General features: G+C 38.6%; 1 protein-coding gene across 2 annotated transcripts; it reads right to left on the bottom strand.

Annotated features, from left to right (window-relative positions):
• Positions 1 to 23,508: 23,508 nt before the first annotated feature.
• Positions 23,509 to 67,075, bottom strand: TES (testin LIM domain protein). 2 transcript variants are annotated; one of them, XM_060107680.1, is made up of 7 exons: positions 66,890 to 67,075; positions 41,241 to 41,326; positions 29,868 to 30,120; positions 28,576 to 28,911; positions 27,390 to 27,605; positions 26,815 to 26,973; positions 23,509 to 24,715 (listed from the first exon to the last, which is right to left on the bottom strand). In XM_060107680.1, exons 1-7 carry the CDS (start codon positions 66,914 to 66,916, stop codon positions 24,527 to 24,529), a joined length of 1,266 nt encoding a protein of 421 aa, XP_059963663.1. In that variant the 5' UTR covers positions 66,917 to 67,075; the 3' UTR covers positions 23,509 to 24,526. The 2 variants fall into 2 exon arrangements, with proteins under 2 accessions (XP_059963663.1, XP_059963664.1); XM_060107681.1 differs by lacking the exon at positions 66,890 to 67,075 and adding an exon at positions 66,336 to 66,405.
• Positions 67,076 to 72,089: the final 5,014 nt, after the last annotated feature.

The raw sequence follows: 72,089 nt of genomic DNA, 5'->3' as shown, positions 1-72,089 counted from the left end.
AGAACATGTTATATCTCTCCATCTGTTTATATCATCTTCAATTTCTTTCATCAGTGTCTTATAGTTTTCTGCATACAGGTCTTTTGTCTCCATAGGTAGGTTTATTCCTAGGTATTTTATTCTTTTTGTTGCAGTGGTAAATGGGAGTGTGTCCTTAATTTCTCTTTCAGATTTTTCATCATTAGTGTATAGGAATGCGAGAGATTTCTGTGCATTAATTTTTGTATCCTGCTACTTTACCAAATTCATTGATTAGCTGTCATGGTGTTCTGGTAGAGTCTTTAGGATTCTCTGTGTATAGTATCATGTCATCTGCAAACAGTGACAGCTTTACTTCTTTTCCGATTTGAATTCCTTTTATTTCTTTTTCTTCTCTGATTGCTATGGCTAAAAGTTCCAAAACTATGTTGAATACTAGTGGTGAGAGTGGGCAAACTTGACTTGCTCCTGATCTTAGTGGGAATGGTTTGTTTTTCACCATTGCGAATGATGTTGCTGTGGGTTTTTCATATATGGCCTTTATTATGTTGAGGTAAGTTCCCTCTATGCCTATTTTCTGGAGGGTTTTTATCATAAATGGGTGTTGAATTTTGTCCGAAGCTTTTTCTGCATGTATTGAGATGATCATATGGTCTTTCTCCTTCAATTTGTTAATATGGTGTATCACATTGATCGATTTGCATATATTGAAGAATCCTTGCATTCCTGGGATAAACCTCACTTGGTCATATTGTATGATCCTGTTAATGTGCTGTTGGATTATCTTTGCTAGTATTTTGTTGAGGATTTTTGCATCTATGTTCATCAGTGATATTGGCCTGTAGTTTTTTTGTGTGTGTGACATCTTTGTCTGGTTTTGCTATCAGGGTGATGGTGGCCTCGTAGAATGAGTTTGGGAGTGTTCCTCCCTCTGCTGTATTTTGGAAGAGTTTGAGAAGGATAGGTGTTAGCTCTTCTCTAAATGTTTGATAGAATTCGCCTGTGAAGCCATCTGGTCCTGGGCTTCTGTTGCAAGATTTTTAATCACAGTCTCAATTTCAGTGCTTGTGATTGGCCTGTTTATATTTTCTATTTGTTCCTGGTTCAGTCTCAGCAGGTTGTGCTTTTCTAAGAATTTGTCCATTTCTTCCCGGTTGTCCATTTTATTGGCATACAGTTGCTTGTAGTAATCTCTCATGATCCTTTGAATTTCTGCAGAGTCAGTTGTTACTTTTTGTTTTTCATTTCTAGTTCTATTGATTTGAGTCTTCTCCCTTTTTTGCTTGATGAATCTGGCTAATGGTTTATAAGTTTTGTTTATGTTCTCAAAGAACCAGCTTTTAGTTTTCTTGATCTTTGCTATCGTTTTCTTCATTTCTTTTTCATTTATTTCTGATCTGATCTTTATGATTTCTTTCCTTCTGCTAACTTTGGGGTTTTTTTCTTCTTCTTTCTCTAATTGCTTTAGGTGTAAGGTTAAGTTGTTTATTTGAGGTGCTTCTTGTTTCTTGAGGTAGGATTGTATTGCTATAACCTTCCCTCTTAGAAGCTGCATCCCATAGGTTTTTAGGTCGTCGTGTTTTCATTGTCATTTGTTTCTAGGTACTTCTTGATTTCCTCTTTGATTTCTTCAGTGATCTCTTGGTTATTAAGTAGTGTATTGTTTAGCCTCCATGTGTTTGTATTTTTTATTTACAGATTTTTTCCTGTAATTGATATCTAGTCTCATAGCGTTGTGCTCGGAAAGGATACTTGATATGTTTTCAATTTTCTTAGGTTTACCAAGGCTTGATTTATGACCCAAGATATGATCTATCCTGGAGAATGTTCCATGAGCACTTGAGAAGAAAGTGCAATCTGTTGTTTTTGGATGGAATGTGCTATAAATATCAATTAAGTCCATATTGTTTAATGCATCATTTAAAGCTTGTTTCCTTATTTCTTTTCATTTTGGATGATCTGTCCATTGTGGAAAGTGGGGTGTTAAAGTCCCCTACTATGACTGTGGTACTGTCGATTTCCCCTTTTATGGCTGTTAGCATTTGCCTTACTTATTGAGGTGCTCCTATGTTAGGTGCAAAAATATTTACAATTGTTATATCTTCTTGGATTGATCCCTTGATCATTACATAGTGCTCTTCTTTGTCTCTTGTAATAGTCTTTATTTTAAACTCTGTTTTGTCTGATATGAGAATTGCTACTGCAGCTTTCTTTTGATTTCCATTTGCATGGAATATCTTTTCCATCCCCTCACTTTCAGTCTGTATGTGTCTCTAGGTCTGAAGTGGGTCTCTTGTAGACAGCATAAATTTAGGTCTTGTTTTTGTACCCATTCAGCCAGTCTGTGTGCTTTGGTTGAAGAATTTAATCCATTTACTTTTAAGGTAATTATTGATATGAATGTTTCTATTTCCATTTTCTTAATTTTGGGGGGGTTGTTATTGTAGGTCTTTCCCTTCTCTGTGTTTTTTGCCTAGAGAAGTTCCTTTAGTATTTGTCGTAGAACTGGTTTGGTGGTGCTGAATTCTCTTAGCTTTTTCTTGTCTGTAAAGGTTTTCATTTCTCTGTCAAATTTTAATGAGATCCTTGCTGGGTAGAGTAATTTTGGTTGTAGGTTTTTTCCCTTTCATCACTTTAAATATGTCCTGCCACTTCCTCTGGCTTGCAGAGTTTCTGCTGAAAGGTCAGCTCTTAACTTTATTGGGATTCCCTTGTTTCTTATTTGTTGCTTGTCCCTTGCTGCTTTCAACATTTTTTCTTTGTATTTAATTTTTGATAGTTTGATTAATATGTGTCTTGGCGTGTTTCTCCTTGGATTTTTCCTGTATGGGACTCTCTGCACTGCCTGGACTTGATTGACTATTTCCTTTCCCATATTAGGGAAATTTTCAACTATAATCTCTTCAAATATTTTCTCAGTCCCTTTCTTTTTCTCTTCTTCTTCTGGGACCCCTATAATGTTGGTGTGTTTAATGTTGTCCCAAAGGTCTCTGAGACTGTCCTCAATTCTTTTCATTCTGTTTTCTTTATTCTGCTCTGTGTTAGTTATTTCCACTATTTTATCTTCCAGGTCACTTATCCATTCTTCTGCCTCAGTTATTCTGCTGCTGATTCCTTCTAGAGAATTTTTAATTTCATTTATTGTGTTGTTCGGCCTTGTTTGTTTGCTCTTAGTTCTTCTAGGTCCTTGTTAAACGTTTCTTGTATTTTCTCCATTGTATTTCCAAGATTTTGGATCATCTTTAATATCATTACTGTGAATTCTTTTTCAGGTAGCCTGACTATTTCCTCTTCTTTTGTTTGGTCTGCGTTTTTACCTTGCTCCTTTATCTGCTGTGTGTTTCTTTGTCTCCTCATTTTGCTTAACTTTCTGTATTTGGGGTTTCCTTTTCACAGGCTGCAGGTTTGTAGTTCCCGTTGTTTTTCGTGTCTGCCCCCAGTGGGTAAGGTTGGTTCAGTGGGTTTTGTAGGCTTCCTTGTGGAGTGGACTGGTGCCTGTGTTCTGATGGATGAGGCTGGATCTTAGCTTTCTGCTGGGCAGGACCTCATCCGGTGGTGTCTTTTGGGGTGTCTGTGACCTTATTATGATTTTAGGCAGCCTCTGTGCTAATGGGTGTTGTTGTGTCCTGTCTTGCTAGTTGTTTGGCATAGGGTGTCCAACACTGGAGTTTGCTGGTCCTTGAGTGGAGCTGGGTCTTAGCTTTGAGATGGAGATCTCTGGGAGTGCTCTCCCCAACTGATATTACAAGGGGCTGGGAGGTCTCTGGTGGACCAAAGTCCTGAACTCGGCTCTTGCACCTCAGAAGCTCAGGCTTGGCACCTGGCCAGAGCACCAAGACCCTGTCAGCCACACAGCTCAGAAGAAAAGGGAGAAAAGAAAAAGAAAGAAAGAAAGAAAAAAGAAAATATAGTTATTAAAATAAGAAATAAAAAATATCATTAAAATGAAAAAGTAATTAAAATAAAAAGAAGAGAGCAACCAAACCAATAAACCAATCACCAGTGATAACAAGCACTAAAAACTATACTAAAAAAAAAACTGGACAGACAGAACCCTAAGACAAATGGTGAAAGCAAACCTATATAGACAAGATCACAGAAAGAAGCATACACATACACACTCACAAAAAGAGAAAAAGGAAAAAGAAATATATGTGTATATATATATATATATATATATATATATATATATATATGAAAAAAGAAAGAGAGCAACCAAATCAATAAACAAATCTACCAATGATAATACGCTCTAAATACTAAACTAAGGTAAATATAAAACTTGAAACAAATTAGACGGAGAAAGCAAACCCCAAGTCTACAGTTGCTCCCAAAGTCCACCACCTCAGTTTTGGGATGATTCGTTGTCTGTTCAGGTATCCGCAGATGCAGGGTACATCAATTTGATTGTGGAGATTTAATCTGCTGCTCCTGAGGCTGCAGGGAGAGATTCCCCTTTCTCTTCTTTGTTCGCACAGCTCCTGGGTGTCAGCTTTGGATTTGGCCCCGTCTCTGCATGTAGGTCACCCTCTGGCGTCTATTCTTCACCCAGACAGGAGGGGGTTAAAGGAGCAGATGATTCCGGGGCTCTGGCTCAGTCCAGGGTGAGGGAGGGGTACAGAATGCAGAGAGAGCCTGTGGCGGCAGAGACTGGCGTGATGTTGCAACAGCCTGAGGCACGCCCTGTGGTCTCCCGGGGAAGTTGTCCTTCAACCACGGAACCCTGGTAGTGGGGGGCTGCACAGGCTCCCAGGAGGGGAGGTGTGGATAGTGACCTGTGCTTGCACACAGGCTTCTTGGTGGCAGCAGCAGCAGCCTTAGCGTTTCATGCCTGTCTCTGGTGTCCGCACTGATAGCCATGGCTTGCACCCATCTCTGAAGCTCGTTTAGGCGGTGCTCTGAATCCCCTCTCCTCGCGCACCCCCAAAACAGTGTTCTCTTGCCTCTTTGGCAGGTCCAGACTTTTTCCCTTACTCCCTCCCTGCTAGCTGTGGCACACTAGCCCCCTTCAGGCTGTGTTCACGCAGCCAACCCCAGTCCTCTCCCTGGGATCTGACCTCCGAAGCCCAAGCCTCAGCTCCCAGCCCCCACCTGTCCCGGTGGGTGAGCAGACAAGCCTCTTGGGCTGGTGAGTGCTGGTCGGCACCGATCCTCTGTGCAGGAATCTCTTTGCTTTGCCCTCTGCACCCCTGTTGCTGCGCTCTCCATGGCTCCGAAGCTTCCCCCCCACTCACTCCCCACCTCCTCCAGTGAAGGGGCCTCCTGGTGTGTGGAAACATTTCCTCCTTCACAGCTCCCTCCCAGAGGTGCAGGTCCCTTTCCTATTCTTTTGTCTCTGTATTTCCTTTTTTGTTTTGCCCTACCCAGGTACGTGGGGAGTTTCTTGCCTTTTGGGAAGTCTGAGATCTTCTGCCAGCGTGCGGTAGGTGTTCTGTAGGAGTTATTCCACATGTAGATGTATTTTTGATGTATTTGTGGGGAGGAAGGTGATCTTCACGTCTTAGTCCTCTGCCATCTTGAAGGTCCTCCCTGACACATTACTTTTTGAGAGGTAACAAATGCTTTGAGTAATTTTCTTCAACTCACTTCAGGTCACAATTTGCTTTGCAGTTCCTTTGCATAGACCTTCTGTCTGCCCTCCTTAAGTAATACTTTTCCTGCCTCTTCTAATGGCCTTTGTGCTGGCTTTCCTGAACATAGCATTGGGATAAGGATATTTTCCCAAGATGGGAAATTTATTGAATTTATATAAATTAATGAGTACAGTTTATTGAAGAAGTTATTTATTTATTTAAAAAATATTTTTGGCTGCATTGGGTCTTTGTTGCTGTGTGCAGGCTTTCTGTAGTTGCAGTGGATGGGGGCTACTCTTTGTTGCAGTGCACGGGCTTCTCATTGTGGTGGCTTCTCTTGTTGCAGAGCATGGGCTCTAGGCATGCGGGCTTCAGTATTTGCAGCACGCAGGCTCAATAGTTGTGGCACGTGGGCCCTAGAGTGTGCGGGCTTCAGTAGTTGTGGTGCACAGGCTTAGTTGCTCCGTGGCATGTGGGATCTTCCTGTACCAGGGATCCAACCCGTGTCCCCTGCATTGGCAGGTGGATTCTTAACCACTGTGCCACCAAGGAAGTCCCTGAAGAATTTTATTTTAAAAAGATACCAAAATAGACTGCTCGGTAATTTAAAATTAGTGATTGATTAGTTTTTGGAGTTCTTGAACTTCAGTGATAGGCTTATAGAATTACAGTTCTTGGGGCAGATGGGTAAAGAGGAAAGTTGGTTTCTCTTCTTTTAGGTTAGAGCATGGTAATGTTCAACAAACACAAGCAGAGCATGAGCAGTTGCCATAGTTACTTCTAGAAGCATCCAGAGGTCATGGTAGAAGTGACAGCAGTCACAACAGCAGTACAGAGGGCATTTGTTTCTGGAATTGCCATTGTATAAGTGATGTTGGTGGAGTCCTCTTGTCCCAGCATTTTTTTTTTTTTTGAGTATTTGTTGTCTTTAATATGATTTCTTTATTTTTTTTTTTAAATTGGGGTATAGTTACTTTACAATGTTGTGCTAGCTCCTGCTGCACAGTGAAGTGAACAAGCCATATGTATACACATATCCCCTCCTTTTTGGATTTCCTTTCCATTTAGGTCACCACAGAGCACTGAGTAGAGTTCCCTGTGCTATACAGCAGGTCCTCATTAGTTATCTCTTTTATACCTAGTGATGTATATATGTCAGTCCCAATCTCCCAATTCATCCCACCCTTCCCCTTTCCCTCGCTGGTGTCCACACGTTTGTTCTCTACATCTATGTCTCTATTTCTGCTTTGCAAATAGGTTCATCTGTACCATTTTTCTAGATTCCACATACATGTGTTAATATATTTGTTTTTCTCCTTCTGGCTTACTTCACACTGTACGACAGTCTCTGTAGCTTCTTGATGAGATACTAGGGATTGGCCCCTGGAGGAAGCTGGGACTTCTATTCATCTAGGCAGGTGGGATTAATTTTACTTTAGCTAATTGATATGGCACATACTGTGACCAAAGCTCTAAGTACTGTCATTGCTACATTTATAGATGGGAAAACAGGGCACAAAGAGATTCAACATCTTGTTCAAGGTCACGGTTAATAAGGGGCAAAGACAGAATTAAACCCAGGCAGTCTGGCTAGACATTGTTTGATATGCTTTAAACAGCATTATTTCCAGTAAAGAGAGTGGAAGGATTACTCTGCTGTTATTCAAATCATTGCTCCAAAAGATGGAAGGAAATAATGCACAAGCTATTTACATGTTAGGGTGAGTTGGTGTCCCAGCATGACAGGAGGGTATCTCTGGCATTTTGCAACAGGCAAGAGTCATCAAAAATATTTTGCATTTAGTCTTGGAAAAGTTGAAACTGCCTTATGTACACAAAATTGAGATAATATTTATTTCGGCAAAATATTTTGAGCCTGTTCATTTTTATATGCTGAGGTTTGGAAAAGCTGACATTTTCTTAGTCTGGCCAGTTGAATCTACTTTAGTGTTAGTGTTCTCCATTTTCTAATGAAATTAGAGGTTTAGGTTAAAGGGAAGTCTTTATTAAAATAAATGTTTTCACTGTAATGTTGTTTAACTTAACCAAACCAATATCCAAGTTGCTCCTGAAACACAAGCTCTGTAGATCATGAAGTTTAGGAAGGTTAAAAGCACGACTGGTAGTTTTGAGTCAACTCAACTCAATCTCAACTAATATGTTATTATTTTCAATCAACTTTTGGAGCACATGTACAAAATATTAATCGCTGTTAATGTCTAGGAAGCCAGGTTGTGGCTGTTGATCCCTAATATTCATTGAGAATCTATTATTTAATATAATATACCTGAATTTTCTTCTAAACTTAATTGTAACTAAGTCATTTACGTCAGTATCCTTTTTGGGAGAGTCTGACTCATCCAAAAGGTGGTAAATTTTCATATATCATATTTAGAGATGAAAGATTAAGCCCAAGCTAAAGTTGTAAATTTGCTCTGGCTCAACTAAAGTTGTTTGAATGAAAAGAGAAACTGTCATTTAATTAAAAATACCAGCAGGTGGAGACTATCATATGTAAAGGTGTCTTCAAAAGCTTTGACTCCAGTGTCCTCTCTTTCCAGAACTTCAAGCGCGTCTTACCAGCTGTGTTCCCCTGGACATGACATTGGCATTTTAATGAAACATGCCCCAAACAAAACTCCACCTTCTTCTCTCAAACCTGCTCCTCTCTAGTCTGTATGCTCAATCCATCACTGAAGCTAGAAACTGCAAAACCATCATTGACTTGTATTTTTCACCTATTGGCTTTGCAAGTGAAATGGCTGAGGTTTTTTTAACGTTTTAGTTTGAAATAGTTTCCAAAGTTGCCAAAAATATCCAAAAATTTCCAAATGCCCTTCAACTAGATTGGTCACCAATTTTTAACATTTTCTCATATCTTCTTTCTTTCTTCCTCTTTCTCTTTCTTTCTCTTTCTTTCTTTCTTTCTTTTTCTTTCTTTCTTCCTCTCCCTCTCTCTCTCTCTCCCTCCCTCCCTCCCTCTCCATATATCTATATGCATACATATAGTCATATAAATTTTTCTATTCTGTTTGAGAGTAAGTTACAGACCTCATGTACCTTTCCCCCTAAATATTCATTGTTATTTTCTAAGTATAAGAACATTCTCCTACATAATCACAGTAAAATTTTTGGAATAAAATATTAATATTGGGGCTTCCCTGGTGGCGCAGTGGTTGAGAGTCTGCCTGCCGATGCAGGGGACACGGGTTTGTGCCCCAGTCCGGGGGAATCCCACATGCCGTGGAGCGGCTGTGCCCGTGGGCCATGGCTGCTGAGCCTGCACGCCCGGAGCCTGTGCTCCGCAGCGGGAGAGGCCGCAGCGGCAAGAGGCCCGCGTACCGCAGGAAAAAAAAAAAATTAATTTTGATACAATGCTTTTATCTAATCCATAAGACCTACTCAAGTTATTCCAATTGTCTCTTTAATGTCTTTTTTATCATATTTTTAGCTGGTCCAGGATGGAATTAAGAATCACACTCACACTTAGTTTTCATATCTCTTTAGTCTCTCTTGATCTGATGTGGTTCTTCAGCTTTTCTTTGTCTTTTGTGACATTGATATTTTTGGAGAATACATTCTATTGATTTTACATCTATCAATTTGGGTTTATCTGATATTTTTAAGATTAGTTTCAGATTATATATTGTTTGGAATATAATGTAAGTGATAGTGTGTCTTTCTCAGTGTATCACATCAGGAAGCACATGGTGTCAATCTGTCTCATTATGGATGACATTACCTTGGATTACTTGATTAAGTTATTATTTACTTTTTCCTTCTCATTCACTTCTTTACTCTCCATGTCCAACTAGCCCTTTGGAGCTGTCAATTCTGAAAATTTCCCAAATTCAGACTTTTTCCTCCATTTTCATGGCCTTTGCTTAGATTGCTGTCTTAGCTTCCCCATTCATCTTCCAACTCTGACTCACTTCCAACCCCCCTTCCCTAATCTTGCCAAAGTTGCATTTCTGAAATACGGATTTGGCCACAAATCTCCCTGACCTTTAACAATTAAGACTATTAATTCCACTCAACTCCTTATAGTAGCATTTCCAAATTACTTTATGTGGAACACTATTTCTTTGAAATAACCTGTGCAAAACAGGGTTCTTTGGTCAAATAAGTGTGGGAAATTCAGTCTTTATTACCTTGTCTTGTATAGCCATGTGGATTACTGTACTGAAGACTCTGAGAACTTCTGCAGAAAAGAAATCCAGCATTCCTCAAACTTACTTGAATAAGAATCCTTTTGTTTACCTCAGTTCACTATAAATAACCCAAGAAACAAGTGGTCTATGAAATTAATAGTTCATAAAACACTTTTTGGAAAATATTGCTGTGTAGTCCATTCTCCTTAGCAAGCTTTACAGTGAAACTCACACCTTGCCTCTCTGCTTGGCCAGCCCCAAATCTATCACTCTCTCCACCAATAATTCCCTTTCTTTTATTAATCAAAAGCTACTGCTACCTCATTTCACTCCATACTCACGTGTCTTGTTACTGCACAGTGTCTTCTTTTTTTAAAAAATTTTTATTGGGGTATAGTTGATTTACAGTGTTGTGTTAATTTCAGGTGTACAGCAAAGTGAATCTGTTATATATATACATATATCCACTCTTTTTTAGATTCTTTTCCCATGTAGGCCATTACAGAGTATTGAGTAGAATTCCCTGTGCTATACAGTAGGTCCTTATTAGTTATCTATCTTATATATAGTAGTATGTATATGTCATTCCCAATCTCCCAATTTATCCCTACTCCCTCTTATCCCCTGATAACCATAAGTTTGTTTTCTACATCTGTAACTTTATTTCTGTTTGTGGATAAGTTAATTTGTACCCTTTTTTTTAGATTCCACATATAAGTGATATCATGATATTTGTCTTTCTCTGTTTGACTTACTTCACTCAGTATGACAATCTCTAGGTCCATCCATCTTGCTGCAAATACCATTGTCTAAAATGCCCTTTACTGCTCCATGTCTCTTCTGAAAACAAAACAAAAAAATGAACAGAAAGACCACATTCCTGTGTGTTCCTTTTCCTGCTTACAGAGAACACTTCAGTGACCAGATGTGTGTTTCCTTGCTCTCACACTGCACTACTTTACTTCTGGCATTTCTGATCACCAAATATGTGGTAGTTTTCCCACACCAGACAATTCTGTGACACCAGTTGGGTATGCTACAATTTACCTCAATTGTGACACTATCTACCTAGAGATTGCAGATCCCACAAGTTAAGGGCCCAGTCCCACAAGACTGCCACTCCACGTCCCCCACTTCAGATGCCAGTCACATGTCTGGATTGTTACCTGTGCTCTGACCACTGGCTGTAAACTGGGGGTCTCTACAACCTACTCCTCAGGTCAATTAATTTGCTAGAGAGGCTCATGGAACTCAGGAACATAGTTTACTTATGAGATTACTGGTTTATTATAAAAGTCTATAACTCAGGAACGACCAGCTGGAAGAGATGAATGGGGCAAGGTATGTGAGGAGGGGCACAGAGCTTCCATGTTCTCTCTGGGCACAGCACCCTCCCTGTATCTACAAGTGTTCAGCAACCTGGAAGCTCTTAGAACCCCATCCTTTTGAGTTTTTATGGAAGCCTCATTACCTAGGCATGATTGATTAAATCATTGGCCATTGGTGACTGATCTCAATCTCCAACCCCTCTGTCCTCCCCAGAGGTCAGGGAGTGGGGCTGAAAGTTCCAACCCTCTAATCACATGGCTGGTTCCCCTGGCAAACTAAAGTGTGGTTGAAAAATGGTTGTTATGAATAACTAAAGACATCCTTACCTCTATTATCACTTAGGGAATTTCAAGGATTTTGGGAGCCCTGTGCCAGGAACTGGACAAAGACCAAGTATATATTTCTTACTATAAATCACATTATCAAAACCTCCCACCCCTTCTCCTGTGTCACTTACACTCCTGTTAACGACCCAGTTCAACTATTGCCTTTCTCCCGAAGTCTGCCCTGCTCTTCTTCTCTCTGCTCCCTTCATGTTCCCCTCTGTTGAGGGCTTTTTTTTTAGAAACTGAAAAAGAATTTATTTATATCTCTGTGTAAGAGAATCAAGTGGATGTACAGCAAGAGACACAGCATTGAAAATCAGCTATACCCCATTATAAAAATAAATTAAAAAAAAAAGCAAAGACTGAGAGAGAATTTTTTTTTTTTTTTATAGCAGGTTCTTATTAGTCCTCAGTTGTTGAGGGCTTAACATGCTCATGCTAATTATGTGTTGGCAGGTCGGCCTCTCTCCCCAAATGCTGAGCTGCTTGAGCTTATGGGCTCCTTGTACACCTTGTAAACATCACAAAATTTGGTAAGCCCTGAGTGATTGATTGTTGAATAAATGAGTGAACACAGGCTTGATATTTTCTACATACTGATGAGACTGCTGACATCAGCCATATCCAGTGATTGTATTAGATGATTGACACTGAAGGAACTTCTGTATCAAGCCAAAATTATGAGTGTCCAAAATAGGTTACTTATTATTATTATTCATTCCCCTTTTCTCACAACAATTACCTTTACTTGGAAATATATGTTACAAGGTATATGAGCAAAATAACTTGATTCATTTCTTTGAATATTAATCAAAGTCAGCAGGTATCAGACTTATTTCCATTTATAAGATTTGTGAATTAAGAAGGTATAATAATTTTATTGCCTAGTAACCAGAGAAAACTTTATGACATATGTGCATTTTACATTTCTGAAACATGATTTATTCTCTATAGTTTGGGAGAATATGAGAGTTTGATACATTTAGCTTTTAGGGCAAATTCTAAGCTTATAGCCACACATTTCCCAGTTTTTCTGTTCATTCAAAATGCCTTTACCATTATTTTTTTTTCATTTAAGATATTTGCATACTTAGTGCAATCTAAGAAGAAAATAAAAGATTTGGTTAGTACAGTGTATCTAGTTTCTTTGAAATGAAGTTTAGAACTGGATAGCTAGTCGCAATTCATTTTGCCAGGTAAGTGCATGTTGCTGATAAGTAAACCCATTTTCTTTAACATAATGTAAACAGGTGATGACAGGTGGTGGGAAAGTGTTCTCACATCTATTCTGACTTTTATAAACACACCTATCTTGTAATATTCTTAGCCTTCGTCTTGCAGTTATAGATGTGATCCATCAGACTTTACATTTGTTCAATAGAATTGATGAAAACTGTTGTCCATGGCAAATGTGTATTCTCAACCACACGCCTTTCCACTTCAGCCCACCACAGGATGTAATAAAAGTATATTAACTGAACAGGAAAGTTGGGTCGTCTAAAAGCGTTGAGAAATGGACTCCTTCCTAATCAGAGACCTCAGAGCCTGAAAGTACACAAGTTAGTTCCTGTCCCTTTGGAGACAATGTTAATGGGAATAAACTTTTCCACAGCAGTAGAGACACAGTGTTTTTTCCACATTGCACTCCAATTTTTTGAGAATGTGCTTGAAGTCAGATGTTGAACTAAACTCTAGGTTTCTGTCTTCTATTTCAAATACATTCCACACAGATTATGGCACAAGTGAGGGGTATACCACTCAGCCTCCCCACGCACTATGATTCATAAGGAAACCCCTTTTACCGGCTGCCAACAAATCAAGAGCTTGGGAGAGCAGGGTTTGAGAGTGGGAGGATTCAGAGTGAGCTTGGGCTGGGCAGGAACACAGTGTGCATTCCAAGTTGGCTAAAGTGTGCAGTTTACAATTACAAGGCAAGGAGGAGCTGCTGTTGCTGAAGAACAGTCAAAAAGGCTAATAAATACTTAGTATATGAAGCCAAAAATTGAACAGTTCTCTCTGTTTCTCTCTCTCTCTTTCTCCCTCTCTCTCTCTCTCATTTCTCCAATGTGTTTTCAAAACTGAGACATTAATTGTAAAATTTCCAAAGTCCCTTATTCATTGTTAATGGGCAAACCACTGTATTATACTTAGTAATCTCTGCAGCTACGCACTGATCCATCCTTAAAATTACAGCTAAACTTACAATGCTGAGCTATGTGGTGGTTTGAATCGGCATTACCATACAAGGCAGCTCTGAATTCCTCATGGTAATCTTTTGTTACTCTTTTTAAGTTTCCCTAGCAGTGCCAAGCGTCTTGAACTTTGTGGAATGAATATAAACTTTATAAGCATAAACCTTTGATTCCACTTTGAAATCTGTTAAATAATGCCAAAATTATATTAACAATGTACATTTCAAAATCAAAGGCCTAGATTACTTTGTTTACTTTAACGTTAGAAAACATTTGTTGTTATCTTTGGACGACTGATAATTGGGCATCGCAACAGCTGCCTTCAGGAAGAAGATTATACAACCCAGAAGCGATGCTTGGGCTGCAAAGCTGGCCTGTGTTTCTGGGTTGTTTGCAAATGTCTCAGATATTTAGAAAGTTGTCCCTTTAAAATCTCCAAAACATTTGTTAGAAACAGTTCATAATGTAAGTATGTTTCCCTTGGCACCTCAGCAGGGCAGTTCTTGTTTTCTGCTCGAAATATGAGGGATTTGGTTGAGAAACAGAAAAGGTTTTGTCTTTAGCAGGCTGACATGGGGCTGTTGCTGGCTGCATGGCCCAGAATCAATGTGATGTGGAGCAACTCCTTAAGGAGAGAAGACCTTTCTTTAAAGGATGGGCTAATAAAGCTTTTGGAAGATGCAGAGGTGCATGGGAGAAATTCCTGTACAAGGGCAAACAAGCCAAAGAAAACTATTTTTATGTGGTCCTGACATAGTTTATATGAAAGGGAAGAGACATGTACTCACTATGGCAGTATGGTGAGGTGAGTAAGAATTCAGACTTTGGGGCCAGATTGCCAGAGTTCGAATTTCAGTTCTTCCCATTCCTAACTCTGTGACTTGTGCCAAATTACATAATTCTACTGTCCTCAGTTTCTTTATCTGTCAAATGATATAGTAAAAAATACCTACCTGAAAGGTTTGTTGTAAGGATCGAGTGTATATGTATAAAACACTTAGAACAATGACTAGCTTTGCTGTACAAAAGAATGTTAAGGCAATTTTAAAAAGGAGAAAGTTGGGGCCTTCCTTGGTGGCGCAGAGGTTGAGAGTCCGTCTGCCGATGCAGGGGACACAGGTTCGTGCCCTGGTCCGGGAGGATCCCACATGCCGCGGAGCGGCTGGGCCTGTGAGCCATGGCCGCTGAGCCTGTGCGTCCGGAGCCTGTGCTCCGCAACGGGAGAGGCCACAGTAGTGAGAGGCCCCCCTACCGCAAAAAAAAAAAAAAAAAGAGAAAGTGACTACGAATGAAATTTGTTTTTAAAAAAATGTTGCAGCCCAAATTTGCTCTCATTTAATAATGCTTGCCCCAACACACACAAGTAAGAAATGTCATTTTAAAGCTTTAAACTCTTCCTTTGGTAAAATCCTTATTAAGTACTCTGAATAAGGCTCTGTGATTATCCCACAATGAGTTTTTTGCTGGAGATAAGTAATGGAAATTCCTATGTTCATTTTATAAGTGAAGAAGCAAGAATTATTCTCAGCCTTCGATGGGAATACTGAACTCTCCCTCCGGGATAAAACACTTTATGTCAGCAGCTTCGCCTGTAGTGTTTTCTCTGCTTTATGCTGCCATCAGTAGGAATGGGCAGAGAAGAATCCTTAACAAATATTAAATGGTGATGATGATGATTTCACAATAATTCCCTACAGTTACTTCAAAGATTTTGCAAAACTGCAAAGGGTATTTCCTGATATTGGAAAATGCTGGGTGCAGTGCCATTTGGTGGAAAATAGAGTGAGGCATGGAAAATCGATTCAGAATGAAAGTCTTGTATGTTGCTATGGTCCTATGTTGTCCTCTAGCTTCTCTTCCCCGCTCCTCCCCCTGCTCCATTTCAAGTCTATTAGCAGAACTTCGTTTGGAACAAGAAAAAAGAGAGAAAATGTGTGTGGAAATAAAATAATGTACTGTATGCCTTTGTTAAGCAGGACTGTCAAAATTCACATACTCCCTTACATATGCTTCAATACTTTGAAGGTATTATATAAACTGCAGTTAAAGGGAAGTAATGCATCTTAAATTTGAGAAAGAAATTATAAGAAATCGAGTAAATCACTGATTGTGAGATAGTATTATTCGTTGATAAACTGTAAGTTTTGATAAACTCCTGAGCTAATTTCCAGATTTTATCTCTACTCTTCTGTCTATCACAATGGATTGCTAGTTTGTTTAAGTGTCTGGCTCCTTTATGCAATTGTGGACTTCTTGAGAGCAAGGCCTATATTGTACATAGTTTTATACCTACAGTACTTGGGAACTTGTGGGTTATTAATAAATTCCCCCTCAGTCTTCCCTAAATAAGTGACTTTTATTTCATAGGATTTGGAGAATAAACAAGGCCCTGTATTCTAAGTTCTTTCCCTGAATCTTCAGCAGCATTGAAGGTGTTTCTCACCTTGGCAACTGGAGTGCTGAGGACTCCATTTGTCCAGTAGGAATCAAGAACTGAAGACTCCTCATAGGAATATAGGCCTTCCACTTGCTCCAGGACCATGATCCTAACCCATGGAATGTACTGTCTTGAAATACTGCTCACCAGGTTTTCTGAATCTAGATTATTATAAATGTTTCTGATGTTTATAAACTCTGCAGATGGAGTTTATGGATTTACATTTATTGACTGTACGTCTGCAGAAATACTTAAGTAAAGCTAGAGGAAAGGTAGATAAAAGGATGAAAGTTAATATCCCAAGTAATACATTTATATAAGTAACATTTTGTAGTATCTGGAGCAAATTTACATTTTTGTAGGAATGCTCCTTTATGTATAATGTTATGTATTAGTATAATGTTATGTATTATGTATAATAATGCAGAAAGGAGAATTCTTGCAAAACATGTATTTAATAATTCTGTTCAATAGGTGTTACAGATATCATGGCTGCATAGCAAATTACCCCCAAATTTTGTGACATCAAACAGCTGTTCATTATGCTCATGGGTTCTATGGTTCCAGAATTTGGTCAGGACACATGGGTTTCTCTGCTGATGTCAGGGTTTCAGCTGGAAGACTCAAGCTGGGGACTGGAATTATTTGAAGAATCATTCACTCATGGTTCTGGTAGTTGAGGTTGGCATTGGGCTGGGAGCCTTAGTTCCTCTCCACATGGGCCTCTCCACATGGACTGAGTGGGCTATTTTTGGTTTCCTCACACTGTGGTGACTAGGCACAACCCTTGAGATAGAGAGCCTGGAGAGGTCATATTACTTGTTATGACCTAGCCTAGGAAGGCATGCATGCCACATTTTCTTCATCTAGATAGTCACAAGGTCCTGCTCAGGTTCAAGGGGAGGGAAGATAGACTCCAGATGGTGAGTGGCAAGGTTCTGGAAGAGCATATGGGACCAGAATTATTACCACAGCTATTTTTCAAAATGCAGTCTGCCACATAGGGATTGATATTATCACTTTATAGAGGAGAAACTGAGACAAAGTTTAAGTGGTTGTTCAGAACTTGCAATGCCTATTGTGGAAGTAACAAAACTGTTAGTATAATTTTTATTTTTTCAAGAGAAAATATACTAAACTTGTCATAATTTTACCCTGGAAAAAATAGAGTAACATGGAAATCATTTCAAAAGTATTTTTGACATACAGTCACATTTCATAAGGAAGTTCAGGCTCCTTTTTGAAAGTTAATATGAGATGCTAATGTAACTTTTTTCCATTGACTTCTTTATCTACATCTGCAGCCACAGGTTTTTCTTGAGCATCAGATTTCAGGTTCTAAACTGTACCCTTCCACCTGCCTCAAGTTCAACATGTTCCAAAGCTAGCCCATCATTTTTCTCTCAACCTAGCTCCTCCATAATTGGATTTCCCATCTCTGTGGTTGTTACCATCATCCTTCCAACTGGCAGGGCTGGGGCTTCGGAGCTGTCCTTGACTCCTCCCTGTCCTTCTATCCCACTGTGATAGGTCTTTTAGACTCTGTTTTTGCAGTGTTTCTTCTATTTATCCATCCACTCACCTAAGAAAACAGTGAAAATAACTTCTGCTATCAGAGAAGACATTTCAATATCACAGTCACTCTGGGATCATTTCCATTGTCTTCTCTTGGGGACAGGTTTTCATGATTTTATTTTATTTTTAAAGATTTAATTTTATTTATTTTTGGCTGCGTTGTGTCTTCGTTGCTGCACGTGGGCTTTCTCTAGTTGCGGTGAGCGGGGGCTACTCTTCGTTGCAGTGCACGGGCTTCTCATTGTGGAGCATAGGCTCTAGGCACACAGGCTTCACTAGTTGTGGCACACGGGCTCAGTAGTGTTGTGTTGTGCAGGCTCTAGAGCATAGGCCCCGTTGTTGTGGCTCATGGGCTTAGTTGCTCTGTGGCATGTGGGATCTTCCCAGACCAGGGCATGAACCCATGTCCCCTGCATTGGCAGGCGGATTCTTAACCACTGCACCACCAGGGAAGTCCCCTTCATTACTTTAATTTCTGTTTACTTATCTGTCTCTTCCATGAGACTATGGAGAATTGAGAGCAGAAGTCTTGCCTTGTTCACCCCCAGTTCCGCAGCATCCCAATATAACACATGACCTAGTCAAGGGATGTTTGTAGAATGAGTAAAAAGTCTGCTTTATTTATCTGTATTAGTTAGGAAACGTTAACTCCTATGACAAACAAACCTAATCTCAGTGGCTTAAAACAGTAAAAGCTTGTTTCTTGCTCACATATGTTTCAGTATGCATGTCCAAGGGCCTTCTTTATTTCTTGGCTCCATCATCTTCTAGGGAATCTTGAGTTTTAATGGCCAAGCCTAGAAGGGGACTGCTTTACTTTTGTTCATGTTCTATTGGACAAAACTGAATATTAAAGCTTGTGAGCCACTGAGTTAGAATGAGGGTGAGAGGGTGAGACCATCAACAGGAGGGCTTGAAAGGAAATTACAATATCCCTGATGAGAAACAATGAGGTTATCCTCTTGGAGAGACAGGTACAGACAGACTGAAATGTGTTTCAGATGGCCAGATAAGTCAGCATGGTAGGGGCACCAAGGAACAAGTTATAGGTTGAGAGAGAGAGAGAAATCAAGAGAGTGCGAGGGAGCTTGACAGGGGAAGTAACAATGTCCTGCAGGTTGAAAATGGATTGGGTAGAGTGAGCTGGTGGGGGGAGCAAGCCAAGCAAAATCTAGTAATGTCACCCCAAGGACTTCACAGTGTCTTCCTCTGACTCCATGTCATCTCTCACCATGTAAGTGGCATCCTGCTTAAGAAAGATGCCCCCAAATGATGCCCCTGGCTCATCTCACAGGCCAACAGAAACCCTAAGCTTCAGAACTAAACAGCTGCCTGGGCATCCCATACCTTCCAGCTAAAGACTCTGAACTCTAAACCATCATTCACCTTAGTGGTTTTTGTCATTCGCCTACTCAACGGCCATTTCTTCTCTTCCTCTATCAGAACATTAATTTTCTTCTGGGTGGCCATATGCCCAGCTCTCAGGGTATGAATTATGATCGGATAACTCAACCATAGCTACTATTTTCCTTTTCTTCAGATGGGGATGAGCATGTGAACTAGTTTTAGCCAATGAAATGGAAAAGTTAGGTAGGTCTGCTGGGGCCTCCTGGGAAAGATTTTTCTCCTTGTTAAGTAAGTAAAACTTTTTGCCTTCTCTGCTTTGTATCTTGGATGCTGTTATGTGAGGGAGTGGTGCTTGAATGAAAGGACAAACCTGAGAATGGAATGCAACACATAGAGGATAACAGAGCCTAGAGATTAAAAAGTGCTTGTTCTGAGCCAAATTTGGGCTAGCCTATGTCTTGTCTTTAAGCTACTCTTAGCTGTGTTACTTACAACCAAAAGCATTCCTAATTGATTACTTATCCTCCTCTAGCAAACTAACCTTGGTATGCCCCTCAGTCCTGTTTGCCCCAGGTATCTAGATATTTTTGGCCTCACTTGGAAACCTGATATCCATTCCTCTTTGCAAATTCCCTAATTTGGCTCTATCTCTTCCTACACTCCCTAACTTTACCTTTGTGCTCGCTGAAGTTCAACTTCTGTGAACTGCAAACTCCCTTGTACTCTCAACAGCTTCATCTTCCTCCAACTGATTCCTGGTTTTCGTTCCAGACCTTTCAAGCAGAGGCCAGCTACTTTTTCTCCCCTATGGGCATTCCACAGTGCCGGTGGGGTAGGTATCTTCCTCATTCTCCATTGTTATTTCCACTACTTCCTTTTTGTTTCCTCACAATCACAGCTCTTTGAAGTATATCTAGTACGTGGCCACAGACTTTACCACCCATTTCTACCCTTAGATGCCATCTTCTATCAAATTCCAGGACACTCCTTCATGTTTTTTTTTTTTTAATGACTTTAGCCTCCAGCTCACTCTTCTCTCCACTGATTTCCCTGTTTTTATTCTTGGTGACTTCAATATATTCATAGATGTCCAACCCACACTTGGGCCTATTATTTCCTAGACTCCTCAAATCCAACAATCTTGTCCTCTGTCCTACTCAGTGTAACTGTGAGGAGGAGAGGATCAGTGGGACTTAGCCAGAAGGTCTCTAGACTCCTAACCCCAGCCTGCCTTTGAACTATACCATGTTGCCTTCACAGTTAGTCACTACTTATGGGGACATCAACTCAAATGTCTCTGCATTCAATAATGGCTGGCTCTAGTAAAGGTACCAAGGTATAAGTTGTTTTAGCTATTTGTCTGAAGGTCGAGATATCCTGGGGAGAAGTATCATTGAAGAAAAATCAATAGCATCCTTCAAAAATGTCAGCATAAAATGCCATTGAAAACAATATAAAAGGTTAATGATACCTTGATTTGAGGGTTTCAAAATGCATTATCAGATTAAATAGAAGCTACAATGACATGTTGTCCCCGTGAAGAGACAAAATAATTAGCTAAAGCTATTTAAACATGTAGTAAATATATGAAAAAATCTTTTAATCAAGCCAGAATGTGTTTCAGGTTGTTTGATCAAAACACACCCATGTACCCGTTTCGTATATGTGACTATTCAGTACAGTCGTCAGAGTTGTTATTGAGCACTTAAATCGGGAGACGTCAGGGAGGGGCAGGGCATATCTAGTAAGAATTTGTGGTAAAGTGCTGTTTTATGGAGACATTGATGGAGTCATAAGTTTTCCAAGGAATTAACTGAATAGCCAGAAGACAAGTTCAGATATGCCAGGGCATCTTGAGACAGAGGCTTAATGCTGATCTTGGGCCGTGGTGTCTCTTTGGTAACCATGGTGAAGCTGGATGAGCTTAAACACTGCATGTTGAAAATTCCTTAAGAATGAGTCAATAATGAATTTCTTGCCTTTGGTGAAATTGGCCTAAAATACTTCAAAGTCAGATTTGGAAATCTGTGCTTGAAGACTTCAGAGTCACAGAAGTTTCAGATAGAGTTCATTAAAGGAAAAACAACCCTCATCCCTTCATTTCCAAAAAAATAAAAAAAAAATAAAAAAAGATATCATACCAAAAAGTATGATGCCTAGAGTCTCTTGAGCAACTTGTATTTCTTAAAGGGATTGGATAATCAAATCCACTGATTTCTCAAAATTACAACTATATTCAAAGGTTAAGAGCAAAATCCTTCTGCTTAGAGATGAATAGGCTATGTGCAGATTCTGTGAATGAGTTCATGATAAGTCATTCTAATATGTCTGATTCTTCCAATAAGGATGACAAATTTATTACTTCAACATACTCCAGCAACTGATGTGTCAAAATCTTCTGAACTTCCTGGGTCTCAGGAAAGAAATATCTCCCTTCTCTTTCCTCATCCAACGTTGTTATTCTCAAGTACCCACGGCTGAACAGGGGAATAAGAGAATCAGAAGTCATCATTAGGGGCTTCCCTGGTGGCGCAGTGGTTGGGAGTCTACCTGCTGATGCAGGGGACATGGGTTCGTGCCCCGGTCTGGGAAGATCCCACATGCCGCGGAGCAGCTGGGCCCGTGAGCCATGGCCGCTGAACCTGCGTGTCCGGAGCCTGTGTTCCGCAACAGAAGAGGCCACAACAGTGAGAGGCCCGCGTACTGCAAAAAAAAAAAAAAAGAAGTCATCATTATACCTTTTAATATCCAAGATGTTGGCTTCTGCAGAAGGGAAAATGGCATTTCTTTTCTTACTGTCTGTGGTGCCTTTATCGTGGTTCATATTCTGGTATTCTTTTCCTCCCTGTCTAGTCCGTTTCAGGGTAAGGGTCTATCAACTGCTAACTACATAGACATGTTAGTCAAATGCCTGCTATATTGAGTACAAAAAATGGATAAGCTATATATCTGAAAAATAGAATGAAAATGAGATTTGGATGATAGAAATTTCTATTTATTGACCCCATAGGAAATAAGTAGACCAAAAGTTTATTCTTCATTATCTATTTTTGAAGAAAAAAATGCACACATTCAGATAGAAATATTTATTACTTTCCTATCTTTTCCCCATTGCAAAGGAAGGATTTAACTCTGGCGCCAGTACCAAGTAAGCCATTATTTAGAATTGAGGTCAGTGCAGAATATAAAATGATGGTGGAAAGTGAGGGGGTGAGCATATCCTAAGGGCTAGAGGAAAAAGAAAAATTATAGAATCTAGTAACCATCTTACACTCTTGTTAAGTGCTTATAAGACAAAGTATTTGAAAGGCCTCTTAAAAAAATCTGATTAACAATTAAAAATGGTGCACATTCTCTTGCATTACATTTCATTACAGCTCATTCTGTTGTATTAGAAAGCCAAACTAAAACTTAGGGTAATGAGTCAAAACAAGTGGTTCTGTATTTCTCAGGCAAAGTAGTTTATTCTTCTAGGGAATGCCTAATATACATGCAATCAGTGTCTCAGGTAGTAAGTGATGGATTTAGCCAAATTTCTTGAGCCTCTACATCTCCAAAACAGCCTGATTCAATCTCAGCTGCAGGAGAGTGCAGGCTGCGCAGGCAGACATGTGGAGTAGGACTGTTAGCATGCAGAGAAATTTTTTCAATTTATTCCCACTTAGCCATGCATGTGTGGGAAAATTAAGTTGTTCAACTTCATGGAAAAGATGGAAATATATCTGTTGCCATTTGAGATAAGGGTAAAAGAGAGAAAGCATAAAGTGATATTTATAGACAATGATGGATATCTGTGATATTAGCATTTAAAATTGTATGCAGGATTAGAGTACTTCTTAGATAAGGTGATGTGTTCAAGATACTCTTTTCATGGCTGGGGAAGGCACAGTGCAGAGGGAATAAGTGCAGATATCTGTATGTTAGTGAGTGCGGGGTAGGGTGGGCTGGGGGAGTTGGCTGTGGAATTTAGGAGAGGCGCTATTAGCCAAACAGACATGAGCTGAAAAAAATCAAAATCAAATTATTCTGGGTATGTGTCAGAGAAAAGTGCTACTCCTACTATGACAAATGCTTCAGACTAAGAAGAAAAGAAATCTCATGACCTGCTAATATTAGGAAGAATGAAGTTACAACTATTCCACATTTGCTTCCCTTTTCACAATAGGCTGCCATGAAAAAATTCTTAGACAACCAAACAGAGTTGCAATTTGAGTATAAGAGTAATACTTGTTAGACTTACGTCAAGAAAATACAGCTTTCCCAAACTTCAATTACAATGACATTTTTTTTTCTGAAAGAAAAAACTCGTGCATGAATTGAAAACCAACAATTTAAATGCTTTCATTTATTATAAAGTTTCATAAAATTTATCCCTTCACCATAATTAAAAGCCTAGTTTATGACCTGTTTTATCAGAAGTGGCCTTTATGTGAGGGGTTATTTTTTTATGCTTGGAAACACCGCCCCCTGCTGTAACAAATGCTTAATTGCAGAAGGATTTTTTTGCTCTGAAATGAAAAGGATACGAAGAATAAAGATACAAGTATTAAAGTGAAAGAGACTTTATTTTGAATAATAATATACATATCATTCATTCCATATAATTTTCATAGTGCATAGCTATGTATGGAAGTAGATAAGGAAGAATTAACATTAGAAATATCTAAGGATGGAAGTATACAGGCAAAGAAGGCATTTGATATATACCCATGAAAAGGCATCATAGGACAGTATCCATTAGAAAAGAAAGAAAACCATGCAAAAAGTCTATCCAAACCACAGCAGGCAAGTGCAAACAATACAAGTTATAGTTTCTTGGATACAAAAAGTATGCATGTTCTTTGGATTGAAAGCATAATATAAATGAGTGGCTTGGCTTTTACGTCCAAGCCAAAAATCATCTATAGAATTAAAAAGTGTGGATGCCACATGTGACAATAAAATATTCAAGGCCACAGATGGAGGTCATCATCTTAAAAAGAGAATACTGAGAGGCAGAGCAAATAAAAAAAATAGAGATATGCAATAAAGCCACCTCTGCCTAAGTTAGGAAATAGCAAATGCATAGGCATTAAAATGATAACGGCTCATCATACCATGCTGCATTTCTATTTTCTCTGTCAAAAGAATTCATTGTGTATCACTACAAAATTCAGCGAATAAGATGAGGCAACAAACGTAGAACCTTGGCATTAGGGCAAGTTTAATTTCCTTTTCATTTTATACAAGAAGTGAAAAAGAATATAGAACATGAAATGCTCATCTTTCCATTCAAATACTAACTTTTAAGTGTTTCATATATATTGTGTTTGGCACAAAGCGGGCAGGAATATGAAGAATGATTAAACCCAAGCTTCCAACTCAAAAGGTTTTACATCTGGAAAGCCAAGAAAAGGTAAAACTCTTTACCATTTTTAAAATCAAATGCTTAAAGCAGGTTTTAAAAATTGATATGAAAAATTTAATAAGGAAAAACATCGAAGAAAGATACTGAACAAAATCTCCTGGTTTCCTTTATAGTTTCTTTTTTTCCTTTTGTTTTTCCAAATTGCATTTTACAGTAGAAATGCAGACCCCTCTGGTTAGCTATGGCTCAATATTGCTTGGTACTCTCCTCTTAAGACATCATCTTCTTACACTCCACTGAACAGAAAACCATCCCTTCTACTGGCATGAACTTCTGCCCAATGAGACACTTGCTGCAGCAGGAGCACAGAAAGCACTCTGTGGACGCGTGCCAGCTGAAGTTGTTATAGGTCACCCGCTGCACTTCGGGATCAATGGCATTGTGGCATCCTTGACATACCTGTTAAGTCAATTATACAAAGAAGAGAAGAAGATGAGAGATCGAACTGTGATGATAACATTTTCATATTAGAACAAACTCAGCGCATTGCTTCAGATGGCAGATTAAACTGAGAATGACAACCTCAGAGATATACAACTGAGAATGACCTTCTTCTTGTTAACCTTCATAGCCAACAATTGTTAATCGGGGTCTATATGTGGAACATGGTGAGAAATAACAGGTGAAGTCCAAACAGGACTCAGTACTTGTAAGATATCCCCACGGCAAAAAGTCTTGATGGCAAGTTCCAAAGCAGTGTGCTTGGTTTTAGTGTATTCTATTAGATTTTACATTAGCAATTATAAAAAAAAGTTTTATGATTTTTCCTATACTACCAAATGCTGACAAGGATGTGGAACGATAAGAACTCTCTTTCATTGCTGGTGGAAATGCAAAACGGTTCAGCTAATTTGGAAGACAGTTTGGCAGTTTCTTAAAATTAAACTTACTCTTATCATACAATCCAACAATCATGGTCCTTGGTATTTACCCAAGTGAGTTGAAAACTTATGTCCATAGGAAAAGCTGCACATGGATGCTTTATTTGTAATTGCCAAAACTTGGAAGATGTTCATCAGTGGGTAAATGGATAAATAAACTATGGCACATTCATACGATTCAGAGCTAAAAAGAAATGAACTGTCAAGCCATGGAGGAACCTTAAATGCACATTACTAAGTTAAAGAAGCCAATCTGGGAAGGCTACATACTGTATGATTCCAACTATATGACACTCTAGCAAAGGCAAAACTATAGAGAAAATAAAAAGATCAGTGGTTGCCAAGGGTAGGGAGTAGGGGACAGGGAGGTAGGAGAGATTAACAGGCAGAGCACAGAGGGCTTATAGGCCAGTGAAAATATTCTGTATGATACTGCAGTGATGGATATATGTCATTTGTCCATTCTATACATTTGTCCAAACCCATGGAATACACATCAACAGTGAACCCTAAGGTAAACTGTGGACTTTGGGTGATTATGATATGTCCATGTGATTCACCCTTGTTAAAAAATGTACCATTCTGGTGAGTGACGTGGATAATGCTCAAGGTGATGCATGTGAGGGGAGTAGGGAGGATATGGGAAATCTCTCTATCTCCTTAACAATTTTGTTGTAAACCTAAAACTGCTCTAAATAATAGGCTTAAAAAAAAGAGATTTTTTCCTCACTCACTAAAGCTTTGAAGTGGTAATTTTACCGGTCTTACCTATGACACATGAGATTATTAACACCACTAATTTCTAGACAGTAGTAAATGAAAATCATGTTCAAAGTAATTAAGGACTCAGTCAAAAAACACTGACAGTGTTTGAGAATAATTAGTTTGCACTAAAAATATAACTTGTAGTTAACTGGCTTCTGTCATGTCATAATTTATGTATAATCTAGTATCATGGAACATTAACACATTCCACATACCATTCAGTGTACATGTATGTTATGTACAAATAAACATATGACATACACACATCCACACCCACAAACACACAAAATTTTCTTCTTTAGCTGGACATGTATAGAAAGAAAATAAATGAATAACTGGCAATATTACAGCAGAAAACAAAACTACCCAGTTGAGAGCTCCAAAACACTAGATAGTTCATATGCCTTCTTGTTTATATGTATTATAAATCAATGTGTCTAAAGTTTTTGTTTTAAATATTTTATAACAAATGAAGAAACCAACAAGATTGTCCAGCATTACATCAAAGTGACTAATCTTCCACACCCTTGGTCTCTTAATGTGATTGTCAGGAATTCCTGAGAGATGAGGGTGGGTGGGTTGAGGAAGGTCATTTAGCCTGAGCCTTCTTACTTGAAAAGACCTGAAAGTGTGGCTAGTTATCAAGTAGCAGTTTATAGTGTAAACTGCACAGGTAGAATCTTGAGGTGGTTCATCCTAGTCAGTGCATGTATTGTTTTGAATTACCTGGATTTTAACACCCTATGGTAGGAATCACGTGTTTCCTACTTAAGAGTAGTGCTTTCTGTTTCTCCTTTGTAGGAGGCTTAAATAAGGCAGGTCAAGGCTACCACATCCCAAGATGTTTCTTACCACAGCGTGGTTCTTCACATAGCAGGGCTTGCACACGGGCTTGTCATTGACCATCACATATATTTCCCCAGCTAGGATGTTGTCACAGTCAAAGCAGCAGAAGTGTTTCAGATGCCAGTTCTGGTTTTCTGCCTGGGTATACTCATTGCTGAATATCAGCTGGGAAGAGGATAAAAATAAGATCAATCATGTTTTTTCCTTTTTACTACAAATAACCAAGCTAGGTTCTTTAGACCAGTAAGGGATTTAGATCCACAAGGAATCCCAGTCAACTTTTTGGGGTGTGAAGTCTGAAAACAACAGAAAGCTTGAACTTGGGTGATTATTTAGTTTAGTTCAAATCAATCTTTTACTTTTCTAGACAGTATTTCATTAGGTAACACAGTTAACATGGACACTCAGAATGACTGAAATTAAAAGTTTTTTTCATTCAACTTCTTTGGATATAAATAAAGCAACTAATGCTTGGCTAATTCATCTTACCTTCTCACTAAGGGTGGCCTGGTTACCACGGTGAAGGAGCCATAGGTGGGTGCAAAAAGGAGCCTGCATTTAGGTGGCCTCAGAGAACATACCTCATCACAGCCAGCACACCGGGGTTTCTCACTGTCACAGTAATGTCTGCCACAGTACAGCTTGCCATTCTTCCAGAAATAAATCATGTCGACCAGAAGTTCATGGCACGTACTGCAGACAAAACAAGCTGGGTGCCACAGTTTATCGTAGCCGGCCCTTTCAGCATAGATGGCTGGGTCTCCTTCCTTCATACTCAGCTTGCAGCAGTAGCAGGACTGAAAGCAAAACCAGCCAAAACAATCTAGTCATCCTAAGACTGGCATTTCTCATCAACAGTTTTAGTAGGAATTCAGAGAAACCACTTTCAAGAGAAATAATTTCTACTGAAATCAGTAATTTGTCCATGTAGGCAATATGGTGTTAGTATTTGTGAAAAGGAATCTCTAGGCTTTCTCCAGGTTCTCCAAACCTAATTCTTGCACCCTATGTGTAACAGAGCATTGTTTTCTGAATTAAAGCTGCTTATGGAAAAAGGCTAATAGTAATTTTCACTTCAATTTTAGTAGTTCTCCCAAAAATGACTACTTTAGAAATTATTGTACTTTTTTTTTCTTTTTTTAAAATACAGGACCAAGCCTTGTTGGTTGATGTGCTAACGGGATCTGTGAGAAACACGTTACAGTAAGTTTAGTTCTTATTTTTTGTTCATCTGTGTCACAATTTGCTTCTACTTTCAAGGCATAAAAAAAAGATTTCAATATCCCTCTCTAGAGAGACTTTTTAAAAGTATGATTGACCATATATCCACATAAATTTAAGTTTGAATTTTAGGCATGTTCTCACAAGCAAAACTGAATTAACCTAAGCATATATTATTCTTATTTATGGGAAGAGACAGACAATTAACATCAAAATTATGTTTAGAAACAGACTCTAGATTGTATGTTGTATTCCAGCACGACACCAATGCTAACTGCTATGTATACATAAAACTCACAATTATCTTCAGCAACAGATAATCAGAAAACCTGGCTTTAGACCAAGGCTTCAAACATGGTAGATAATTCTCTAAAATAAGCCTAAACTGAATTATAATTCAATTTATTTCCCTCATCTACTCCCTTTTGGAAACAGAGTAACTGTATTCCTCCCCGTCGACCCCGCCCCCCTACCAGCCATTCAAAGAAATGGAATGAACCTGTAAAATATACCAATTGGCCCAACATCGTGACTGTTACCACTTACATACTGAGTTCTTTTGTTTTCGGCCGATTTGTCCTCCATGGCCCCTACCGCTGTCGTGGTGCTTCTATCCCCTCCAGGAATGCATGTTTTGTTGGGACCTTGAGCGTTCATGTCACGGGGTAGTTTGACATCTCCTACTCCCAGAGCCTCGCTCTTATATTTCTTCACAAACTGCTCCATCTCCTTCACCTCTTTGGGAGACAACTCATGGCACTTTGAAGGGTCCTGGTCATGAGCAGGGAGTTGCTTTGCCAACTGCTTCTTCCGGTACTGCGCCCCCTCTGAGCCTGCCACTGGCTGCTTCTCTTTGGGCAGCATCTGCATGTACTGCCTGGCCTAGACCACAAGGAGACCGGTGTTAACCGGGAGATGCCTTGGCCATCATATAAATGATATTTTACAACACTCATTAGAATCAAAATACTGAAGAAAGAAGTCAGTTTTATCCATTACTAACAACTGATCTTCATAATATTAATATCTTGAGATGTTAACACGTTAAAAATGGTACAATAAATAGACTGAGGTCAGTAAAAATGAACACATTTTTCTTCATGAAATTAAAGTTTTTTTCCCCAGTTTCTTTTAATGTTTACATGTGCTAAAATCACTTTGCTGTACACCTGAAACTAACACAACATTGTAAATCAACTATACTCCAATAAAAATTTTAAAAAACAAACCAAAAAAACACAACTGTATAGTTGCAAGAGAATACAATTTTTTAGGCAGCATGTTTAGAATGGTCTAAGGATCATCAGTATTTTCATCACTATAAGAAAATGAAATCACAGGATTCACTCTTATGATTTAACTAACCTTCTTAAAAGATTTCCAAATGTCTCCTCTAGTTTTTGTATTAGTGGAAGTAGCTTGACACAAAATAGCAATTTTTTGCCTTACATAGTAAAAGAAATAGTGTTGAACATCTTTTGAATTATAAAAAATGAAAGAAAATTCTATTCTTTAGATATTCTTAACTATCTTAAGAGAAATCTTCTCAAGAGTAACATAGAAGTTACTAGATTTATAAAAAACATCTGTTTTTCATTTAATTATTAAAAATGTCAGACCATTTCTTTGAAAAAGTTAACACAGATTATCTAGGTAGTCAAAAATTCTATGAGGTATCTAATCTTACTTTCAAAAGACCAATAGGAGTTGTAAGTCAAAGTAATGGGGACCCCAGAAAAATAATAGACCTGAGGTCGATTAGGATCACTAAAGGAATTGCCCTAAATAAGTAGCCCATGAACTTTAATACCGGGACTTCCCTCCCCCTTATTATTTACCAATGCCTGATTCTGGACAGGAGGAGCCCATTCATAGGTAACTGTGTTGATGGAGACATTCTTCTTGGCAGCAACTGGATTGGTCAGTATCATAACATTGCGTTTATACATGGGAATTCCATCTGATTTTAGCTTTGCAATCAGGGTGGTATACTTGGTGTCTTCAAAAAGTTTCCCCACTTTTCGATCCTCTTCATTGCTCAAGAGGACATCATGCTCTTCTTGGCCACACTTGCAGTTACGACATATTTTTCTATAATTTTGGAGATAAGTAGGCAATGATTAATTAGATCTAATCAGTCATACATATATAGTTCAAAATATACTTTTACAAATATTCCACATAATGGTATGCAAAGTCAAGTCTTGGGGAGGGTGAGGAGATTACAAGTAGCCATCCATAAATTTAAACAAGGAAACATATAAATGCATCTTCGCTTTATAAGACTTTGAAAAAAGTCAGGTTTTGATTAAAAAGTGCATGCTCAAGGGGGCATGTCTGAGGATAACTCCATCTGGTATTCCTCATTCTCTCAACCAGATATATAAATAAAACAAAATCACCAAAAAACTATCACAGCAAGCAGTTTCATATTTTACTGCATGATAACAGCCATTGCCCATGGGTTTTTGGTTTTGTTTTTGTTTTTGTCCCTAAGTGAGAGAGAAGGAGGTTGATATATCCTTTTCTGATCAAGGATGGTAATCCAAGATTTAGGTTTAGCTTTTATCATTTCCTTTCTGTCCCCTTTCCAATTTCCTTTCCTCTCTTTTCTCATGTTCTATTTCCTTTCTCCTTTCTCTTTCCTTCCCTTTCCTTCCCCCTTCTTTTATTTCTTCAAACACTTAGTGATCACCTATCATGCGCTCCCTTATGTATAAGAAGACAGATAAAGTCTCTGGCCTTCTTATAGTTGAAGGACACTAACTCCCTTCCCCAGACTGGTCTGGCATGTGATCTTTCATTCATGCAATGTATATGAGTGTCCATGTGCCAAGCAATGAACTTGATACTAGGACATAATAGTGAAAAAATTAGGCCCAGTCTCTGACATTCTAGAACTTACCACCTGATGGGGAGACAGACATTAAACAAATACACACACATACAAACACACACACACACACACACACACACCTGTAATTGCATTTGTGATAAGAAAGAAAAGTACAGGATACTTTGAGAGGGTATAATTTTGACTTAGAACTGGTGAGGAGAGGAATCCATAAGAACATTACTCCATAAGAAAGTGACATTTAGGTTGAGATCTGAAGGATGTGTAAAACAGGTGTGAATTGTGTATGTGTGTGTATTTGAGAAGAGGTAATGAAAGGAGAATAAAAGCCTCCAGACATTCTGGGTAGAAAGAGTATTTGTGGTGGTCCTGAATTAGGAAAGAGATTGTGCCCTTAGGTCCCATGATCAGAAAAGTCTGGTATGACTACAGTGAGGTAAGTAAATGGGGTGGTGACAAGGTTGGAGAGGTAGGCAAGCCTGAGATCATGCAGGGACTTGTAGGGCACATTAAGAAATTTGGCTTTCATTATAAGAGCAATCAGGAGGCACTGAAGGCTTTTAAGTAATGGAATAACATGATTAGATCATTTTCAAAAATTGTAATACTTGCCACATGGAGAATGAATTAGGGGTAGACATAATTGAAAGTAGAGAGACCAGTTAACATGTCAATGGTGCATCCAATTTGCAATGGCAAGGTTCTAAATAACAGGGATTCTACTGCTACTTCGCAAGTGGAATTTACAACTTGGATGATTATTGTTTTGGCCTGGGTAAGATGTGTAATAGCTTGGACTAGATTGTTTGATGTTGGAGATAAAAAGAAAGGAACAAATTTAAGATATCCTTGACTGTGAAACTGACTAAACTTTGTGGATATAGTGATGGTGAAGGGAAGGTCCAGTCTGTTAAAAAATGAACCCAGGTTTCCAGGATGAGTAAGTTGATGAAAGGAATGTAATTTCTTAGATTGTAAAAGCAAAAGAACAGATCTGAGATATGGGGCAAAAGGTTGGTGAAAGTTATCCAAAGCTGAAATAATAAGTTTGAAATGCCTATGAGACAGGGTAAAGATATCAAGTAGATTATAGGATATATAGATCTAGTGTTAAAAACTGTAGCCTGATAGAAAATATAAGTTCCGAAGTCAGGGAATTAATTGAACAGGTCACCTTCACTTCCTGGAGTAAGAGCAGAGGAAGAAAATGAGGACTCAGGAAGGAGTCTGGTAAAGGAGCAGAAGCTGGAAAAGGTGACAGAGGAAAACAGAGGAGTGGAGAGACTTTGTGGGGTTAAAAACATATACTGGTACTAAAATACAGGGCAATGATAGCATATAAGTTAGAGGGAGGAATCTGAGTTTTAAAAAAACATTCTAATATCCTTATATTGTTCAGGAAGATACTGAAGATATAGATTAACATTAGATGTTAAATATGTATGTTAAAATATCTAGATAACTAAAGAAAGAAATGTAATTTCTAAACTAAAAGAGAAAGGAATTAAAGTATAAAAATGTAATTAGTCAAATAAGAGAGGAGAAAAAAATAAACGGAGGCAATTAGGACATGCAGAAAGCAAAAATTAGATGGTTGATATAACCCAAGCATATCAACAGTCACAATAAATGGACCCATTTCTCCAGCTGAAAGATGAAGGCTTTCAGAAGGATAATACAACAAAATTAAACAATATGCTGTCTGTAAGAAACGCTTAAATTTTAAACACACAGAAAGGATGAAAGTATAAAGATGCAAAAAGATTAACCAGGCAAATACCAACAAAATGTAAGTTAGATACCTATATGAATATCATACAATTAATGTTTTTTCCTTTAATGACTATTAAAGAGAGTCACTTCCTTGTAACAAACATTTAAAAACACTTCTATGATATAACAATTCTGAACTTAATACAACCTAATAACCTAACTTCAACATATATAAGCAAAAGTAACAGAACTATAAGAAATAAATGAACAAACCCATCATTATGGTGAGACTAAAAAAATTAGAAATGAATATTTGAATAACACAATTATCAAGCTTGATCTAACAGACACATAAAAATATCATATCCAGTGATTGGAGAACATACATTCTTTTTATAAGTATTTGAAACACTTTGAAAATCTAAAAGTCTACTATGCCATAGAGCAAGGCTCAATAAATGCCCAAGATCATCAACCACACTATCTGAACAGAATGCAATTATGTTAGAAATCATCAGCAAAAATGTAACTACAAAGTACTTTTTTAAAAAAGCCTCTTAAAAAATTCAATGTTGAAAGAAAAAATCACAATAGAAATTAAAACCAAAATCATTTTAGGAAAAAAGAAAGCAAAAATATTACTTCCTGAAACTTGTAGAACACAACTAAAGGGATGCTGAGGAGGAAATTTATACTTAGGGTATGCTCAAATTAGAAAGAAGAATAAAAATTAATAAGCTAAGTGTTTAATTCAGGAAGTTAGGAAAAATTCAGACTAAACCTAAAGTAAAAAAGAAGGAAAATAAAGATAACAGCAGAAACTGATAAGGTAAATGTTTGCTTCCCGTCAGATATAGGAAAAGGATTCAATACATTTCAACATTTTTTCTGATTACATTTTAAAGTAATTTTAGCTGTAGAAGGGAATTAGGATTTTAGAAAGGGTTTCTGGAAAAGAAACCCACAAGACTCAGCATCCATCACACTTAGTGCATTCATTTTAGGATCTAAAGCAAGAAAGCAACCTTGCCATCGTGACTTCATTCATTTTGTCCTGTGGGTACTAATCAGAGCAGTAAGAAAGTTCAAAGAAATACAAGTCATAAGGATTCATCATAAAGGAAGAAACTAAACTGTTGTTGTTAACCACACATGCTATGACTGATCATATAAAAATGTATCAGCATCATTAAGAGTTTAATAAGTCTTATGGATTTAAAATTAATATAAATCATTGGATTTCTCTACATCAGAAAATTAGCAAAAAACAAAACAACTAAAAAACTCTTTGCCAAATAACAAATTATTAAATAATAATTGATTTTTGTGTCCTGTTTTCTTAAGGTGAGGTATGCAAACTGAAAACATTAGATCTGACTTATACAGTCCCAGAAAGAGAGAGAAAGAAAGAGACAGAGTGTCAGAGATATGAAGGTGGAGAGGCTAAATACTTCCCTTGTGCACACATTGGTCAGAATTCTTTATTTGGTAAGAATTCGCTGAAGAGTTTGCATATTCCAGTTCAGCTATAAAAGCCTCTTACATCTGGTTATCTCATACTTCCATCTAGTGGAAAGGAGCATACTATTCCACTACAGTATGTTCTTCATTCTTGTTCTTCGGTTAACAAAAACAAGATAATTATTCATAAAACTATCACATTGCTTTTGGATCAAGTTTTAAATCACACCTTCCTGAGGGTAAAGAGGTGGGTTGGGAATTTAGTTCTTGATATAGATAAATAGATCCTTATATGGCTGTGAACTATGGCATGCATCCTAATATTAGCAAAGTGGTTCACTAAAGAAGGAAGTAATAATTTTACAAGGATGTGATGAATACTGGAGTTCCTTTGGAAATGTTTATTATCCAGTTCTACACCAGTACAACATGTATGCTGTGAAATGAGGGGAGTTAGATTCTAGAATCTGAAAGACAAATAGTAAAGGAGTAAGTGAAATAAAGCCTGTGGGCTTTCTAAAGCATGAACTATACTACGACAAGCTGTAGCATGGTTAAATAAATTATATTTACTGTGAAAATGTTATATAAAAGAGGTATATTAACCAGTGATAATAGCCATCCCTATATTTTTTCTTATTTTTCATCTTGGCTATTCTTGGAATATTTACATTCTGAGAAAATCTATATTCCCTGTCCACCCCTTCATCCACCTGAAATACCTTTATTAAAGCAAGAAAAATCAGGTTAAAACACTACACCAATAGCAGCAGTGATGAGGGAAAAAGAAGTAGCTAAAGAAGTCAGACTATGTCTGATTATCAGTTTTCTAAGTGGGGAAAACCTATGATTGACTCATGATAGTTTTTAAAATTCCAATATATTATTAGCCTCATCTGCATCCTTACCCCAGCATGGTAACCTGCAGTAACAGAGCACTTGGCAGGAATGTGACTCAAGAAGGGTAGGATGGTTCTTTTAGTCAGAGTTGTCATCACTGAAGTAGCTGGAATGACCACATCCCTTCCAGACTCCTAATACCAGAGCTCCATTTCTACAGTAAAAAGGGACAGCTACAAACCACTAGGCAAGAAATAAACCCATAAAATCTGGGCCAGGTGCCAAGGGCTATCCATGTGGAAATGTGTGCCATCTACTACTTATCTAGGTTTAAAAAAATGTTTTAAATCCTTTTCTTGGGATTTTAGTCTACAGTGTTTTATATTTGAATCTCCCATATTTAAATTAAAATTATTTTATTTTTAGAAATATCTTTTAAGAACTTTCAAAGTCATCTGGAAACTAGCCAATAAATTTATTAAAAGGAGAATTTTGTTAAGGAATTAGGGAAGAAAGAGATACCATTATCTTTGTATCTAAGAGAAGGCATGAGGATGAGTGGGACATATATATTTAATTTCAGTCTAAAATAACCCAGATTCCATCCCTTTTAAGAAAACAAGGAACTTTAAAAAATTGGTTTTATGCCAACCTGAAACAAAACAAAAACAGGGCTTAGGTGAGCTTAGTATCCATGTGCTAGGGGCTATGTTTGTAAGGTTTGTACAGTATCTTTCCTCAGATGATTCCCACATAACTTCTGATGATATATGTAGACTTAAATAGTTTATTTTTATTAAATTTATTTGAGCTATTCCAATTCAATAGCAGTTTGGGGGAGTATATAAATCACTTCCCATACTTAGCACAGTTGTCTTATCTCTAAATCTTCTAAACTGCCCTAAAGCAATTCTCCCCAAGCTCTCCATGGGATGTTAATTAAAGTTGTGTGAAGGGAAAAAAGGTGGGGGGGGGGATTCTGAGTTAAGTTAGTTTAAAACAGTCTTTTTTATGACTTTCTAAAAAAGATGTGAGGGTAGACTGGTAGACTGGGAAGCTCTAAGATGTGGGAGGAGGAGGGTTATTTGTACTAAAAAGTTTTTGTACAAAAATGTTTAATGCTGTTAACACATACACATGCAAAGATTAATATGCATGACAAATCAGAACTGTATTCTCAAAATTTTACATTACAACTTCAGAGTTCTTGAGTTAAGTCCATGAGAGAGAGTACCAAAATTTACCAAAAGCATTGCCTCAGAAAAGTAGATTTACAGTTTCAAGCTGAAAGCAGTCAAGAAACTATCCCTCATCCCCTCAATAGAGAAATTATTTTTGTAGTACTATTTGTAAAAATTATTATTTTTCCAAGGCAAGTGGTAGCAACTGGAGTGCTTTGACATGCTGCCAGCAGTCACAGTGATTTAAAGGAATGGTCATGGCACTGCTATAAACCAATAATTTAAAAGAGTTGGAAGGTGCCCTTTTACAACAGGGATACACATATATGGACTTAAGCGTGGGCCTCTGTTATAGAATTCAGCACAAGCATTAATCCATTTATGGTGGGGAATTTTCAGTTTTCAGCCAGCTCTAACCCAATCAGAAATTCTCCGGACAGATGTATGCTATATTCAAGTAACACTTTTCTTGTAAAATGTAACTCTTTTATTGGAAGGATTTATCAAGGATAAGACAAATGAATAATTCTATTACTTATATGATAAATGACCTGTGGTTCCAATGATATGAAATAATTGGCTATAAACTCTTTGATATCTTGGGTTTCTTTCTTGCATTTCATAAATATTTGTTATCTTTAAATATTACTTAAAAGTGTGCCCAGAAGATAGTAGCTCTTATGTGATAAGTATCAGGTCTCCTCAACTTTTTATTTTTCTCTGGTCTTGTAATTACTGGTGCATTGAAAAAAAAAGGAGAGCTCACAGTTAAAATATTACTGTCCACCAAAATGTCTATCTATGCCGCAAAAGTGCCACATGTAGGGTGGGTAGTCTGGTGCAGTCCACAGTTCACTGGGCAGGAGAGTGTAAAGATGGTTCTGAGTTTCTGTTCTATCCTGTAGAAAGGTGGTGATAAGGAAGGTTTTGGCAAGCTTTGGGTCCAAATTCCAGCTCTGCCATCGATAAGCCTTGCTTAGTAAGTTATTTAACTTTCTTAGTCTTTGACTTCTTGTATATAAAACAGGAATACTACCAGTTATCTCAAAAAGTATTATGAGGATTAGGTACAATCAGGTAAATAAAGCAGGAAGCAGAATTTTAAGACGGTCCCATGACCTTCACCCCTGGTGTTATTCCTATTATTATGTTACTTTATATGGAAAAGGGGAGATTATCCAGGTGTGCCTAATCTAATCACAAGAGCCCTTAAAAAATATTTTCTCTGGCTGGGAGCATGAGAGGAATTCAGAGAGATCGAAGGTGCAGAAAGGATTCTAAGCAATGTTGTTGGCTTAGAAGGTGGAGGTTGCCAAGTGCTGAGGAACGTGAGTGGCTTCTAGAAGCTGAGAGCAGCCACTGGCTGACAGCCAGCAAGGAAACAGGGACCTCAGGCTTACAACCACAAGGAAATGAATTCTACCAACCTGAGGAGTGAGCCTGGAGGCAGATTCTGACCCCAGAGTTTCCAGATTAGAGCTCAACCTACCCAACGCTCTGATTTCAGCCTTTTGGGACCCTAAGCAGAGACTCCAGCTAAGCTGCCTAGACTTCTGATCTAAAGCATAAATGGATATTGAGTTCATTAACAGGTGTTATTTTAGCCTGCTAAATTTGTAGCAATTTGTTATGCAGCAACAGAAAACTATTACAAGTATTTATTGGTGTGTGACACAGAAGATGTTCATGTATTATATTTCTTATTAATAACTAATAGGCTCAAACAAGTCATTTTTAACTCCCTTGGGTTTTAGTTCTTTGATCTGTAAAATGAGGTTTGGCTAGCTAAGTTAGGAGTCCCACTCTAAACTTCCATACATCTAACAGTTCATTTTCAGCTTTTTACAACTTTCGAGACACACCTTGAATAGACAGTCATGCCTGTTGGATCTCTTCCACTCACTCTCTAGATCCATTCTGCACAGTACCCTGTGCTGTGCCCTAGGAGGCTGACCCCTAAGGACTGCAGCAGTGTGTTACCTTGTCCCCAGCAATGGAAAGCACCAGCAGGAAGTCCAAGTGATGAAGAAAATGAGGTCTGAGTATTTATTTCCTGGCTTCCTACAAGTGTACAAGGTGCTAAGGGGGGAAATGATTTACTTTACTTGGGAGTGTGCAGAAGCAGGGAAAGAGGGTGCTATGGACTGAACTGTGTCCCTGCCCAAATTCCTATGTTGAAGCTGTAAACCCCAATGTGACTGTATTGGGAGACAGAGCTTTTAGAAAGTAAAGTTAAATGAGATCATAAGGGTGGGGTCCTAATCTGATATGACTGGTGGCCATATAACAAGAGGAAGAGAGAAATCTTTCTCTCTCTCTCTATGAACACACACAGAGAAAAGGACACAGTCACAAGGTGGTCATCTACAAACCAGGAAGTGGTTCTGGTGAGGATGCTTTGATCAACCATGCTGATGCTTTGATCTTGGACTTCTAGCCTCCAGAACTGTAAGACAATAAACTTCTGCTGTTTAAGCCACCAGTCTATGGTATTTTGCTATAGAAGCCTGAGCTGACTAATACAGGGAGCAAAGAAGACTTCTCAGAAATAGTGCTTGGGCTAAGACTTGAAGAGAACAGGAAGGACTTTTTGTTTCCAGGTGGTGAGATGTAGGGTCTTTCCAGGCAAAGGGAACATGAGACAAGGCACAGAAATTTCAGGAAACAGCATGTGTCCAAGTAGCTGAAGCACAGGTGCCTGAAATGGGAGGGGAGGCTGGAACAGTAGCAGAGGCCAGATATTGAGGTTTAACATCAAAGGCCAAAGACTTTGCTTAAAGGATCAACTCCAGTGGGAAAACACTGAAGGTTCTTAAGCTATTGGGAAGTACATAATAGTATCCATTTTCAAAAGACCATTCTTGTGGCTGCATAGAAGGCCAGACTGATAACAGTTAAGAATAATTAGGCTCTGATTTTCACAATGTGCTCCGTGAGGCCCTAAGGGTCTCAGAAGTCCAGGGTCACAGTGAAGATGGAGGAGGAAGCTAAGTGGACAGGATCCTGAGACCCCATGTCCACTTCAGTCCCAGCCCTAAAGTTCTGTGGCCCTGGACCAGACCTGGAATCTTTGTTACACTCAGGACAACCAGCCTTAGAAAGTCTGTAAAAGGTCTTCAAAGACTGTACTGAAAATGGCTCATCTGGAGGTAAAGGCACTTACCCTCAAGCCTTCCAGTTGTGGTGAAAAGGTCAAGGAATTATCAAAAATTCTGAGAAATGTGTCTGGAATGCCAGGAATAAGACAGCACTACTAACTAACACCATTTGGACAGACTATATAAACCCAAGTTAGATTGGAGGCCATGACAAAGCCCTAGTAGTTTATGGCTCTTAGCAGATTCTCAGACAATACCCAGGTAAGGAGATGAGATTGTGTAGAAAAATTAAAATAAATAAGTGATTTTCATGTCATAGATATCTGTTCTTATCTGACATTTTTATCTGAAAATATCAGATGATAGTTATCTACAATACAAAAATAACATAGAGCAAATAAGAACTACTATAAACTAACCTGATTTAGAGAAAAGACGCCATCACTTAGGAATGAGCTTTAAAAATCTCATCAGCAGTTTTTGGCAAATGTATAGTCAAACTAAAAAGAGTGTATTTTAAGACTGTGAAGCAAGCACTGTGCCCAGCAGAGGGCAGTGCAGCTCTCCACAAAACTCACTGAGTACAAATGAGAGTCGCGCTCACATTAGGAGCTGAAATATTCTAATCCATGAAAACTACTTTGTCTCTGGTGACTTTACCTTTCTAAAACGTGACAGACATATTGACAAACTGCTATGTCCCTTGAAGAGGTAGCACAAGGAAGAGCTATTAAAGTCCTGTAATTTTGAAATTCCCTGGAACATATTAGCTCCTTCCAGATAAAGAACCGTATCATCATTTGGGGAGGGCCAAGGTTTCCTTTGCCTTCACTATTTAAAACAACTGTCTTTGTTTCCTAAAACTTACTAACTAAATGAGCTTTTAAAAGAGCCTAGGGCCTCCCTGGTGGCGCAGTGGTTAAGAGTCCACCTGCCGATGCAGGGGATACGGGTTCGTGCCCCGGTCTGGGAGGATCCCATATGCCGCGGAGCGGCTGGGCCCGTGAGCCATGGCCGCTGGGCCTGCGCGTCCGGAGCCTGTGCTCCGCAACGGGAGAGGCCACAACAGTGAGAGGCCCGCGTACCGCAAAAAGAAAAAAAAAAAAAAAAAAAAAAAAGAGCCTAATATCCCAAATTTTATTTTACATTCTCCTTTAACTTGCACTGTATACCGCCTCAATAGCTGAGGACATTTTTTATTCTAGAGCATTTCCTATGGAAATACTCAGTACAAAGTGGTTCTCAAGTAAGATTCATTCCAACAGGCAGCTTCCATCCTAATAATGTATGGTTGATCATTTTAATATTTTTCTTCTAGCAATATTGTGCTAATTCTAACTTTGAACAGACTTATAAACTACTATTACAGTCTTGACGGCCACTGATGAACATTTATGTTCTTCAAAAGAACAGGTTTAAAATACCAATTTTAGGTTTATATGATGTATGATAATACTTTTTTAAAAACATGCAAATAAGAGCTATACAAAATACACATTTTTGATCCACTAACATTCATCCTCCACATATAGGCACTTGATTCAAACCAAAACAATGGCGATGAATTATTATTTTTTTAAACTCAAGTGTTTCAAAGTTTTTCAGTAGTAAATTTACAGCTGAAAATTTTGAAAAGACCTAGATTCAAGTCAATTTCCTGAGAACTAGGACATGACTGCTCAATTCATCATATTTATTGTTTATCGCAAATGTACAGATGAGATGTGCAGTTATAAGTTTTTAACAAAAGAATAACTAATAAATAGTCCTTCAAGATTACCACAAACTTATTTGCCACTCAGAAAAGAAACGTATTCAGTGTTTCAGTCTCATAGGAAAACTGAAGAACAGCAAATAAATCAAACAATTCTAAATATAGTTACTATGGCCCAATTAGCTCGAATAATGATGGGAAGTCAGAATAGCTTTACTTCTTAGAAAAGAATATAACAGATCCACAACTTAGCAACCATGCTGGGTAGCCTGTAAGCGATCTCTGCTGTTTGAGGAAGCAGTGACAAAAAGCAGGAATTACTATTGTGGTTGTGGTTTTCAAAACGTTACCTCCAGAAGTGCAGTTCAAACCCCTCACATTTTCCTTTGCATTTTAAACAGGGGGCTCCAAATCCTTGCTCATGTCCTAAGCCCATCTGTTAAAGAGAAAACAACATGAACCTGTTATTACATTTTTTAAAAAAATCTTAAAAAATTCAATAAGTTACACCTTTAATTGTATTTACCACTCCTGTTGATATAACTTGCAAATAAATCTCTTATGAGTGTCACATTGTTTAGTCAGTGATGACACCCAGGTACACTAAATGGCGATTCCAAGTACACACACAACATACTTTGTATTCTTATTGCTTTTTTTCATGAATAGAAAAGCATTAGAATACAACTACATAGAAGACTACAAATATTGCAAGTGACAAAAAGTCATGAATTCATCTCTTTGGCCACTTCATGACCTGTATACAATAGATACAGGGAGCAGTCAGAGGAGCCAGAGCTCAGAAAGCAAGCCTAGCCCCAAATGACATATTTTTTGGCAAACACGGAATATGCAAATGATTTAGGGAAATACAATTTAATATTATTATTTTATTTTTTGATAAATATAATAATAATAGCAACAACAAACATATTGAATGCCAGGAATAGAGAGAAAGTATTTATCTCATTGAAATCTTACAGAACCTCATAAAATGCTTATAAAGTAGGCAATAGTGTTCTCCATCTTAGAGATGACAACTGAAATTCAGAGAGGCTGTAGAGCTTGCTTAAGATCAAAATGTTAATAAATGGTAGAGAAGAGATCTGACTCCAGGTCTACCTGATTCCAAGATCTGTGCTCTTATGCCTGAGGAAGGGGTGGAGGGGTTGTACTACTGTCCTCATTATAGCAGACTATTTCCCTTTCCCGTATTAAACAATAAGCCTCTGGAACTCCTGAGACATGACTTAATAAGCAGAAGAGGGGGGTGCAGATGAGGGAAGGACACAAGAAGGAATGGAACCTCTTTTACCCAACTATTGATACTAGAGTAAAAAAGATTGACTGGCTTTGCTTCAGCACATCGGCAAATCACCAGTGCCTCGATTATTCTGTAGCTTAAATATTACATCAGTGACTGCTGACAAATTTGTTACTGCCTAGTGTCTGGAGTAAGAGTTCAAGCCAGATGAGAGATTTTTTTCAGTGGCTCCCTGTTGTAGCTTGACCAAGTTGTGTTTCTCACTGTGCAATCAAAACCACATTGTAACTTGTTCCTTGAAAGATCAGCTTGACCATGCCCTGAAGTTTAAATGAAGCCCTTCCATTTTTCCCTGAAGAAAATGACCACATCCTCTTATGATAACTAAGGGCATATTCAAAACCAGCTGGTCCACCCAGCTGCTTAGGAGAACCTACAATATTTTAAAGGTATACCCTCTCAAGAATACTTTCTAAAGGGGATAAAAATCTGTCCAGCATTAACTAAACTTTGTCACCTTTGCCATGTCTCCATTACCAATTTTCAAAGATTTAGAATTCTCTAAATTGTATAGGTTAACCCTAGACACTTTTTTTTTAAAGAATGAAATTATTCCCTTGTCACTGATCATTATGGTTCACAGTACGGAAATAAAGTGGGTTACGCAAAAGACAGAGAGAATCTAGCTATTTTAGTTTTCTGGTCTTTTGCAAGGAACATAATTAAAGAGTTTTCTCCACTATGATATCCACAGTAAAATGAACAGCAAATCTAAAAAGAGGTCAATTCTTTTTCAAGCCCTTTCTAGTTTTCCATTACAGGAGAGGTAACAATCCTGAATCCTCCTGGTATATGGATTTGCCTCATACTGTGTTTCATGCATCTCCTGCTAAACTCTGATCCCAAATGAAAATTAAGATTACATTATTAAGGCTTAATCACATAGCTTAGCTTAAATCAGCTGCTTCAAACTCTCTTGTATATAATTCACAGTAAGAAATACATTTTATCCCATGAAAGAGAACATGCAGACATACACAACCTTATATGTAAGTGTGTATAAAATCCTGAAACAAAGATTTACTGGCTTATTTAATAATGGAGAACTAAGTATGCTTCTGCCTCTAAGTTAAATGGCCACCTAAACAAATTCTTGCCTGCCTTCCAATCTAAATCATCTGGTCTGAGCAACACTTGCCTTAATAAAATACCAGAAACATACTGGACCAATACCATCTCATTTTGTATTTCTGAATGAAACTCGGAAGCTCAGCTAATATAACTAGAACCTCAATTCGTCAGCAGAGATTTTACACTAAGGCCTCAGTGTAGCTCATTGCTGATTTACAAAGTCAGCCTTGGAAAGGGGCAAGTTGTTTCTTTCCTACCTGCTTTTCAATCTTCTTAAAATGGTTATCAGTTTATTTATTAAAATTATTAGAACTGGTGGTGTCTCATGAACATCTACTCTTTTAAAGTGCCCCACATATTCTTAGTGCGGGACAGGCCTAGGCGTCCCCCTGGTGTAAGAGATCAGGAAACTAAAATTCAGAGGAGAGATGATTTGCTCCTGGTCGTACAGCTAGTCGACAGCAAGCTAACCTAAAACCCAGTGTCTGACTTGTGCTGCACTGTGCTAGTGCTGCTGGGGCAGACTCTATAGGGTGTCCAGTGGGAGCCCTTCCGTTTTCTAAAAAGATTCTCTGCCTCATTTCTGCTTCAAGGAAAAGAACTACAGGCCCCAAGCCTCCTGCAACACGTCTCAATGGAGATGACTTTGAGGCCTCTATAAAGAGAAGCCTTGAATCAGGCAGGGAGGTTGGGAAAGCTCTTTTGAACAAGTGATAGCTGAACTGAGCTGGAAAGGATGAGCAACAATCTAACTCAGTAAAGAGGAGGAGGAAGTACGTTCAAGGCAGAGGGGACACCATATTTGAAGCCTGTGACAGAAGAGGGATGGTTAGAGCTGAGGACATCTTGGAGTACTTGAGAGGTGATACGGCCAGCCTTGCCGCAGGCCAAGTGGGGTTCTCTCTCTTTTTTTTCCTTTTCCTGAGGAAGAAATAAATCTCCTGAACAATTTGGTGTCTTAGGCCACCAGATTTAACAGAGAAAACATTCCCAGAGAAAGGATGATACTCTAAGGAGGAAGCTTTAGAGAAAAGCCATGCAGGCAATGGGGGTGGGGTGGAGAATGGGGGCAAGAGCCCCTCTTAAGTTCTGCTGGCCAAACCTCAGGGTTAGGGAGACCCATGGAAATAAAGTGTGTTATGCAAAAGACAAGAGAATCTAGCTATTTTAGTTTTCAGGAAATACGACTCTGAGAAAAGCAGTAATTTGAGAAAAGGGCTCTGCAGTCTGCCCTGGAAAACTCAGAAAGCACTGCTCCAATGTTCTTCCACCCCTGCCGGCCGGCCTGCCTGGAAGGTCAACTTAATCTCCATACAGGCTCTTTCCTGCAGTATGGGTTTGTGACCACCTTAAGAACATGTCCCTTCCCACCTTCCGAAACACACACACTTTCCTCTTCCCCCAGGGCCCAGACATCAGGAGTGAGTGAGGGGACTCTCAAAAATCACAAAGAGACAACAAGTAAATGAAAGAGAGTGGAATGAGGTCATGGCAATATGATACACTCTCTCCTGCTATAACCCAAAGGAAGCAGCTCTAATTAAAAAACAACACTCAAACCAAAAAAGCACCTAGTTTTCAAAACCACTGTTAGCAGCTAAAGTGATTAGAGAGTTTCAGACTGGCAATGAATTTACTCTCTTTAAGGGAATTTTATTAAATTTCCCCTGTAAATGAAGCTATAAAAAATCAACCTCTTTAACACCCAGCATTGAAGATCTCTAACTTATGCCACTTACTGGGTGGATACGTCTTCCATAATTTTACCCTTTTTATCATCCTGTTAGGATACAAAAGCACAAAGCCACTCAGACAACAAAGATCTGTGGGTCACACTCCAGCATTGTCCCTGTTTCCTCAATGTGCCTAGTTCCAGGCTAAGTTATAATCCAGAGTGCAATGTGTTCTCTAATCCTGTTCAATCCAATTTAGATGATAAAATTGCACCCCAGCAGACACATCCCTACTGGTGTGAGGCAACTTTCTTCTGCTTTTGTTCCCACGCCAATTTAGGCATCCAGGCATCTGCTACCCTCCCTTTAACAAGTCAAACATATATCAAATGAAGTAAAATGTACTGATTTTACTCTGTAGTAAAATGAGTTTCAGAGCCAGAGCTGCCCTAGGCACAGTTTCTCAAGACCTATTCCGAGACCTTTTGGGCAGAGGTCACAGGAGCTGGGATTCCCCAACTCTTCCTAGTCTCAGCTTGAGGGTCTGGAACCCCATCTGTCCTAAGGGCTCAGCCAATTTCTCTTCCTCCTTACTCTGTGTTCAGGATTCCCTTAAGTCCAGGATCCAGAATTCTTCTCACTATACCTTGTCCTTCCCCCTACCCGCAGCACAGACTGCATCCTTTGGTCAGGGTCCTTCTCCTTTCCTCAAGAGCCATGGCTGTTACTCTTAGACATCCGGATCTTACTGGTTAGTTTCTGCCCAGGTTTCTGGGCTGGAGAATTCTCGGCGAGGGATGAGAACAGGGAAGGTGTTATTTAATGATACCCATGGTGTGTGGGAGGGGGTGGTAGAGAGGAAGGGAAGTCCAGAAAGTATTAGCTCCTCAGCTAAGGCAGCCTGGCTGCTTAGAACGTGAAGTTCAGATCCTTGGAGTAATATAAACACCAATATATGTGTGCTCATATGTCGTATGTCACGAGAATTAGCTACACCAGGTATTAAGGAAATGATCAAGAATTACATGGCTAAACAGTGAAAACGTAGAAAGAGCACTGGAAGAGAGTCAGGAAAACTGTGATCTGGCCCCAAGGTATTATGTCACTGCCAAGTCCAGTGATTTTAGAAGTCATTTTTCTTCTTTAGGCTTCATCTAGGTAATGAAGGAATTGAACTAGATCAATTCCAAGACACCTTTTAATTCTAAAATTATGACTGAAAATCATGTTTCAGAGTAACTTCATCTTAGTTGTTATTCAGCATGGTCGTCTGCTCAACATTTAAACACTAAATAGAAAATAATTATTTGAGAAAGCTAATATATTATTGGCTCTTACAGGTCAGAATCATTTGGAATTCAGCTTGGAATAGTAGTTTATAAAGTACACATAGGAAACAAAAAATTTACGTTCTGAGGGATAAGACACAGTTCTGTTGCACATAATTATTTCAACAGCAAATGTGATATAGTATTCCCTGCAGAGTCAATGCTTGGTGCCTGAAAACACATGTTTTTTCATAAGCACACAAGTCCCAAAGCTGTCTACTTCATATAATTTTAGTAACGCATTCTGGTCAGCATCAATACAAGGTTATGACAGATTAATTTTTCTTCTTCGGTGTCCAAGAAAACAGGTCCTTTGGATTGACTATATTTGGAAAAACTACAGTCACGCTTTAGGAATACCTATCAAGGTCCTTTGAAAAAATAAAAATGACGTATAATATTTATTCTGAAATACTAGTCATAGACATATAAGACTTTTAAAATATCCTTAATTATAGGATCCAGATACTGAGCTTATAGCACTATGATCTGTGCCTCCAAACATCCATCATCTCCTGCTTATTTTAGAGTAAGAAATGGGAATGGGTTCAATTTCTCTATATTCATAATTTCAGGCAACCAGATAGGTTGGCAACATTTCAAGTGACCCTTATGACCCAGGAAAGGGTACTGCATGTCAGATACTTTAAAGAAAGAGGAAAGAAGAGTAGAGAACATCTGGTATTTCAAACACAGTCTGAGTTGATTTGGATACAATTTGGGTCTGGAAGATATTATTCAGTATTCATGGTGAGATCATCTGATTCATGCTGTTTTCATAACCAAATTTCCCTCTGGAGCAAAAAATCATATGTGGTTACTAAACAAGCAAGTGTTACTAAGACTTCTTTAATCATCTTGGAATGAAGCTGACCAAGGTAGATTATATGAAATACACATATATTCTCTCTCTCTGTACATGTGCATCTATATTCATCTACCTATACATATATATGTATACATACATGCATTCATATTACACTCTTAGGCGTTTTAGATCTTGTTCACACGAATGAATGTTCTGGACAAAGGAACTGCATTTCTAAGTAAATAATTCCTCTCAGCAAGTGGCTCTTTTAGAAACCTGGTATAATCTGTGAAGTTCCCCCCACCCAAACCCAAATCGATATGTTTTCATTAATCTCTCTGACAGAAGATTTTAAACAGTTTTAGATTTTTAGCTCAATGCCTGTTTCACATTATCTACTAAAATTTTTAGTAACCACCCCCCATAGAAAAAAAAAAAAAGGTTAGGTTGCATAGAAAACCAGACTTAAATGTAAAAAGAGAGGCATCCTTTAACTTCTATAGTTTGCCAAGTGTTTTAGGTGAGAACACTTTATAGGTGAGAATAATTTATTGTGATTAAGAGCCACAATTAATCATTCCTACTAAAATTGCTGTTATCTTTTCCTTTGCTCATAAGAACGAAAACTTGCCCTCTCTCACTTACTCAAGTCTGAAATACATGAGAACAAGAATGAAGAAAAAGTCGTTACCTAGTCACCCGAACTCGGGCCGGGAGGCCTTCTTTATCCTCGTCTAAGCCATGCTTTTTAGGTCCGTCTTTTCGGGTCTCTTCTCTAAAACCTATAGTTTCCTCCTTCGTCTCCACTCCACAGTTCGTGTTCAAACTTCTATCACATCAACCAGGAAACATACTCTCCAAACTAATCACTCCTTTCATATAATGTCATAGTGCTGCTCCCAAAATTATTTTAATAAAACCCAAAGATGATCATAACATTCCCCTTGTTAGATATTTTTAATGAGTGCAGTGAATTTCACAATGTCTTAGCCTGGCAGAGAAAAAAAAGCCTTTTCAACCTGGCACCACCCTCGCTCCTACAGCTCCCTTCCTTACACCCCTCCCCTCCAGCCGTGCTCCGCTTCTAGATGAGCTTTTTCCTTGCCTGGATCTCATTCCTCTTCTCCATCTGGTAAAATGCTACTCTCTATACACCCAGTTCAAACAGCAGTTACTCGGTGATACCTTCCTTGAACTATCCTCAGAAAAGTTCTTCTGAATTCCTATTGGTCTTGGTTCAAATTCTATTATTTAGTCCCTTTTTTCTATACTGTGACATCCATTTACCCCACTAGACTGTGAGTTTCTTGTTCATATTTGAATTCCTGACGCCTGCTACACAGCCTGAGATTTGTAGAAATGCCAAAAAGTGTTATCTATTTATTTAATACTTGTCTTAATTATCAAATGATCTATGACATAGTACATTTACCCCAAGGAATTCCCATTGCTTTAAACAAGAAAAATAAAAAAATTTTTTAAAAAGGGCTCTGGCAGGGGTGATGGTGATAATAAGAGCAATGGCAAGTATTGAGCAATTATATTGTCAGGCATGGTTATAAGATTTTTACATGGATCATCTCATTTTATACTCATAACAATTCTATGAAAACTATGAATTATTATCTGCATTTTCATCCAGATGAAGAAACTAAAGCAGAAAATTGTTAATGGGCCCAAGGTCAGTTGCACTGCAGAATGCCTGTTCTTGACCTCTAGTGCCTAAACATAGGTCATGAACATGGAAAGACCCTGGGTTAGATAAATATTTAGTAATTAATTTTTTAAAATAGAAAGAAATATAATTTTAACTTGAGATCAAAATATTATAGCCAAGAATAAAATAATCAATGAAGGGTCTTTAGTTTTTAAGACCACTTATTCAGAAGTAAGTGGGAATAAAACTTCATAGCAGATTCTAGGATTCATTTCCACATCCCTTCAGCTTTTCAGCACATGAAGTACAAAGCCAGAGCCCTACATGATGAATTTGTATCATAAAATCCACTGTGAGACAAATGGACTGACACCTTTTTGTTCACACATAGTAGTAAATCATCACTAACAAATCATTGTGATAGGAAAGAAAAGGAAACAAGTGATCTTTCAGTCTAAATAGTTTATAATAAATTCTATTCTGGTGGTACTGGGTCAATCTTCCTGGAACTTTAACAGATTAAATAGATAACTCCCACCCAGTCTTCCCCTACATTTCTTAGGTCAGTACCAGTATTAGGTAAATGATACAAGGACTGTAACCAAGGCAATCTGTCTACTTCGATCTGGGATGTAATCAAATTGCAGCAGATTGCCTAAGACATCCATACAACTTCAATAAATATGGTAACGTTTTTGACGATGATCAGAAGTAGATCCTGCTGCTTTTTTCTAGGAAACAATAATGAATTTTAGTTTTGGTAGGATACCTGGAAGCTATTCTAATTATGCTTTTTCTTAATGAGCACTGGTAGTTGTAAAGGTGGAAGTGGTAGTAAAAATACCTCAACCACCATTTGTTAAGATGTTAATACCTACCAGGCACAATACATACATCACCTTATGTAACTCTCAAGACAACCTGTGGGAAACTGTTATCACTCCTATTTCACAAATAAAGACACTGAGACTTGGAGAGATTAAGAAATTTGTCTAAGATTGCCCAGCTATCTTGTCGGCAATGTGCCAAGTACAGAGCTGAGATTTGAATCTTGGCATTCCTAACTCTAAATCCTGAGCTCTTGACTACAAGGTCACCACTTTTTTTCTCCAAAATGAGAGTTTGAAGATAAGTAATGATTTAAATGAGTAATATGCCTCATCTGTAACTTCTGTAGAACAATAGATTTTGATCTGAAAGACTACTTATTCGTCACCAGCCAGGAGCTCTCCTTCCTAGACAAACCTGAGACTGATTATAAGAAACCTGTGTCAGCTGCACTAACACTGAATGCCCTGAGGTGATTAATCACGCACACAAGAGGGCCCTCAAAAGAATGGGTCAGGAGTCAAGGAAAATATCCAGGGTCCTGATGCAAAATAGGTCTCTTCCAATGTTATAGCAAGAGAAAAAATGTTTTAAAAGAAACAACGAAATACAAATGAACAAATTTAATCTCAGAGTTGAAAGATCTTTATTCAAAACATGGAGACATCACTAGTACTGAAAATTACTTACTACATTATATAAACGAATCCATACATTTATGCAGTGTCCACGGGTTATATAATGAGGCAAAAACTGCAATAATTCTTTTCATTTTTTTTTCAAATCACTAAATTCCTAGATTTATAATGGAAAACCTCTGTATTAATTGCAAATTACCCTAAAACTTAGGGGCTGAAAATAACAAATATTTTCATCTCATAGCTTTCTGTGGGTCAGGCAGGTGGGAGTGACTTACCTAGGTGGGCGGGCTCAGGGCCTCTTGCAAGGTTGCAATCAGGGGTCAGCTAGGGCTGCAGTCATCTCAAGGCTCGACTGGAAGGAGACCCTCTTTTAAGCTCTCTCACATTGGCACCTATGACATGGCAGCTGGTTTTCCCAGGAGCAAGTGATCCCACAGAGAGTGAGAGTACCCAAGACAGAAGCTGCAGTCTTTAATCTTGAAAGGGATATACCATCACATCTGCCATGTTATATTCCTTGGCAGCAATTGACCAGGTCCAGCCCACACTCAAGGGAAGGGGAATATACAAGAGTATGAATTCTAGGAGGTGGGGATCAATGGGGGCCACCTTAGAGACTGTCTACCACAGCCTCTATTCTGTTTTGATTTTAAATACTAAGCGATTTGTGATGACAGACTTTACAAAGGGAGAGGATATAGGGTGTGCTTATCTACCACCCCTGACTTAATTTTTTTTCCATTTCAAATATTTAAATGTGTCTTCACCCCAACGGGCATAGTAAAACAAAACTTTGCTCGTTCCTTTATGAATGCTCTTATTCACCTCAATTTAACTGTTCACTCAGTCAAGATCAGGGAACAGTCTTCCAGAAGACAGGGTAGAATATGATTTTTAGTCTCTAAGTCTTATTCTCTAACCATCTCAATGTATATACATACACACTTGTGTGCACACATACTTGTGTTTTAGAACACAGCCCCAAACCAGAATACAAAATATCAGGTTTGACTAGCAAGAAATTTCTAGAAATATATTTAAGAGAAAAATTTCACAATTTTTATATGTCATAGCCCTCCTTAATGAATAGAGAATAAAACTGGAAAAAGATTGATATAAACCTTATTCTATTACATAACTCTTCTGGTGATGGAAAGTAAAGGAAAAAATATATAGCACTTCTTTGTGATATCAGAATGTAAATTACTTGGTTCAAATTAGGTAGTATTTATAGTCACCAGTTCATAACTAACTTCTCAGTACTGTATACTTTTTCGAAACCTAATGTATCCTCACCGTATTATTAGGGACAAAATAATTTAGATTTTTTTAAGAGATTGCACTTATTTTAGGTAGCAAATTATAAAAAGAAATGTATTGTGTCCGTTCAACTTATGCTGGCTCCTTATAAACGTTTTTCAAACTGACTACTATCAAATTATTTTTAAACTCTTACGTAAAGGCAGTCACTTGAGATGTTCACCAATAGAATACCTCTTCTGCGAATTCTACTCAAAAAGGGCCTCCTCCTAACTCTGTTACTTTGAGAAAGACAATGCAGGCTATAAAAATGTCGCAGGCTATAAAAATGTCACAGGCTACAATTGCTGATGAAATGGCTTCTTAATTAGGATAGGCTGAGCTCTGGCTCAGTGGAAAGACTCCGTAATGCATTTGCTTTTATACGCAGGTCTCAGAGACTCCCAATTATTAGCTATAAAAGGGATTTTAAAAAACGATTCCAAAAGTCATCTGTAGGAGTCTCTTAAAAGAATTTAGATCATGACAAACAGTTCTAATTTGGTCTTGTGTCACTACCTCCACAGCTGGCTCTAGAGAGTAGATTCCACAGATAGTGCTGTGTATTGAGAAGCCTTTAATAAGACTGCATATCCCAAAACTTGAATATTGTCATCATTGTTTACCAGTCCTAAGGGCTATAGTATTATTTCTTTAGGAGTAACCTGTTATAGGAGTGGGGTGAGGATAACTATACAATTAAGTGATTATTGCCACTAATTGCCTATCTAATCAGAGCACACACAGGAAAAGAGGACAGTACAGGCATGTTTTCGGAGCCAGAATGAAGGGAAAGGCCTGTGGCATTGGCTGAGAGAGCTGTTAGAGAAGGATGCCCAGGGAGTCATGAGCATCCAAAGGAACCTGGAGAGAAAAGCCCAACGGAGAGAAGGCTTTCACAGAAAATTGGGGGTAAAAGGCACAAAAAGACAATCTTCTCATTTTCCACTTTTGTCCAGGATTGGCATTCAGGTGTGTTTAGAGCAAAAACAAAGTCTTATAGCACAGATAGGGGTCTTGGAAACTGGGAAAGGAAGGGAGAGAAACAGAAACCCTACTGCCAGATGCCTTACGCTTATTTACTTATTGTTCAGCCTTTTCACACCATCCCTTACTCTGGAAAAAATGAATTATGTTTATATGATGTGTTGTGTAAACATAAGTGCCTTAACTAATTTTTGATCCATCTTCTGATTTTTGATCTATTAGAGAAGTGGTTTGGATTCACATGCTTTTTGTTCTATATTTAAACTATAGCCCAAGGACTTTGTCACTACAAAAGGTACACAGACATCATCTTAGATTTGTCTAGGGTTCAGGGGAAATAGACAACTTTCAAAATCAAAATTAGATTTGACTAGGTTAGAAAGGGGGCCCATTCTCAAGTGACCAATGATGTCAGGGAAGCTACAGTGTTCTGATTCTTTATTCTTTCTTATGTACAGAAGGCTGTGAGGGTAATTCAGAATGAGAAAAGCCTTCTCTAAGACCTTTTCCATAGCTTTCACTGTGGGAGGCTGAGAAAACTTACATCCTAGCAATAGAGGGGGTATAAGTTATGATCTGTTGCCTAACAAACCACCCTTAAACATCGTGGCTTAAAATAACAATCATTTATTCTGTAGTTTCCGGTCATGATATTCTGCTCATGCTTCTGCAGTTTAGCACCTTGGGCTGGGTTCAGCTGGATAGTTCTTCTGGTCTGAGCTGGGCTCACTACATCCGTAGTCACCTTTCAGGTGAGCTAGGGACAGCTAATATAGGGGAACCTCAGCTGAGATGTTTCATCTTTTCTATGTCATCTTTCATCCTCCAGTGGGCTGGACTAGGCTAGTTCTCATGATAGTAGCAGGGTTCCAATAAAGTAGTTAGAAGCAAACAAGCCCTCATGAGGGCCAAGCCTGCAGCACACACAACATCAGTTCTACCAGCAGCCCAGATTCAAAGGGTAGGAAAATAGACTCCATTTCTTAATGGGAGGTGCTGCAAAGAATTGTAGCCATTTTTGCAATTTACCCCAAAAACTCCGAGGAAGATTCTATTCAGGAAAACATACCTATTTCCTATACTGGACCAAAGTACCTGGTAATGTTAAATCAAGTGCCCCTGCTAGGGAACCTAATTAATATAGCTTTGAAATCTTTCCCATAATGACTAGCACACGGCATGTACTCAAACAAGTACTAGAAACACTTATAAATTTTTAATTTTTATCATAAAAACTTAAAATCAAAATAATTTGCAAATTATAAAAAGGAAAAAATGAAATCCAATAATTTAATAAATTCCAGTTATTGAATTTTAAATATTTCTTTGTGTCCAACAAAGCATCAAGTATCAATAATTTTCTGAAAGCGTGTTGTCATAAAATTCTTGATGATAGGTTCGGGTGCCTGTTAAATAGTTTGAAGATCTATGCAGGATTTTCTTCCCTCTAAATTGGATTTCTTGATAATGATTTTGATACATCTATTTATTGTATGTGCAGGCACCATACTTTGTGCTTTAAAATGTTCATGTCAATTATTCTTATACCCCTGTGAGATAGATGGTTGCAATACATTTTCAGATAAAGATCCTGAGGATTAGAGGGTTAAATAACTTTGCCAAATTCACATAGCCAGTAAGTGCCAAGGCTAAGACTGAACCCAGAATTCTAAAGCTGATAACCTTCCTGCAATTCTGGTTCTCCAAACATTTGCTTATTGATACTAAGGTCTAGATAACTAAACAAAACCGATCAGAGAACATTAATAATAATACTGATCAAGTACTCTCTATATGTCAGGCACTGTTCTAAGTGTTTACAAGCACTACTTTATTTAATCTCACAATAACCCAATAAGGAGGTATTATCTATGTTTTACCGATAAGTCCCCTAAAGCCAAGGAGGCTAAGAAACTTGTCCAAATTTCTAGGGGAGTGTCAAACTGGGATTCAAACCTATGAAAGTTCTGTTCTTCTCCCTCTAAACTCCCTGTGTTCCAGAGGAGTGGGCAACAGTGGTCCACTGGATGATTCCATCCTCTGGCTTGATTTCATCTGGTCCATGAGAAAAGTGCCAACAAATAACATCTCAATTGTTTTTACCTGTGACATCTTAAAAGAAATATGGATATTAAGCCACTCAGATCTGTCTTGCCTCCCTCTACCATTAATTTCTGCCTATTTCTCTTGGGATAATTTTCTATTCTGCTACCACTTGCAGAGTCTAACACATGGCATCATTTGAATATCTGTAGAATCTATTTCCAATTTGTTGTAGTATTTCAAAGGTCAGATTATTTAACTCCTCTTAAAAACCTTTGGCAACTTGACATTTTCCAAAGAAATGAGTTCTATATTTCTTCACATGGAGATCATATGACCTAGCTGGGATGAATTTGGAGAAGTCTGTTAGTCTCAAAACTAACAGAAGAGTGACTAAATGAAAAAAAGAACCCTCTAAAAATCAAGTAAAGGACACCCCAAGGTCAATTTTCCTTTATAGTTTTTCAGAAGGGTCAAAGACTACCCTGCTTTGAAATACCAGCTGTCTATGAAACTGTGCAGAATATTTTCTCAGAATGGACTCCTGATACATGAGAGAACTTCAGAAAAGTATACTTACACCCCCAAATTAAAAAAAAAAATCCCGCTATAGAGTATGTGATAGTCTGAAGTAATGATCCCAATTCTTCATTCCCAGGTAGTTATTAAACATCCACACCCTTGCCTCATAGTCATTAAACGGGACTTTTCCTTCCCTTGAGTTTGAACTTGGACATGTGACTGCTGTGACACAAGCAGAGGCTTAAAATGTGCTCCTGCAGTTGGACATGCCCGCTATTGCTCCAAACTTTTGCTTAAGATATACAATGATCTAAGGAAGATGAAAGATACGGGGAGCCAACGTAGTCCCAACCCACAGCTTGGAACAAAGCCCAGACTATATCAGCTAGACTCCAGTGAAATTTCCTCCTCTACCTCAAGAGATGACAAAGTGTATTAAATAAGAATCAAGATTAGGATATAGATCCTCAGCAGTAGGTTAGGTTCTTGTACAAGCTCAGTGGCACACTTCCTAAATTCAAACCTGAAATCTAGGAAAGTCACAAATCACTGCAGATCATGTACCTTGGCTTTGTTTTAGAAGAGTCAACACTGAAAATGTTATGGTGTGAATACCAAAGGTTTACAGACTTTTTGCAGCCATGTTTCTTTGGTTCATTTATTTATTCTTCCTGGAATTCCTTATTTGCCTACTGAAACCTTATTTATCCTACAGAATTTAGTTTGAATGTTGTTTCCTCCATAATGTTGTTCCCAATTAAATTACTTCTGCTTCTGAAACTTCATAATACAGTAGCCACCCCTTATCCACATTTTTTGCTGTCTATGGTTTCAGTTATACACGGTCAACCATGATACAAAATTATTAAATGGAATATTTCAGAAATAAACAATTCCTAAGTTTTAAATTGCATTCTGAGTAGCGTGATGAAATCTCCAGCCTTTGCTCAGTCCTGCCTTGGATACGAATCATCCCTCTGTCCAGTTTATCCAGCTAGGTAGTCACTTAGTAGCCAACTTGGTTATCAGACTGACTGTTGCAGTACATTGCAGTGCTTGTGTTCAAGTAACCCTTATTTTTACTTAAACACATTAGTGACTGGAGACGTATTAATTCGTCTTTTGTTAAGGGAACGTTATTGACCGAAGACGTATCAATACGTTTTTAGACAGTGGTACAATTAACATAACGTGAGAAGTTGTTAGAGCTTAAAATTGCTCAAAGGTTCATTATACAACTTATGATTGTCATTATCATTCACATTTTGCTCCGTTAGGTTTTTGTTCCAATCTTGTGTATATTATAAACGTAAAACTTTCAAAAATGATGCATTGAGAAATGTTGAGTGAAGAAGAATTTTTCAGTGAATTTTATGCAGATACTTTCTCTGACTGTCTGAGCGACATATATACTAGTGTCTCAGAAAATGATAGTTCTTCAGAATATAGTTCTGATTCAGATGATGTGAATATTAGACCAACAAAAAGACAAAAAAACCTTAGTGATCGATTCTGATACGGAAAGTGAAAATGAAACTCACAGTGCTAGAGAATGCTCCTTTGCTTCTACAGAAGAGTGGACTGAAGACAACATTTCACGAAAATTAGAAGAATTTACAGGTGTGTCACTTGTAACTATAGACTGTAATAACCTGCAAAGTGTTATTGAAATAACAATTAATTTTTGGCCAGCCAAAATAAAAATCGCTGGCCAAGCGCAGAAGCAGCGATGCTAGCAATTCGGATCTGCCAAACAGGAGCCTTAAAGTGCTTCCTTTAGGTGAAAAGGTGAAAGTTCTCCACCTAACAAACAAACAAACAAAAATTGTATGCTGATGCTGCTAAGATCTATGGTAAGAAGGAATCTTCTATCCATGAAATTGTGAAGAAGGAAAAAGAAATTCATGTTAGTGTTGCTGTCGCATCTCAAACTGCAGAAGTTATGGCCACACAGTGCATGCTAATTGCTTATTTAAGATGGAAAAGACATTGAATTTGTGGGTGGGACACACGAACAGAAAACATGTTCCAGTTGGTAGTAACATGTGGCACCAGAAAGCATACAGCCCACACGAAGACTTCAGCAAGGGATCCCATAAAATGTGTTACACCATTTACTGCAAGTAAGGGATGGTTATAAAGATTCAGGAATAGGTTTGGACAGAAAAATATAAAAATTACTGGAGAGGCTGCGTCTGCCGATGAAGAAGCCACTGCTGAATTTTTGGCAGAGTTGAAGAAGTTAATTAAGGAGAGAGACCGCATCCACAAAACTTTTATTACTACAGCATATTGTTATAATTTTTCTATTTTATTATTAGTTATTGTTGTTCATCTCTTACTGTTACCTAATTTATAAATTAAACTTTATCAAAGGTATGTATGTATAGGAAAAAACAGTATATATAGGGTTTGGTACTATCTGGGGTTTCAGGCATCCACTGCGGGTCTTGGAACATATTCCCCGCAGATAAAGGGGGGGATACTGTAGTTGTCTGTATTCCTATTATTGCACTGCTACAAAGTGTGGCAGTCTGCAAACTGTTGGTTACCAGTCTGTGATCAGATATAGAAGGAAACTGAGAGAAAGCAACTAGGAATTGTTAAGCAATTTGACAGTAGTTTTATGTCTGATATACTTATTTTTTTTAAAATTGGCCTCGTATTTGTCTTTTTTTCCTTTTAGTAATTCATTTTTTTTTGTTTTAAAAGTATCAGCCCATGACAGATTCAGAGTTTTGAAAAAATGGTTCCTCAACATAGATATTTTGAGCAACACTGTATTACAGCACTTATTTCATTCTATCTAGCACTGTAGTTAACGTACATGTGTTGCCCACTAGCTAGCTTGCCTACCTTCCTTCTTTTATCCACCAAAGCTGACATCACAGTATTTGGGGGGATACAAGCTCCACAGGTAATATTGATAGAAAAGGAGTTGAGATTCGTAGTCTTACATTTAAACTAACCTTTTAATATTCTCTATGAAAAACAGAGGGTGACTTTGTTTTGTTTAACCCCCGATTATTTTTATTGTAGGCCAGTACCCCATGAAGGAAATATATTCTTTAATTCTTTACCTTTACTTTGTGACTCATTCTATCAAGACTTCTATGAAGTTACACTTATAGAAATAAAAATCCACCTAACATTTGCATAATCATTTTGCAATGAAACATGATATCACTTTATCTTCAAACAAAGCACAGGCAAGTTCATGGTGGTGGCAGACTTATTAATGGACTCAGCACCAACGCATTGGTGCTAGGCTTTCAGCCTCTTTTTTGCTAGGCTCACTATTCAGATAAGAACCTTTATAACCAACAGACACCCTGAAACCCCTTTTTAAAATCTGCATGGTGGTCAGAATGTCACTGTAATAAACACAGGCTGAATCATTTGTGATTTGAGGATGATCCAGCCTCATTCAGAGATTAATTATATTTATATACTGGGAGCCTGGCTGTCATTTGGCAGATAAGCTCTCAGCAGTGCTCAATGCCTGGCTTCTCCTACAGTTCCCCGCCTCAAGCCATGCTCAAACCCAAGCAGTCCTGCTTTCTTGGCAGACTAGCCAAGGATAAGAGGAATTGGCAATCCTAAACTATGCTCTTCTCCTTTGTTGAATATGACTGAAATAAAAGTAATGATACCTAGAATCAACCAGTACTCATTGTGATAGAAACATGAGACACTTTCATAGCACTGTTCCCAAAATATACCAAGTTAGTTTCTTTTCGTTCTTTCCTCTATCACCTTCTGTTCTTTCTTAATGTTCTTGTCACTGGCAATGAACAGTGATTAAAGTGGTTGAGAAGAAAGAAAAGTAATTAAAAAGTCATTTTAGGGTCACAGCATGAACTTTCATTAGAAAATTACGGTCACGCATATTATTATCTAATTTCCCATTATTCACGTAGGGAGTAAGGTAGATCAGGTACTTAGAAAAATAAGCGAAACCAAATATGACTTGAGCTCTTTTATAGGAGAATCAAAGATTGGAGCTAGACAGCTGAAAAGCATAACCTCTAAATTTAATCCTCTTATAGCAGTGCTTAAGGCAAGTTTTAATACATGGATTTTACTCAAAGACTAGGGGTGAATTTATCAATTATCAAACTATTTTTCCTTAAAATCTTGAAAACTTATGAGGTTTTAAAACCCATTTTGAATTTGGTTAGTCTTTTCTCTATTTTCCTCTCCTTGAAAAAGCTGATTTCATAATTCATAATTTATATAATGCTCCCTGAACATCACCACTTTGTGAAAAACAAAATAATTTCCTAAATGTACTATATATTAATGATCTAATAAACAGATTTTTAAAAGTCATTCTTTCAGGTACCATGACAGTAGTTACCAAACAAAAATTAGTAATGACTGTAACCAGTAAACGCAATACAGGAATGACTCTTGTCGGGCATTTGTAGTCAGGCAAAAGACAGTTTGTGTATTTTATAGGTGTAAGATTGTAAATATTTTAGCTTTATCTAATTATGAGCTTTTTCATATTCTATTACATAAAAGCTGCCTTCTCATTTCTTTTTCATTTGCCATTACTTAAGATAAATAATAACCCCTAATTACAAAGTTTGCAAAACCGGGAACCAATACCAAGAATCACCACTAAATTAGGATATTCTGGGACTTCCCTGGTGGCGCAGTGGTTAAGAATCTGCCTGCCAATGCAGGGGACATGGGTTCGAGCCCTGGTCCAGGAAGATCCCACATGCCACAGCCTGTGCACCACAACTACTGAGCCTGTGCTCTAGAGCCCACGCACCACAACTACTGAAGCCCGCACACCTAGAGCCTGTGCTCCACAACAAGAGAAGCCACCGCAATGAGAAGCCCACACACCACAATGAAGAGTAGCCCCTGCTCTCTGCATCTAGAGAAAGCCCGCACACAGCAACGAAGACCCAACACAGCCAAAAATAAAAAAGTAAATTTATTAAAAAAAAATAGGACATTCTGTGTTGGAAATCTAGTGTACTCCTGACCTGTAAAGAGTTCACTAAGGGGTATAATCCCACTTGCGCTTACTTTCTGTCATTTATTTTGTCATTTACTTTCATTTACTTTTTTTTGCTCTATCATTCCTCTCAACAGTGTAAGTTCTATAATACAAGGTACCTTGCCTTTTTGTTCACACTATACCTCCAGAGTTTAGAACAGTGCTTTGCACATAAACTACTCACATAGTTTTAAAATGACTCATCTTATTTTGGGAGAGATAACTTTTAAAGACAATAAAAGCTCCGTTATTTTTCATTTTCCTGTAATTAAGTACCAAGGAAAGTGATACATCATGCCTAGGCTTATTTGACTCATGCTAAAAGAGCAGTTTATATGTCTTTGAAGCTTTATACTACAGATTTAAATTAATTAAACTTAATGTCTTCAAATACCCCACAAATATTTAAAAGGCAAACTAATTAAGTAAAAACAAGTTGAAAAAACAGCTAAGATCTATGAAAAAAAATTGTTTCATTTTTCTCATGGACTTCACAGGAGTATATACATGCCATTTCATTAAAATAACATATATTTATATATTCTTGGCTTGTATGATTTTTAAGCACTGTGGAACACTATTATACTTGGTAAACTATAATGTTTTCCATAGTCAAAAAGAGTAACAGGGGCTTCCCTGGTGGCGCAGTGGTTGAGAGACCGCCTGCCGATGTAGGGGACACGGGTTCGTGCCCCAGTCCGGGAAGATCCCACATGCCGCGGAGCGGCTAGGCCCGTGAGCCATGGCCACTGAGCCTGCGCGTCCAGAGCCTGTGCTCCGCAACGGGAGAGGCCACAACAGTGAGAGGCCCGCGTACTGCAAAAAAAAAAAAAAAAAAGAGTAACAGCGTTTTAAGAAATCTTAGAAATCACTTGGCTCCCCTATTGATTTTTATAGATATGAAAACTGAGATCCAAAGTAGCCAAGATCACAAAAACTAGAGTGGACCCAGATCTACTAACTCTCAGCCCAGAGTGAATTTAATGATATCATACTGATAAACAGGAGTGAGAAAGCTGATATAGTACAGAAGATCTTTCTGTATACTACAGCTCTTTACCTATACTGGCACTTACTGACCTTTTCTAATTTCTGAACACATTGTAGTGATCTGGTTTGTAAAAAACATATTCAAATTAGCATGGGGCAAACTGCTTCTGGTTCTCAGAAAAAGAACATAGGAAGTAGTACTCTTTTACCAATTTATCATTCTCTTTCTACTAAATAGGCCCCTCAGAGTAACCCTGACGGTCCATGATGTTAATTTCGTGCTCACAATGCTGGTATCATCCTAGAGCTCAGTGAGAGCCTCACAAAATAGTTCAACATTTTGGTGTTTCCTACTGCTTCTCAGTAGCTCTTTTATGAACAGTTCTCTTCCTAGCATTGAACTTATTTTTTTGTTTTTAACTACTCTATTCTAAGCTGCCTGGTCTGCCATTCCAGTGGCACTTTGAGCACTTTGCTGCTAGGAGAAAGAGAGGTTTAGCCTACGATGCTATGTGTAAGGCTTTCTATCAACTCTGGGCTTCAGCAGGTAGAACAGATTCTTCTACAGGCCAACTATGAGTGCCTCTATACAATTCCAGATGTCACTGGTTGAAATCCCAAAGCAGAGAGCCAAAAGCAGGGTCACTATTGTTCAGAACCATATTAAGCAGCTAGGAGGCAGCATTATCATTGCTCCCGACAAAAGCTGGGAAGTTGGAAGAATCCAGAAGATATGGCCCAGAATATTATTGGAGCTTATGGAATTTCTTTGACTGTAAAAGTCTCGCAGAAGTTCCTTTTCATGATATTTTTACTTATTTAGACTTTGTTTCCGTGCAAAAAAGGTCAAAGGCAACTTACACTAAAGGGCATACATATAACCATGGATAAAGTATAAATAAAATGTAGAAAACCAGTAGGGTGGTAATTTTATTGGAATAGAAACCATTTCTTCCAATATAATTCCTTTAAACAAACCAATAAATGTTGAAATAGACCTCAGGTTATTTCTCTTTTTATATTAGGGTACTTCATTCAACATACATGTAGTGATCAAGGCAAAGGATATCAGAGGACTCAGGCTAGGTGGCATGATGGGAGTTGCATGGATTCTGAAGACCATATATGGTTCAAGATCATAGTTAGGTTCTGCCAGTTTCAGATTAATGTATCTAAGCCTTAGTTTCTTTATCCTTAAAGTGAGGCTAAGATCTACTTCATAAATTGCTTTGAACAGCAAACAAAATAACTATACAAGTATAAATAGGATATGAATTTCACTCTCAAGAAGCTTGCAATCTAGGTAAGAAGAAGACTATAATCTAGAGGGAGAAAATGATGAATGTCCTAAGAGTTATGATAACATACTTTGGGAATACAGAAGAAAGAGATTTTCCATCCAGATAGGAACAAGAAGAAAGATCACCTGGAGGGTGATGTGTGGTGTGGGTAGGGTAAGGAGTGTGTCTTGAAAGGTGAGTAGTATTTAGTATTGAAGGTGAGCAAGCAAAGTCAAGGAGAGAGGTGATGGTACACAGCTAACAGCCAGCAGAGACAAAAATCACTAATTCTACTTCATAGGATAAAATTAAGGAACAAAATCAATAGAAAACCTACTACAGTTCTATTCAAACCAATATTCAGAGCAAGTTAGAGAAAGTGACTTTTCATATCCAATTACTGTAATGACTGATACTATGGGTTGGAAGAGATAAAAGCCCCGCTGAGGACCACTTTATTCTATACTTGTTCTGAGAGAGTAACTGCCTCTAAGGTAAAGCCCTGGAAGTACGCTGTCCTCCCATTACCCCAAGCCTTGCCAATGATTCTCGCAGAAAGAATGGCTTCAAGCAGAGAATTCAACTGTAGATTTGTGCCTCCAGGTTACCATTTACTTGCCTTTTCCATTCAATCAGGGGCCACCTAAGAGAAAAGACTCATTCTAATTTCTAATGGAAACAATCTTTGTGGTTCAGTACTCTTTCCAAGTGCAATTACTTGGTTTCACTTTGTTTTTTTGGCAAATGACAGAAGCTTTCAAAACATGTTTGGATGCTGAAAAAGGGGGCTTTTAGTGACTTGTAATCTCTAAAGTACATCTCATCTTTTTAAAATTAAATTAAATTAACAAAGAAAAGAGTCCTAAGAAAAAAATATGCAAGACATCAGGAAGGATCAAAAGATGGAGGTTAGAATGGAGGCAAACAATGAATAAGGTGTAAAATTAAAAGCTCTGCAGCAATTCCAGGCAGCATAAGAGAAATTACTAGAGTTCTCTTTCTCTCTGGTACTTTTTTTTTTTTTGCGGTATGCGGGCCTCTCACTGTTGTGGCCTCTCCCGTTGCGGAGCACAGGCTCCTGGACGCGCAGGCTCAGTGGCCGTGGCTCACGGGCCTAGCCGCTCCGCAGCATGTGATATCTTCCCGGACCGGGGCACGAACCCGTGTCCCCTGCATCGGCAGGCGGACTCTCAACCACTGCGCTACCAGGGAAGCCTCTGGTATGTTTTTAAAGGGGAAAAAAGTGATTCTCATGGAAGAGTAACACAGAAAGGAAAGAAGAAAACATCTGGCTGTGGGCCATGATTTACCATTCACCACCAAAATGAGACTCTCTTTCTGCTTCTCAAAGTCCATTGCTTTTTCCAAGAAGACATAAGCTCTACTTACACGAAATCAATTATAATGAAGAGACATAAGATAAGGAAGAGATCTAGACAAATAACTCAGAAGACAGGGCCAATACATAAAAGTCAAATTCTACTCTAAAATATTATTGAAACAAAAACTCTGTATAACCAAACTAGCTCTCACATCCTAGCAACAGCTCACTTACCTCAAACAAAACAAAATATAGTAAAATCTAATTATAAAAATTCCTTGCCTTTGTGATTGTGTGTTTTAACTGGTAATGAATCCAAATTTATGCCAATGATATGGACACCCAAGTTCTCTTTTTATAAACAAAGAATCTTATAATAGTATCATCCACCTAGGTGGTTGTGAAATAAAGACAACCCTTTTTAATTCTTTTTACACGAAATGTTAATGGGAAAGGAAAGTAACATTTATCATCTGCCTGGAGAAAATTTCTTATGAAAACAACAGTACAAGGGTTTTAGAAGGAAAAAATGCCATGTATCTTAAACCAGAAGTCAAATTTAGTTTTACTTAAATGGTTGTGTCTTTGTTCCAACTTCCAACCACGCTTTTTAAAAGGTACATTCAAACTATTAGTTTTCTTGTATACCCGAGTCAAAAAGAAGGGAGACCTGAAAACTATCTAGGTACCAAAATAGGGTAAGAAGGCTCTGATCATAGATCAGAGGTGATCTTGTAATGTTTCCTTCTTCTGGTGTCTTAGAAAGCAATTTCTAAAGGGAATGCAAGTTTCTTTTTGAGATTATGAAATGTGTTCCTGGGACCTCTAAATTCTTTGTGCTGGGAAACATTTTGTTGAATTCACAGAACATTAAGTCTGTCAAGGGTCCTGCACAGACACAGAGGGTATGGTTGGCAGTCAAATTGGACATCTTTGGGATCTTTTAGTACTTTCCAATTTACTAGTTGAGGACTCTGTCCTGAGAATTACCAGTGATGACAAAGTAGTGAAACAAGGATTTCTTACAGTCATGGTATTGTCTGTAAAAGCTTTAAATTTATGGAATCCTTTTTCTTGAGGGTGGGGGAAGGGGAGAAGGAAGATTAGAGAGAAGGATAAGATTCTTGGTTGAAAAGATAACCTTCTAAAGTAAAGGGGAGATGGAGGAGAAAAATTACACCATATATCAAGAGCATTAATTATTATAATCCACATTCTAAAACTAAGTAAATTGTTTATAAATAATGTCTGGATTTTCCCTTGCTAGCGCATGTAATTCTTAACTCTGTACTTTCTCCCTCAGAATTACTTGTTCTTTGTCTCAAATAATTTCAAAATCACTTTTGTATGTTGATTTTTTTTTTTCTTATAAGTAGATGTTATTTTTCAGAGCAGTTTTAGGTTCTCAGCAATATTTAGCAGAAGGGACAGCATTCCCATGTATCTCCCTACTCCCTTTTGAAGCTTCCTCCAGTGTCAATATCCCACATCCGAGCGGTACATTTGTTACAAATGATGAACCTACACTGGCACATCATCATCCCCCAACGTCCATAGTTTATTTTAGGGTCCACTCTTGGTGTTGTTCATTCTATGGGTTTTGACAAATATATAATGACATGTAACCACCATTATAGTAGCATACAGAATAGTTTCACTGCCCTAAAAAAATCCTCTGTGCTTCACACATTCATTCCTCCCCTCCCAAAGGATGTTGACATTTAAAAAGTAATTTTTGAAGCAATATATGTTTAAGCATAGACAAGACCTCCCAAATTTTTGACAAGTACTAAATTACCCATTCTTTCCCACTTGAAAAACAAAATAAGTAGTGTTCATCAACAGAAGGCTAATTAAGCAGCAAACAAAATGCTTTCCTAGTAGCAAGCAAAATTAACAAAAAATTTTAGTGTCATCTAAAAGCAAAGAAAATAAGAGACCAAACTGGAAGAGAACAGAATGCAATCAGGACTCTCAGAATTTACACTATGTTTTCCAGTCCTTGGATTCCCTTTTGAGTGCCGGTTCTAGCCATAAGGGGCAAACTTTTTTTCCCACCGCAGGTTTTCATTTTTCAACAGCCTCCTGACCTACTATTTTACACTTGCATACATTTTCAAAAATCCAGTTCTGGGCACGAAACAGAATTAATGCTCAGGTCAGGAACTTTGTCTTTAGAAGATGAAATAATGGCAATGTTGGCAACCCAAAGTGGGCAAGAGAAGAAAATTAGGTTCTATTTTTTCCCCTTTTTCTCTCTGCAAAACTTCCTTCCTTATTTGATAAGGAGCAGCTAGCTTAAATTTACCGCAAAGTAAATACGAGCAATTCCCTGGAATGAGACCTTTCACACAGAACGTTACATTGGAATGTGACATCAGCATTCCTTTTGAGTCACAGTGTGGTCCCCACCCCTTTCTCCCAAGAAACGTAAGGCCCCCCAAATCAGGGAGCGGCTCAGGTAGGGCCGTGGGTACTGACGCCCGGAGGGCAGCCAGGCAGGAAGCGTCTCCTGGAGCTAAACCACTGGTGACAATCGTCCTTTGGGGATAGCTGCCAAACAGGGAGAACATTTTCTTTGGAAGAGGGAGGCAGTGCTTTGGAAGTCAAGTAATGAATGACCAAAGAAAGAAGAAAAAAGAAAAAACATCATCACCTTTCATGTTATCAGCAGCCGCGGGTGCGAAGGAAGCGCAGTCAATCAACGCTCACTCTAGAGAGCCTCGGACAGCCTAGCTGGGAGGGGAGGAGGTCTGAGCTGTCAAAGTCACATCAGTGACCCCAAACCACAAAGGCTTAATAAAGTTGAACTTCCTGAGGCAGGAAGAAGTAGTGTTACAGCCTCGCCTTAACGCGCCCTAACCTAATCCTTTTCTTTTAGGGAGGCACAGGCGCAGCTGAAACATCTTAAGCAAAGTTTCGATCACTTCCAACCATTGGACGTGGTTAGACGGGGAGAAATGTCCCGTGCCACCCTCGCGCGCGCGCACACACGACTCTCCGTCGCTCCCAGGTTTCAGGAGTTTGCGAGGCCGCCGGGGATCCCCTCTACCGGGAGGGTCGGGTACCTGGGCTCCGGGTTCCGGAGACCCAGAGCTGGCTCGCGTCCAGTGGCCCATGCGCCCCACCCGCCGCTGGCAGCCAGAGGGCGGCGCCCCGCGCAGGTGAAGCGGCCGCTGCCCCGCTGTCCCGCTGCCCGCGCCGCCCTACCTTCTTTACTTTGGCCTCCAAGTCCATATCTGTGTGTCAGAGGGGTTCCTCCTGCTGTCCTGGATCTAACACCCAGGCTCGCCTGGGCTCCGGCACCGCTGCAGGTACTAGGGGAGAGCTGCTGGGTCTCCGGGGCCGCTGCCGCAGCCACTCGCCCGGCGCCGTCAAACTTCCGCCGCCCAGTCAGCTACAGACGGCCTGAGGCGGGGACTGGGAACAAAGAGGCCCAGGCAGCCAATGGCAGCCGGGCCCCGCCGGGCAGCCGCCAATCACCGAGCGCCGCACGCACCTTCGCGGCCGGAGCGCGGCGAAGGCAAGGTGAGGGGCGGGGCCCCGTCCGGGGCGGCGCCCTGCAGAGCGCAGTTCGGTATCCCTGACCTGGTCTCTGAGGCTGCCCTGGCCTTCAGCTGACCTGCTGGTGAAGAATTGGAACCCAGCCTACCTCCAGCTGAAGAAGAGCCCTTCCGTTCAGTCAGCTTGTACCTGTTTTTGCTTGGGACCTTGGGTATGTGTCCAGCGGAGAATTATACCACTACTAGCTTCTTGTTTTCTTTTCCTAGCAAAGAGATCGTGGAGGTTGTTAGGGATCCTTGTGATGGGTGTCGCACCCTAATTTCACTATTAAGTTGTGGAGATGGCCTTTTCTTAAATGCTTTTCTCCAAGTCCCAAGCACTGACTGGGAATCTCCTCTCACAGCCTTAATGTCAATGAAGATGGTTATGCGTTTTCTGAGCACTTGGTAGTTCAAAGATGAGGATGATGTGAACCACTTCAGGGACAGGTTATGCCATTCCTTTGGAAGTAGAGGCTTGCCCTTTGTCCTTGTTGTGTGAAATGTTGTGAGGGTGCTCATGTGCCTCATGTTTTGATGAAGCAGTTTCATAGACGTAACAAGCAGCACTGAAGTACTAGAGCTGGATACAAATCATGGCCTCATTCAGGAGCAGTTGCAATGAATATACCATTAGCTTGGTGGATCTGAAAGGGATCCTAAGGATTATTGAGTCTAGCTTTCTCATTTTGCAGGGAACTGAGGACCCCAGAGGTATAGGGACCTGCCCAATTTCATAGTCTCCTGGGGGCAGAGCTAGTGTTCATGAGTCTTTAAGCAATGTCTCCAGCAGGTTTGGGACAGCAAACACAGCCTTTGACTAATTAAAACAGAAGAATCTTTTTTTTTTCCCCAGTTCATGGTAATGACAGAAAATTATAATGGTCAGATAGCAGGTGACCTCTTAATCTGGCATCTAAATTTAAAAAGGAAAAAGTCCCAAATCATGTAGATATTTAGGTCCAGGTTTCTCTCCCCCTTACCTTTGGAAATTTGGTAACTGAAAACACCCCAAATTCATTTTAGCTAACACTTTTAACCCTTTGCTTACTTGGTTATTTATTAATGTTGTTCAACATGAAACCAAGCAAGCCCCGGAAGGACCTTCCCAGGGACAGACCCCTGGTGTCCTCTGCTCCTTGTCTGTAGAAGAGCTTTAGCCACCTAGGCCTTTCCCAGTTTCCAAAGAGCAGATTTAAACAGAGAACTGAGAAAATGCAGAAACAAAGGAAAACAGTCAAGCAAGGCTAAATAATAATAGTTTAATCATAACATAAAGTCAAGGACCTTTAGTTCCTCCTTAAGGGCTATAGATAATATCCTGAACCATATCCTTGAGTTGATTTTGCAGAAAGCAGACCCTCCCCCCCAAGATGAAAACTGCTGACCACCAGCGTGTAGACCCCAGACCAGTTGGAATGAATGAATCTTCAGGGATTCCTGAAACAGCACCCTGTTAATTCACCATTGACCAATCAGAGAATTGTGCACAAGCTGGTCAGGCACCCTGCAACCCACACCCCTGATGTTGCCTTTAAAAACCCTTCTCTAAAAGCCATTGGGGAGTTCCAGTCTTTTGAGCATTAGCTTCCTGTTCTCCTTGCTTGGTGCCTTGCAATAAACACTATACTTCACCACCATCTCATGTCAGTAGATTAGCTTTACTGTGCATTGGATGAGCAGACCCAAGTTCAGTTCAGTAACAGAGCATTGATTTATAATGTGATGTTTTCCTTATCCTATTAATAAACTAAAAATGGAATGACCAAAATGGTCATGAATTTTTCTTCTCACTCAGTTTAAGTAAAGCTTTCCCATCCCATTTTCCCAAGCCATCCTACAATGTTTGGGCCCCTGCAAAGTTTACCCATTGTAAGCTCCAATGAGCATGAGGTTTAGTTATGACAAGGCAACTTGATCTTTTCCAGGGAGCTTAAAATGTCCAGTGAAACAGTTTAAATAAGGCATCAAACAAATGTTATAACATAAATTTTGGGCTTATTTGGTGAGATTTCAGAGACAACACTAAGAAAGATATCTGGAAACATTTTTTTACCATCATATTTTGCCCTTCTCTCTCTCTTCCCTCTCATCCCTCCCAGCATCACTTTGTGTATCATTGGCAAGGTGAAATGCAGTGATTTCTACCTGGAATCATTACTATGCCAATTATATAGAAGATAACTTTGAGGTAGATAAGTATTAAGTTAGGAGGATTAGATTTCAATTTCTTATTTAGCTATTCAAGTGTTAAGCTAAAGAGATATTAAGGAGTTAGAACTGGCGTTGTTTGATAACAAGATGTAGTTGATAACAGAAAAATGTGTAGAAGATGACACACGTTTCTGGCTTGATCATTTATATAGATGGTTCAGGAAAAGGGAAAATACAGGATGATGGGCAATGTTTTTCTAGTTGTGTTTTCTTGGGGGGTGAGGTGGGGAAAGGGTACAGTTTTTTTTTTTAACATCTTTAGTGGAGTATAATTGCTTTACAGTGTTGTGTTAGTTTCTGCTGTATAACAAAGTGAATCAGCTATATGCATACGTATATCCCCATATCCCCTCCCTGCTGCGTCTCCCTCCCACCCTCCTTATGCCACCCTTCTAGGTGGTCGCAAAGCACGGAGCTGATCTCCCTAAGGGTACAGTTTTTAATATATTGGGTTTGAGGTTGGGATATTGAAGTAAGGTATCCAAATATAAATCTTAGAGATGAGACTTGGACTGCTATGGTAATTTAGGAGTCAACATCTTACATAGACAAATAATTGAAAGCCATGGATGGAGTAAGATCAGCATGGGAGATTGCAAAATAAAAGAATATCAAAGACTACAATTGAGCAAAGCTGAGTAAGAAAAGCACAGAAAGGAGTTGAGGGTTAGTCAGATGGTAAGAAAAAAAAATTAGAGTCCCAACAACTAAGAGAAGAAATTCAAGAAGGAATTCATCAACAATGTCAAATTGTGGAGGTGTCAAATTCTCATTGGATTTAACAAAAAGGAAGTCATTGGTAAACTTGGGAAGTGATAGCTATATCCCATGTGAAATAGGCTGTGGGCCAGACTGAGGCAGCAACAGTTATGGAGAGTTAGAAGGAGTAACCAATGATTTTAAGGAGGTAGAAAATATTGGAATTGAGTGGTTGAATTGAAGGGAGGGAGGATGAGTATAGAGTGACTCTTAGGAATCTATTTTGGTAACTGGTATGATGGCTGTAAATCACTCAAGATAGGAAACAGGAGGAGGAAGTTTGATTGAGAAAGATGAGGGGTTTCATTTGTACGTAATGATTTTTCAAGGCCAATTGGATCTGAGTTTGGCAGTCAAAAGAAACATCTGGGCTGGAGATACAGATGACTGATTATAAATATGCAGGCATACACATCTACATATACACATGTGCATATAAACACACACACATGGTCAACATACTGTAAACACTAGGAAAAGGAAACACCAGTTGGAAAGTTTTCTATACCAGGTAAGGTAAATTTTCAAGATAAAGATGACTGTACCTGTCTCCTCAATTATTAATGTGGTCCAAAGTGGCCTCTTTAGTGAATATTAATCATTTATTAACACCTGTTAGAGGAACTCCTGTGCTACTGACATAGCTATTATTGCTCATTAGCAGCTTGTATAGGATTACACATTGTTCTATAGGGATATACCAACATTTCTCAGAGCAAACTATTACCTGTAAAATTTTTTTTAATTGACTAGGCATTGGGGATTGGCTAAGCAAATAATGGATGATTCACATGATAGGTTTATATTAAATTGTTTTGTAACAGTAAACAATTATAATGTTATAGGAAAAATATAGAATATAGAATTTATATAGATTGTGCTCACAACTATGCAAAAACATCATGCACAGAAAAGAAACATGAGGAAAATTCACTAAAATGTCAGCAGTGGTTTGTCTATGATTGGTGGGTCCATAGGGATTCCTTCCTTCCTTTAAAAAATATTCCATGATGATCATGGCATATTTATTAATGGAAAAACCTTATTTAAAAATATATTATAGTGAGTCCCCTACATACGAATGAGTTCCATTCCCAGAGCACATTTGTAAGTCCAACAAAGTTAGCCTAGGTACCCAACTAACACAATCAGCTATACAGTACTGTACTATAATAGGTTTATAATACTTTTCACACAAATAATACATTAAAACAAATACAAAAAATAAAGAAAACATTTTTAATCTTACAGTACAGTACCTTGAAAAGTACAGTAGTACAGTACAACAGCTGGCATACAGAGTCTGGCATCAAGTGACAGGCAAGAAGAGTTACTGACTGGAGGAGGGAGACTAGGTGGGAGATAGTAGAGATGAAGATCATCAGCAATAGGAGATGGAGGGCAAGCTGCAGTTTCACTCACCTGACATTGATGGCATGGGTTCTGGTTCCTTGCTGGACTCAATTCTACCCTCTTGAAAAAATGATCCAGTGTTGTCTGGGTAGTAGCTCTTTTTTTCTCATCATAGATGACACGGTAGCCCTGGATTGCGTTCTGAACAGCTGCTGCAACCTTCGTGTACAATTCTACGTTCGGTTTCTGTGCCTCAGAAACTAACAGTGCCTCCTCAAATAAAGAAAATCCCCTTGCTATTTCCTGCATCGTGAATCTCTTAGTTCTTCAGTTACTTCTTCTTCCTCTTGTCTCTCTTCGTCCTTTCTATGGGCCTCCAATTCCATCAGGTCTTCATTAGTAAGCTCCTTGTATTGCACAGCAAGGACGCATCTTTGAAATTTCCCAACTTGAAGGTTCCTATGTAGGGGACTTACTGTATTCAAAGCATTTTAGGAAGATAGGGCAGTGGCAGCATAATTTTTCAATCTGCCTGAAAATCT

Source organism: Mesoplodon densirostris, chromosome 9 (genome assembly GCF_025265405.1).
Source record: "Mesoplodon densirostris isolate mMesDen1 chromosome 9, mMesDen1 primary haplotype, whole genome shotgun sequence".
Classification (NCBI taxonomy): domain Eukaryota; kingdom Metazoa; phylum Chordata; class Mammalia; order Artiodactyla; family Ziphiidae; genus Mesoplodon; species Mesoplodon densirostris.
Note: the sequence above shows the minus strand (reverse complement) of the source record. Positions and strands in the feature narration are given on the sequence as shown.

Excerpts from the sequence above, each read along its gene's own strand:
- TES (XM_060107680.1), bottom strand. The coding sequence starts at position 66,916 with ATGGACTTGGAGGCCAAAGTAAAGAAG. Across the intron at positions 28,912-29,867 it reads CTGTCCAGAATCAGGCATTG|GCCAGGCAGTACATGCAGAT; the intron begins GTAAATAATAAG and ends CTTGTGGTCTAG. Across the intron at positions 27,606-28,575 it reads AAAACAAAAGAACTCAGTAT|TCCTGCTACTGCTGCAAGCT; the intron begins GTAAGTGGTAAC and ends TTTTGCTTTCAG.